Genomic DNA, 71,409 nt, shown 5'->3' on the forward strand with positions numbered 1-71,409 from the left:
CAGCATAACCTCAGACTGCTAGAAGGCCAGAATTCCGAACATTCCTGAGTGAGTCTGCTGCTCATACACCACAACCCTAGTTTAAAATCACAACATATTCACACACTATCACGTTTTGTTTCACACACACATACACACACATCATGCACTTAACTGATTTGATGAGAATGATAGTCATCTAACAGTCATCGAGCAGACAAGCTGTGAGAACCGTTTCTTACCCTACCACAAAGAAAGAAAAAAAATATTGAAAAAAATATACAAATATGTCTTTCTGTTTCATGCAAAACTTCACCCATCAGACATTAATTCTTACATTATCTCTTCTGCTTTTTTAAAATAGAGGGAAAGTGTGAACTGTTTTTAGGTAAATTTTAATTAATTACATAAATAAAATTCCCCTGATGTGATTATGATCCAAAAATAAGTTCATCTTTCAGCCACTGCATCAACAAAATGAGGCCAAATTAACTGTGTTAAGAGGTCTTCTCTTCTGCAAACCTGTTGCATAACCATGTTCTATTTGGATGTTCTCTCTGAACCTTTAATACTTTTTTTTTTTTTTTTTGCATCATATAAATTGCATGTCAGGCATTGCAGGTTAAATGTTTCATAGTTCATGATGACGCCAATAATTTGTGATGATGACCATTGATAATTCATATGGGCAAAAAAGCAAATGGAAGGTAACACGACACGAAGTGATGCGACAACATGCCGAGCACAATCGCTGCATTGTTTCCATGTCCGATTTCGTTCTGTATTAACTAATTATCTAACAATGGAGCTCGCGAAGCACCGACAAGCGTCTCAGACACGCTCCATCTCCGCCCCTCTCTTTGTCTTCACACGAACCTCCGCTGAACTTCAGCCATCACAGATAAAAGAGTGCCACTGCCAAGTAAACGCATGTTGGGTTAACACTTATACCTAGCTATATACTGTGGGGATTTTTTTCTGCTTAATACACAAGATGTGGAAGCGCTCTTTGCTGCGTTCGCTCGTGCTTTGCTCGGTCCAATTCGTGATTGTGATTTCTTCTTTTGAGTCGGATCTTTTCAACGAATCGGTTGAACCTGTTTACAAAACAATCTGCGCTATTAGATCACGATTTGGACGGAACTGGCCCCAAACGGTTCGTACGCTAATAAATCAATTAATTTACTGAAAAAAAATACCAAATTACTGATTATGTAATTTCGACCAATGACTGTGCTGATGGTATAAATCATTTGGAGTGAACCGTGGATTTTGACTGATGGGGAAGTTAATATTAGAAATTACACACATAAAGCGCAGTGGAACTGTATGAGTTACACACAGACCAGAGCAGCATTCAGTACGATTTATTATTACATATTATTTACACCAGGCGTAGTGTTTACTATGCATCAACTGCACGTCAGAAGTTATTTTGCATTGAAACCGGTTAAAACCATTACAGTCTATGGTTGAAACGAACTGTTCAAAAGAACCGATTGAACCTAAATGAGTCTGTTCATTCGTCCCACCACTACGTTACTCTGCTTCAAAAAGAACTCGCTGCATGAAAACATCCCCAAACGTGGCATCATCGCTGCATTTATGTGTCAAACTGAGCAAGCATATGAGGTTGAGCAGATGTAGTGACGCCCAATTTGAATTTGAACGGTTTTCTCCGTGATATATGTATTTAATGTGCACGGTTTGGATGTTTTCAAGAGTTATTCGTTTCCATCTACTAAAATAATAATATAAATCCAGCCAAAATTAAGGAAGAACTGTACAAACCTGAATGGTGTAACTGTAGCGTCCACACAGCTGTTAATTGGAGGCGTGTATGGCTCTCAGAGCTGTCTTCAGATAGAAACCGGGCGCTCGACCAATCAGAACACCCGTTTCATATCTACACTCGTACGAAGTAAAAGACTGAGTTTAATTGGCTATTTTGGGGGAAATTTGCATACGCACTGTTGTGACGTTGATAAATATAAACTGCGATGTTCACTAATAAAACGGATGAAGATTCAGGTTTTTTTTTTTCTCTATACATCATGTATTCATCTATTAGTATCCTAATAAATATGAGTTATAAAAATATGTGATAAGTTTAAGTAGGCTACAATTAGTCTAGCTACATCAATAATTACACATTCTCTGTTGACCATAACCTATATAACACACTTTTAGTTTTTTAATAAACTTTATTGCTAGCCATTAGCTTTATTAGCTTACAATTTATGCATTTCATTTTTCACTGAGAATGAAAAATGAAAACTCTTCCACATAAATGATCAAGTGTTAAATCTGGCTTATACGAAACGTGAGATCTGAGAAGTGTATCAAAAGTGCTCTTTTTCTTTCTTTCTTTCTTTCTTTCTTTCTTTCTTTCTTTCTTTCTTTCTTTCTTTCTTTCTTTTTTTCTTTCAAAAAGAGTTTAGTTAACTTCTATGTCTCCCTCTAGTGAGCATGACTAGCGTTCATGTTTAGGATAAATTTATAAGGGGAAACACATTTATGCAGTGAGCGGTATATTTATATATGATTTCAGACGATTTTTCTGAATATTAAGGATGCTCTATTGTGATGCACGAACAATGCTGAATGTCTCGTGTGAAGTGATGCAGAGGAGACTCACGGTGGCGCGCGAAGCTAAAGGATTGTGTGTGTCTCTGGACGGGGGTCATCACGGGTCACCGCCTCTTGCATGACAACACATCGTCTGGAGGATCAACATTTTTTCCCATCAACGTAGGAATTTTAAATCTAACAAATGTGCGCAACATACTAAATGACAAAAGTTAATAGCATGCATATTATAGGGTACTTGCAGATGCGATTGCAGCTACAAAACCGCTTAGTTGATAATTAAAATAAAGAGCAAATAAAACTAATAAGTTAATAATGTTGAAACTATTGTCTGACCCAAACATAAATTAATACACGTTTTTTAATAAACAGAATTCAAATTTATAATTATTTTTAAGACAATGACTTCAAAGGCGACGTGTAAGTTTTGTTGAAATCTCCACACGATGGCGCTTTGGATTTAGTAGTAATTAACCTATCCATCTAAGTCAGGCTAAAGGAATCTTCAAACATTTGCTTTAACTATAAGTTTTCTAATCAAGTTCTGAGAAGGCCATGATCATTACAGGAAAACGATGTAAGTGATCAATATTGATTTAGGCTAATTATTTATTTTAATCCACAAGTAATTATTACACTTGAAAAAAAATATGTCTTATATATCAGAAGTAAAAAAAATAAAAAAATTAAAATAGTAAAGTGTAAAGGCAGTAAGACAGGGCAATGAGCAGGACTTTTAAAACCACTCTTTAAAAGATTTGCCGTGGCAACCCTTCACACAAGAGCAAACATCCCCTCCTGTCCGAAAAAGCCCAGACTGGTTAGTGTGTCTGTGAAAAAGTCTTAGGTTGGTTGGGAAATAAGGCGAACTGTACTGCTGTAATCAGGGTGACATGCATGACTGCGCTCCTCTAATTCTCTTTCACATGGATAGATCCTTACAGACAGAGTTCAGCTTTCAGGTAGCCCCTCTTTAAGACTGTGATCCCCATACAGAAGCTGGTTTAGACAGCTTTAAACAGCTATATGGCACAGCAATGAAACATTGATTCGACAATTAGTAGATTTTATGACTTGTATCAGATACAAACACCTTTACCCAGACTCAAACATTTTTATAAATTATACTTAGATTTTTGTCCATTCTTTATTCTGTTAATCTTAATTTTTTTATTAGCATTATAATTCCAAAACGTTGTATAGGCCTAGTTTTAATCACCTGTGTATGGAAATGAAAAAAATTAAATAATAATAAAAGTTGTCATTCAGAAAAAAAAAATATTTTCATTCAGAGGGCTTTGTGATTACAACAGTAAAAGACTGTAAAGAAATGCTAAAGTAAAAACCTGTTAAATGGTTATCAGTAAGTTTCCATACTTTATATGGTGAATAACTGTAATTACATTTAAAGTATTTTTAAAGGTTTTGGAAGTGAAAAAGAATTAAAGAAAAGGAGTCATTGTACAATTTACAGTATATATATATATATATATATATATATATATATATATATATATATATATATATATATATATATATATATATATATATATGGTTTTGTCTTGCATCTAATGTTGTTAAATTAATGTTTATTGCATTATTGCAGTATCATGTGTGTTAGTACTTCAATATGCTGGTTTATTAACATTACATCAGTTAATGAAATACGTTTTTATTATTATTATTGTGAACTTAAGTTAAGTCTATAAAACCTAAAATGTTGCTACCATAGTTTAACGTTGAAGTTCTGGCAACCACTGCTTTTTATTTTATTTTTATGTTTTATTCTTTTGTCATAAATATCCTTATTTTAAAAAAAAGCATTTTTAAAATTGTTTAAAAGGTAACGTACGCATTTACGTTACCTTTTAAACAAACCAAAAAAAAAAAATATATAAGAGTTTGGTTATTTTTTAGTTTTTACTCTTTATAAAGCACAAAATATACATTTGACATGTTATATTTTATAATTTTATAATACATATCGACAATTATTTATATAACGATACCAAAACACATTTGCATGTGAATATTTTACGCAGTGTCATATTTGATTGAAAATATATCAGGAATGTGTAAAAACATTTAAAACCAGGCGTTTGAGAAACACAATGCACAATTGTCTTTTACATATAACCTATATCATTATTAGCATTAAATATGGGATTAACTTGTTGCGTGCACTGAAGCTTTGGTGCAGCTTTGTGCATTCTTTTTTTATCTTTAAATGCTACCTCCAAAGAAACATAAATGTGGAATATCAGCTCATTCTTAAGATGTTAAAATACAGTAATCTTTTTTGGTATTGGTTTGTTTGGTGTAATGTTGGACAATTAAAAGACATTGTGATTGGAAAAAATTCTGTTGACGTATTGCACTTCTTCAATAGGCTACACAACACACATAAAAAAAAACACCACCAGATCATAAATAGTCACATTACAGAACTTAAGGATCCGAAAACAAGTTAAAAAGGTCTGTTGCGTCGGCTCCAAAGAGCGTTTGCATAAAATCTTGTGGTAAATTCAACAATAAATGTAATGGGATTTTATGCTTTAGTCTGTTTCACTGGTGCTTTTCTTTTGCGCGCTGTATAAAAGTCTCCGTTACTTTGGATATCCAAAGGGCTTGGATTATTTAAAAGAAAAGAAAAAAAACCTCACATCTTTGATTTTTCCCTCCATGATGCAACACGATCTCGCACTTTAAAGCATAGCCAACCTTCAGGATTAAAACGTTCCCAGTGAAAAAAGCATAAGATCCGGGCGTTTTGGCGCATGAAGTCCGAGGCTGGGAGCCTGGGAGAACACAATAAACCTGTTGTTAACCTTGCTGTGAAAATATGTTTGATGAAAACAGCCAATTATTGTATGAAATGTATTCAAGTATAAAATAATGCCCTTTGTTGGGCACAAACTTGAGCAATGTGGGGGTACAAAAGTCCCCTGTGGCATGAATTGCGCTTTGGCGTCGCCACTTGGCGCGTTACCCAGACCCCTCTATACGCGATTGTTTCTTTCTTTCTAATGGCATTTACCGGATCAAAACATTCTGTTAATTCGATCAGAAAGCTTCACCCTTCACAACAATACCAGAATAATTTCTTCCAAAGTTTGTTAAGTTGACCGAAATTAGGCAAATGAATAGAGGTCTCCAGGCGCAGGTGACGGAGAATAATGCGCGTCAGGACCAGCTGCATTCTTCTTTATTTCTCCTTTTCTTTTCTTTCACTGCATTATTAAAATTTAGGCCAATGAAACTATTCATTCCGCTCAATAGACATTTTCTTATAGGATAATAGGATACAAATTGAGCCCCTCTGAAGGGAATCCAGCGGTGGGTAACCCTCGTGTGCCAAAGACGTCTGGAGTCTCTAACATGGTCGGAGGGGCCGCTCGTGTGCCAGGCCGGGTCCCCACACCTGCCGAGGCCCCTAACAAAACTAGAGAATGTAAACAAAAACCCGTAGCCTATGAAAGATGGACGTGTCACCAAGTCGTGTGAGAAACGCCACGAACAAACGGGGGGACTCCGTCTCCAAAAGGTCTCCCCTGAACTCGGCGGAACAGCCTATTATGTGCTTACTTAATTACTATAATAACAGTAGACAGGCTTTAAACCTGAGACGGGCTTGGGATGGAAGTTAAGATGGCTTGCTGGGACCCATAAACAGGCGATCGTGTGAGAAACGTGACGTGGAACAGAAAGAGACGCCTTGCTCCGGCGCCTTTGTTTTCAATGCGCGCGCTGCGCTGCGCTCGCTCGCGAGTCATCTCCAGCAAGGCCTGTTACCCTGCAAATAATATTCTACAACCTATCACGTGTCTTTAGACAGGCCACGTGGATTAACAAAGTAGGTCTGCCCCCCGCTAGCCCACAGCTTCAGGTTTTACTATTTCTTTAACTGATCCTAAGTGCACACATTAACCAAAAGCTCGCCTTTAATCCTATGGAATAATTTAGACCATGAATGCGCCAGAGCTTTATAAGCGGCTGCCTCCAGTCAGCTCATCTCAGTCTGAAGCGTCTGGAATCAGCAGAACCTATTACTACTAGTCTAGCTACAATAGTTCCACAATTCTATCATTTTTTCTATATTTTTTTTAATCAAATGATGGCGTCTAAGATGAAGGATCGCAAGGTATGTGGATACTTTAGTGGCGCACACGAGTAACTGCATGCAGTCCAAATACTCCTTGCATGGTTTATTTGGATTTTCTACCGCTATTATAACTATTAACATGTTTCGCGTGATGTCAGCTTTTTCCAAAATTGCACAATATTGATATTTTCTACCGAAAAATTTCAGTAACGTTTCAGTATTGCTCGCGCGCATTTTCTGAAGACTATAAGGGTAGGCTATAGACCCGTAGCTATTACTTGATTTCCCTGGTCTTGAATTAAATGCAAGCCAGTGTTTTATGCTAATTAAATTAATTATATTTAGTAACTTTATTGCGATGTAAAAGCGCTTTCTGTTATTTATGTAGACTATGTTTTGCGCGCAGGGAAAGAGAAGCGCGACAGTCCATATGACTCACATCTTATTTATATGACAAATGTAATTTACTGTAGGCTGTTTTTTTTATTATTATTATTATTTTTCTTTATTTTTTACAAATATGTTATTTTCCCGAGTTATATCGCGACTTCATATTCGCTGACTGCTTTTTCCATTTAGAAAAACTTATCCGGCTCACAATACAGTCAAGCTAATTTTGTGTTTGGTAGTGACACTTTTCATCCCTTTACTCACTATTATCTTATTATGTCCTCTTCCCACAGAAAACTCCTGTTTCTCACAAGGTCATTGAGAAAAGAAGAAGAGACCGAATCAACAGATGTCTAAACGAGCTGGGAAAGACTGTTCCTATGGCACTGGCTAAACAGGTGCGCAGCTGAAACATTTACTAAGTTTGAATGCGCTAAGTGACAATGTCTGCATCAATTGTTACTGCATATATGATGACTGACAGGCTTCGTGTATTAAAACAGAATTCTGGGAAACTCGAGAAAGCAGAAATCCTGGAAATGACTGTGCAGTATCTGCGCGCGCTCCACTCCGCAGACTTTCCGCGCGGGAGAGAAAAAGGTGTGTACGAAATACCGATACACCACTTAACAGATTTAAGTACATCTATTAACACACTTAAATGACGATTCCTCGCTCACACCGTGAAAGTCAAATTATTCACCTTTTAAAACGTCAAATCCAGCCCTTTCTTCCCTGCTCATCTCTAACACCGTTCTTCGTTTTCGCAGGAGAACTGCTGACAGAGTTTGCGAACTACTTTCACTACGGCTATCACGAGTGCATGAAGAACCTCGTTCACTATCTGACCACCGTAGAGCGAATGGAAACCAAAGACACCAAGTACGCACGGATCCTCGCCTTCCTGCAGTCCAAAGTGGTTACCGAGCCCGTGTTCGGCTCGTTAGGTACCATCTCTCCAGACCCTACGGACCTTCTGTGCCAGCTGGAGTACCAGAGTCCGAGTCCAACCGAGTCGGTGTTTCAGCAGAGCCCTCCCGGACACTTTTCCTGGCACAGCTCGGCGCGGAACCCCACGCTCGCGTACCCAGCGATGTCTCAGCACAGCGGATACTTGTCACCGGTTCAGGGACTCGATCACCATTACATGAACTTCATCGGGCACTCACACCCACACAACGCCTTCAGCTTACACAATGCACAACACGCTGCCCTGTAAATACGTCTGTGGATGTCCTTAATTTATATGTGTACATGTTTTATTTTAATAAGTAGATGGATCATGAAATAAATGATGTTTGAATAAGATTCTGAGTTTGGCACGATGTTGGAAATTCTTTATGCTAGGAATCGTTGATGTAGTGTGTTCTCCTTGGGATCTTCTGAATACTCTAGTATTAATAAATAAACTAAATAGCCTAATTCATAATTTGAGCATAATTTGAGCCAAAACTAAATAAATAATAATAATGGGCATGAACAAGGAAGTAGACACTATGATGCTTTTTATATGAATAAAGTTCTCTTACCAGCCCAAATTTTATTATGCATTTAATATCTGCCCAGCTCCTTTCAAATATTATAACATTATAAGAAAACAAGCTAATTTTCATTTATTCTGATATTTTGAACTGAGCACAGGATAGCAAATAGGTTTAGGGAACATTTATGCATCCACTTTGGTTCTATTGTGTTATGATAAGTTAGAAGAGGAAAATTGCAGGGCAAATTTTAATTAAATAAAATAAAATGAAAAATAAATCTAACTTTTTTTGAGAATGTAACCTAATAGCTAAATATTTATTCGTCCATCATTTAAATATTTTATTGCACAACAATACTTCAAGAAAATAGATTTCTTAATATCAGTTGTGTCATGCACAAATTCTTATGAAGATACCATGGCTAAATGTGTCTTTCTAGACTGTATTGTCTCTTAAGATTAACCCTTGGCGTAATGGTCTGTTGGCCTGAGACCCCTTGATTGACAATAAGCCTCTTTTTAGGGGAATCCATTTGGACACAAATCCAGCCCCCCATCCTATCCCAGTGTCTCTCCCACCTATATTTAAATCGGATGCAAATAACAAATCAAACAAATCAAACTGCTAAATACTAAGTATTGGAGGGAGTCTAAAGGACACAGGCCGTTTGAACAGAGGCAGTGTTCATTCGGCTACAGTTGCAGTAATGAGTTTGTGGACAATTAAAAAATATCTACATTTCTGCATTGCTTACTCACAAAATGAGTCTTATCTTAATCCAGTCACCATTATTCAGACAAATACAAATTGACTAAACTAATAACACACAAATAAGCACTAAACCATGATGCCTCTTTCATCATGCTTTACAGTGTTGGGAAGAGGTTGTGATGTGGGTGTGCAGTGGCCTTTTTCCGCTGAACAAAGCAGTTTTTGGCTCTAAATATTTTTTTCCAGCTTTGTAGGAAAAAAGGGAGAGTGGCAATATATATTTTTTTTATTTTTGTAGACAGAGTATATATAGATTCATGTACACCCAGGTCTTTAGCAATGCTTTCTTAGCCTTTCCCAGCTTTGTGCATCTCTGTAATGCTTTTTTAAGGTCTAATGAAAGCTTTTGGGATTGAGCACACTAACCCATCTATCTCGATATTTGTCAGCAGGCTTTGTGTGCTTTTATTCATCTGATCTACTTGATTGACTGTTGAAACACAGAACTTCAGTTACATTCCATACCTACTCAATGTCTTCAGCAAAACTGAGAAACTTAAAGTGTAAAAAAGTAAAGCTGTGTTTGTGAGTTAGATTGAGTTCATAAATGAGCAATGCAGAAAACCACAAGGGTTCACAAACTTGTTCTTGTACAACGCTTTCACAATTTTCTACATCAATTAAATCTTCATTTTGCATAGAAAAACAAATTTCCCTGTCATTCTCAATATTTTACTACTAATAAAAGTAACACATTATTTAATTTTATTTTAAACTGTTTAAATATAAAGCTGTTAGTAATTTAAAATAACTTTTATTTTTTAAACATTATAGATGACCCCATTCATTACATTACACTATAAACCACAACAGTAAGTTCATTTTACAGTGTGTTATACTGACTTTAAATAATGCACAGCTATATATGCTGAAGCCATATTACACAGTGCTGTTATATATGTGATATGTGAATCAGTCTCAAGAATATTTGCCATTTCCACACTTGACTTAAGCAAATCAGACAGACAGTTGCTCACTGTGGCAAAGATTAGCTTAAGGGAAAGACGGCCACCATAGTGGAATATAAAAGAACTCTACCCACATTGCATATCATTTTACCAGGTTCCAGTCAGCCATGACGCTGATTGTTTCTGAGATGTTGGCACTTGTGTCCCACCCTCTTTAACTGTAGAGGGTTTACTCTCTTTGGCCTCTACAATGGCATAGAAGAAGTGAGCCACGCCCCTCTCTCCACCCCCGTCCCGCACGCTTCTGATACCCCAAATACTACCAGAAACCAATATCACTCAGAGCTCCTCAAACAGGACACCTGAGAGAGAGAGAGAGAGAGAGAGATAAAGAGCTAAAGGGACATAATATCATGATGAGTACAAAAAGGTGTGATTCTGTCCTGATAGGTGACCTATCCCTGGGACCTCTCCTTCTCAAAGCCTGAATTCATCCCATCGCCGTTAAGTCCTTCTTTAAGTAAGTTGTATGGCACCAGCTTCCAAAAAAGCACCACGGAAAGAGAGAAGGGAGCGAGAGGGATTCTAGAGAAGGAGTCCGAAGTTGTGGTACTTTGGTGGGGGTTGCTCCATTGTGATGGAGCTGAAAGGAAGACAATTTTGGGTTCCTTGGGCTTCATCCTTGAGTGGACTTGAAGAAAAATAATCAGACCCTTGAAATCAAAGCTCCTAAACAGAGACTGGGATGCAGGACACAACCACACACTCAGATGCAATATTATATTATATTATATTATATTATATTATATTATATTATATTATATTATATTATATTATATTATATTATATTATATTATATTATATTATATTATATTATATTATATTATATTATATTATATTATATTATTTTAATATTATCTTAAAATATTTGTTTTTATTGTTTGTTTTTTTTTTTTTAAAGAAGTCCCTAATGCTCACCAAGGTTAAATTGAATTAATCAAAAATATGATAAAACAGTAATATTGTAAAATATTGTTATAATTTCAAATCTGTGTTTCCTATTTTAATATATCTATTCAAATTGAATCATTTTGATGGCAAAGCCAAATTTTCAGCTGCCTTCACTCTAGTCTTCAATGTCACATGATCCTTCTGAAATCACTCAGGATTCAGGATTTCTTTGTACAGAATTTACTTGAAATAAATATTTTTATAATTATAGATGTAAAAATTTACACTGTCATTTTTGAGCAATTTAATGCATCCTTGCTGAAACAATTAAATAAAAAAAAGTTTTGATGATAGCGGATGCATCAAAGCTCACCAAGACCCTCCGATGTCCAAAGAGAAATCTAGGATCTGTCTTAGTGCATGTACAACACAAACACCTGCATTAGCACTTTTCAGAAGAAAAGTGAGTAACTGATGGATGAACAGACAGATACATGGATGGATGAACGGATGATTGGGTGGATAACACAAGCTGTTTGCCAAACTATGTTCAAAACATTGGTGCGGAAAAGAGGAGAGAAGAGGAATAGAAGACAAAGAGGGCATGCAGATGGGAAAAAACGATAATGCCATGAAAGACGAAAGCGATGAAAGAGCACTGAGTGACCAACAAGCCAATATTAGTTTAAATCCGCAGAGGAAACACTGTGTTAAGCAGAGGGAGAAGAGCTGGTAAAATTAGAGTTCTTTAGCTTCATCACATAGTATGAATCAAAACAAATGAAGCAGAGCTAAAATGGCTTAGGGTTTTATTCTATTGTCATGTAAAATATCTCAAAATGCCAAAGAAAGCAGCCAAGAAAGTTTCTTATCAGAAGTTTTCTTAATACACAAGCGATTTTGTTGAGAAAACTGCGGGTCTTTTCTAAACTAAACACATCAGAGACTGCTGGGTTGGGCATGAAACACCAGCGTGGTGATGTGGTGCTTCATATTCCTGTGTTCACTCGAATGACATGAGCAGAGGACATCCGCCTGAGAGCCTTCTCATATCTATAGTAGTCCAGATTTCACTGGATCTTAAAAATGTTCTTCAATAATATGTATTTAGAAACAAAGACAGTTTTATATTCAGTTTAAACAGTTTTGGTGTAAATTAGCACAGAACATTTTTAATTTACTAGTCCTTACAGTTACAGTCCTGCGAAACATTTATATAGTACAAATAATATACCAAATGTTGTTCAAAAGGTTGTTTAAAATATGTTTTAGAAGTAGTATAGCATGTCACAAGAGTATTTCATATCTCAGAGACTGAAAGCAAATTCAGTTTAGTGTAATTACAATGTTAATCAATTTGCAGTCAAATCAGTTGACAAACTCTTTTTACTTGACTCAGTTTTATTACGCACTGCTTTGAAAACATGAACACACACTACACTGTAAAGCAATGAAATACAGTTCATTTGACTCCAAAACCAAATCTGATATAAAGAAATTCAATATTAATGTCATGATTATAACTTGAATATTGATTTTGTGTCTTTATTTCTGCATGAAGCTAGCAGGGTTAATATATTTAGTTATATATTATCTTATTATTATCTTGCATCTTGTATGGCAACAGCTCCAACTTATAAATGTACTAAGTGAATTTAGCTATCATTTGTTTTAAACAGCTGACCTATTGACTCCTGTGGCTAAGCTGGTGCTTGGTCTGCTGGTTGTGACTGGATGTCCCGTGTTTGTCCATTAGGAGCGGGCGGTAGTCCAGGAGTCCAGACGGGTGTGTGTGAAGGGTAGAGAACACACTCTTCAGCTCTTCCTGGCTCTGACACACACCAAACAGCTGTAGCACAGCACCCAGCTCAGCTGCAGACAGAAGCCCAGTGCCGGAGCCATCCATCCGGGCACAGGCCTTGCTAAGAGCCCTGGCCTTACGCTGGAGCTACAACACCAAAACACAAGAGGAAAATGTAAATATTTTCACATTCATTAACACATAGCATCGCCTATAAACAATGCATAACCTTTTTCCTGATCTTGCGACTTAATGTTTCCAGAGAGGCAACTTCTTTAGATTCTCTGGGAGTCTGCAGAGCAGCTGCCATGTTGGATCCATGCTTCCATATTTGACTCTGGGATAGAAAAGGCTTGAGGAATTCTGTGTAGGATACGCTGATATGACAAAAAAAAATAAAAATAAAAATGCTCAGTTATGTATTATCTTATAGATTTATATTTTGATAAAGTTTTGATAGGCTTCATCACAAAAACATCTTGATAATTGTGTTTTCAGTGCTTCAAGACATTAATAGCTTTCAATATTACCAATAACAGTATGGTCACATTTTATTTTAAGGTCAAATCCTCGATATTAACAAACCATTAACTACGACTTTTACCTCAATATATTTTAATTTAAATGTACTGCTTATTAATAGTTAGTAAGGTGGTTGTTAAATCTAGGTATTGGAAAGGATTAGGGATATAGAATATGGTCATGCAGAATATGTGCTTCATAAGCACTAATATTCAACCAATATGTTAATAACAGGCATGCTAATAAGCAACTAGTTAACAGTAAGAACTGGTCCCTATAGTAAAGTGTTACACATTTGATCATATTCTTTTGCAATTGTTCATGCCAGATTACTTCAAAGACAACAATGGATTAAACATTGTTGGTTTTAGACCTGTTCACAAATGATCAGTTATTTTATTCACAAACTGAAGACTTTTTTATGTACTATACAAAATGTGAAGTGGAAGAAGGGTATTGAACACGTTTGTATCACATTTCTTTATTTGGTAACACTTGAAGCCCTTTTGTATAATACATTTTAAAGATATTCATAATGTGCATTGTAATGCATTATATATTTTCATAAATAACTGTAACTAAAGTTCAAATGCATTTGAATATTTGTAAATTTCTTCTTACATCTGAAATGAATTGCCTGTCATGTGTTTTAATTCTTTATACTTTCTAAAGGTGTAATAATTATTAGAAATGCATTGTAATGTATAATGTGGTTGCAGTTTTAATGATATCAAAATGCATTATGAGGTGCATTTCAAGACATAATTAATGCATTAAAATACTTTAATACTGCATTATATATGAAGGCTTCAAGCAAAGTGTTAGATAATCATCACATCTCCTCTGCATGAATGTCTTGATTTATTTATTTATCTGTTTTGGTCTCCCCCTAATGTAAGTGTATCTACCTGCCATCAAGGTTGATGTCAAACTTCTTGGCCAACAGATCACACTCATACTGACTGAGATGAACACAGAGACTCATAAGGATGTCTTTAAATTCATCACTGCTAACAAAACCTGTTCCAGAAAAGTCCATTTCGGAGAACTCAGTCCAGAGCTCAGAAACAGACAACTCCACCTGTTTGCGAGAGAGAAACCAGTTCATAAAAGTGTCTAAATAACATAATCATATCTAAGCTCAAAGAACTTTACACCATCCCGAGGTATTTCCACACCCCCACCTTGGCCCGTAGAGCATCCACTAATATATCTGAGACGCAGTTGAATCTTTTGGAGAGGCGCATCAAGTCATTGTCTCCACGTTTGGGGGGATTGTGCTTGGCATTGGGGTAACAGCAGGATTTGGGAGACGGGCCAAAGTGACGTATAAACTGTTGAAAGTCCACAGATCCATCCTGCTGAGTGAACAATGAAGACCACAACCTCCGGACCTCTCCACGAGTTACCTCAGGATGGAGCTCTAACCTGAACAGGGCGAGAGAAAGAATGACAAACAAGGACAGAGGGATACATGATGGGGAGAGGGAAATGGAGAGAATAGTGGGATTCATGAATGTAAAGAATACACCTCAAATTCTTAGAAGAATGCAAACACTGTATCCTTTAAAGCCCTCCACACCCCACAGACCCCCCCCCCCCCCCACCTCCACCCCACATTATTTATCTGAGCTGAATTTAAGCTAAAACTTGGCAACCAACAGCACAGAAGCAACAGTTTCTCTTACACAAATACATAAACACTGCAGTGTCACGCTTAAAGAAAGGACAGTACTGTGAGAAAACACTATAAGGGGATCTGACAGCAAACAAACAACAGTCTGTATCACACGACCCTGATCTCCACTCTGTTTTGTTAAACATGAATATTTAAATAGAAAGGTTACATGCATTTGGTCTTAGGTACTTATATTTACAGTAAAGCATGTGCTTTACGTGCTGTATTAAAATATTATACTTATTAGGTTAGGTTATGTTTTATTTAACTATATACTATTATTACACAGTTTATACAACTGAATACACAATACAGTCTTTTAAAAAAAATGGGGTCACTCAGATATTTTTAAAAGAAGTTTGAAAGAGTGTCTCTTACACTTAAAAGACTGCATTTATTTGTTTGAAAAAAAAAAACCTGTAATATTGTGAACTTTTCTATTTAAATATATTTTAAAATGTAATTTATTCCTGGCAAAATCGCAAAGCTGAATTACTCCAGTCTTCAGTGTCACATGAACCTTCAGAAATCATTCTAATACTCTAATTTGGTTTAAATAGTATATATTTGGGGCTTAAAGTTGATTAAAATATGTATATATCATTTTGTTTGCCAGGTGTTGTTATTAAAGTCTGCCCTTCATAATCTGAGGACGCGTTCAGTGTTTAAGGATGTTTGATGTACTGACTAATATTAGTATACATATTTTTACTAAATATATTCAATAGTTTTTCAATCATTGTTACACTTATACAACATATGTGTTTTGAATGTGTAATTGACCTTTGTGTACTTTTAATTGTACTTAATGAATTACGTTATATTTAATTGTTTTAGGCTTTTCAGAGTAAAACTGTGGTCACATTTACCATTGTTCGGTAAATATTTGGTTTGGTTATTTCTATAGGAATCCATGCAATCTGAAATCTGTGCTTATTTCGCAACTGGTTCCAGTTAGTCCCGCAAATTCTCTCCACTGACCAACAGAAAGCTGCTTGGTAATGACTTCTGTGTGAGCTTTGTGTCATAAATCATTACACTACTGACAAAATACAATGGGCATTTTTTTGCCATGTAAAATTTAGCTAAACATACCACACCTTAAATGTGCAAAGACACAATTTCTAACACATGAATCTAGAAGACTACATTTTACTGGCGCTCTAGTAGGATGTACATGTGGCACTGATACAGTATGTGTGAACATACACAAATGCATTTGTCTCTAACTTGTAAGAATCAATCAAAGAAGCAACCGTTTCTCACCAGACACACACACACACACACACCCACTCATACTCAGTGCTCACTGTGGGAGCCAGAGAAGTTGGCACTGATATGTCAGCCAAACCCTCTGTGAACTCGGCTGCTGTAAAGCCTGTTAGTGTCACTAATCTCTGAGCTGGCGAGGAGAGTTCAGTTCACCTTGGACTGGTTGGCACCGTCTCACTCTGTGTCTGTGCACCAGTGCCACGCCACAGATTATGCAAATCCACTCGCGATGCCCCCCATTCAGACCACGACTCCTTTTAGGCCTGCCGCCATATTGCAGCCAAAAAATGAATAGAGAGATAAAAGAGGGTGATGTAGAAAATGAATGAAAAAAGGGTGGGAGAGAAATCACAAAAGGGTCAAAGGAAGATCTGCAAAAACAGCATAGGGAGGGGAGGGACCAGAGTAAATAAACAGATAAATAATTTATAGAATTGGAGGAGTTTCTCACATGAGCTGAACAGTTCGGAAGAGTTCAGGACTCGGGTCACCACAACAATGTGTTAAATTCACAGACAAGAAAGAAAAGAGAAAGATATGGGAGAGGCGTAGAAGACAAGTTGTTAAAGGAAAGAGACAAGGATTGAGGGTTGATATAAAAATAGATGAGTGGTAGAAGAGCCTCAGAGACTGAATCGCTTAAAGAGCAATTACATGATGCAAAGTGTGATTAATAGAGACAATGACAAGAATACATTTCTTCCACAATTAACATAATGCAATGTCATGTAATTTATTTCATATCTGTTCATTTTGATATTTTTGGTGGGGCATAAAAGTCTAGAGAAATCCTAAAGGCTATGGAGTAGTTTGGTATAATTCAATTTTGTTTAAAGTTCATTGAACTTTAAAATCAATTTTAGTGTGATATGACCAATAAGCACCAAGTCATTTACTTGTCATACAAAAAAAAAAAAAAAAAGAAAAAAAAGATAGAAACAAATTAAAATAAAATATAAAATATCTACTTTTGTTTTAACATTGCCTAATGCCTAAAGTCTTCAGAATTCATGATTTAAACATTAATGATATTGGGAAAAATGATTTTATCTTAAATAATATTTGAAAATAATAATTAACCTACTGGTAAAAAATAGATAAAATAGATTTTATATTTTCTAATGAAAATGTGCTCTTTGGCCATGTAAAATATAGGGTGTTTTGGGTGGTTGCCAGGGCTATGTGATTGCTCTGGTTGCTAGGATTTTCCAGGTTGTTGCTAAGTGGTTGACTTTGCTTTTAAACTTACAATAAGTAAACTTTTATTATTTACTGTATGTTGCAAAATATTTTTATTATACAGTATGAGACACAAGTATAATAAAATCTATATATGTGCAATAATAATAGTAATGGTTGCAAGCAGCACTAACTGAGCGATACAGATACACAGGACAGTACAGCAGTGTAGCTAAAAGTGAAGCAGGCATGGGAACATCTAAACAAGCGTGCAGTAGACCATAGAAAACCAACCGCCTCAGATCTTCACCGTGCCAACAGCTCTCTCAGACTCCGTACACCAAACACATTGTTATTCATGGAAAAAAAAAAAGAGTAGGTTGTTAACTTGCACAATTAAGGCATCATTTGCCAAGAAAAAAGGCCTGCTTTCCGTTGCCATTGTCTTAGGAGACAAAAGAGTGCAAGAGCTCTGTAAGACCCATGGCTGGGAGACTCGGGCGGACCGCATAGGTCTTGTGAGACACACAAGGGATGCTTGTGTCACGACCACTGACTCTGGGAGACACCCAGGACATGAACACTGCCGGGGAAAGACGTGAAGTGATTTGACATGGTGTTAAAGACAATGAGGAGGAATGCATTCCACATTCCAGCATATTCTTCAATAGCGTGTGTGAGACAACTATATAAATGTCCTGCAGATAATCTTCTGAAGTATAAACTGAAGTAACTAATAAAAGACTAATAAGGACATTATGCCTGAAAACAAATCAATTATTCATTTGATATTCATGCATAACATAGGCTGTCAGTATTACTATTATGCTACAGGTTTGTATTCAGGTTTGTAAATCAATGGCATATAGAAGAAAACCAATGTAAGGGAATATTTTTATTTTGTGTAAGTGGCTCATTACCTTTTAAGCAACTGGTACATGTCCTCCTGAGTGAGACGTCTGGTGTTTTTCTCATCCAGTTCTTCAAACTCTCTTAGCACATCTCTATAACGATTTGCCACCAAATTCTTCACCAGACGAATCAGCTGAAACACAATAAATGTGCATTAATGGTACTGATATGGAAAAGTTTTACTTGATGTAAAGGAGTTTAAAATATACTGCATAGTGTAAGGTACTTTGTATTGTACCCCTAAACGATACAAGACAAAAAAAACTGTAATAATAATAAATGTTCCTATTGTTACTATTATTATTACATTCAGGATTATAATAGTTATTAATATTTTTTTTCTTTTTTTTTACAGACATAACAGAATTCCTGCTTCACAGTTGTTTTTACCTGTATTATAAATCTCTGAGAGATATTTCAGATTTTTTTCTGATGGTCCTAGACAGTTTTTTTTTTATTCTGGGAGAATCTAGATGACTATTCAAAAGTAGTTTTATTTTTAAGAAATTAATACTTTCATTTAGCAAGGACACATTAAATTAATCAAAAGTGACAGTGAAGACCATTACACTCTTTGGATCGCTCTATTCATCATGAAGAATCCTGAAAAAATTATCACAGTTTCCACAAAAATATTAAGCACAACAAACGTTTTCAACGTTTGTTTTGAGCACCAAATCAGCATATTATAATTATTTCTGGATCATGTGACACTGAAGACCAGGAGTAATGGCAGCTGAAAAGTTTGCCATAATGGGAATGAATTAAAATGTGAAATATATTCAAATATGAAACATGTTATTCTACATTGCAATAAATCTCTATCTAAAAATATGACATTTTTGATCAAATAATTGCAGTCTTAGTGAGCATAAGGGACTTCTTCAAGACATTTTACCAATCCTAAACATTTGAATGCTTTAGGGTGAAATCAGCATTGTACATCTGGGAATTAACAATTGTTATGAAATAACATGAGATTGTACCTCACGGTCACTCCGATCATCTTCTGAGCCCTTCTCCTCGCCTGAATCACGGTTCAAGGCAGGCTGGGCGGCTGCCTGGAAGAGGCTGGGAACTCCTTTCCTGAGGGAGCAAGAAGAAGTTATTTGAGGCTATAGCTATGGTTTTAGATTTTTTATTATTACCTCATATCATACAAGAGAAGCCCTGAGAAACCCTAAGAATGAGCGATTCGCTTTGTGCCATTCTCGCTTGAGTGGCAAACAGGGAGAGCTACAAGACCTGACATGGAAATGGCCGTGCTGCGCTGACCGCTTTGAGAGCAACTGGAGTGGTCAAACCAGACAGACACATGATGATCTTGAAGTGTTAGCACATGAGAAATGCCAGATACACAAAGCCCAGCCTCGGCTAATGTGTTCCCTGTGCGCTTGGATGGGTTGATGGGGCTCGGCTGAGCAGATAGCTGGGGCTCTTTTGTGCTCAAGAGAGGACAGCCACTCCCTAGGCTATAGGCCAGTGGTCTGGGCCATCTTAGGGCCACAGTCCAAACGAGGTGGGCGGACTGCTGGCTTGAGAGGTCACGGGCTAGAGCAGAGTTAGTCGCACTGTGTAAAGGAAGAAATAGAAAGAAGGGACAGAGAAAGACGGTGAGATTTAAAAGACACAGATTCTTCAAATAATGCTGATAGCAGTTCAAAGAGGCAAACACCAGTGACACTGACTGCAAGAGGCATTATGTTTGTGTTTGTGCATTGTGTTGATGACAACGTGAACGTGCCTTCAGGATTTTCTCAAGACTGACTGCTCTTTTCAACAGTTAAGCTGACCTGAATGAGCCAGGAATAGCAATAGGCCACGACTGTATGGTAAAATAAGTGTTTACTAAAAGCTCTGCGAGAAAAGTTCCTGAAAAATCCTACTAGATAAAGAGTGAGTCTTCATTTGCCAAACCGCTTGTCCTAGCAGAATAATATTTAGAGCAAAATACTGAGAATTCATCATATTCAGCGGTCGAGTCTATTAGTGGACCACTTGGATGCCGAGGGAAGAGACCTTGTGACCCAGCCACGGACATCTCAGCAGGATTCCCATGTCCAACAGCCCTGCCACAAAACTAACACAGCAGGACGTGACTTTGGCATAAAGCCAAATAAACACACTAGCATTTCACAGACAAACGAATGAGACAAAGATCCTCTGTAATTCAAAGATGCATAGAAATTCAAACTCTAAAATCTAAGTCATTCCCTTGCTAAAATGTTCAATTTAAATAAAGATTTAATGTTTTACTTATTTTTTTCTGATTCCATGTAAGCTTCACCTATAAGTGAAGTGAATACTTGGACGTGACATTTCATTTGAATTGAAGCACTACAGTTGTTTTAATGATAATAACAATAATAATAATAAACTAGTAATAAATAGTAGTAATGTCAAATCAAATATCAATAAATAGTAAACTTATAAAATAAAAAAGTACTAGAAACTGAAAAAAGATATTTCTAAACTGTACAAACATTAGCAGCTTTTGTATTTGTTATCAAAAAAAAAAAAAAAAAAAAAAAAAAAAAAAAACCCTTCAAGGTAATTCACGTCTCTTTTATGCCCATTAGGGGGCACATGGCTCTTAAGTTGACCTTATAGTAAAGCTGAAAAAAAAAAAAAAAATCAAAACCTTTAAGTAAATGTATCCATCCAAAAATGTGCAATGTTTTAGAATATGATTGGCTTATAATACAATTTTATTTTATTTTTTTACTGATATCACAAGACAAAAAAAAATTATAATAAAAACTTCACTTTGCACCAGGAAGAATATACCACTTGTTATAATGTTATATAGATATGGAAGAATAATTCTTAGAGAGCAGCAACAAATTCAGTTTAACATGATTTAATGCTGTAGTATATATATATATATATATATATAGAGAGAGAGAGAGAGAGAGAGAGAGAGAGAGAGAGAGAGAGAGAGAGAGAGAGCTAGTAAGGTAGTTGTTAAGTTTGTGCTGCTTATTAATAGTTAGTAAGGTAATTGTTAAGTTTGTGCTGCTTATTAATAGTTAATAAGGTATTTGTTAAGTTTTTGCTGCGTATTAATAGTTAGTAAGGTAGCTTTTAAGTTTTTGCTGCTTATTAATAGTTAGTAAGGTAGTTGTTAAGTTTTTGCTGCTTATTAATAGTTAGTAAGGTAGTTGTTAAGTCTGTGCTCCTTATTAATAGTTTGTAAGGTAGTTGTTAAGTTTTTGCTGCGTATTAATAGTTAGTAAGGTAGTTGTTAAGTTTTTGCTGCTTATTAATAGTTAGTAAGGTAGTTGTTAAGTCTTTGCTCCTTATTAATAGTTAGTAAGGTAGTTGTTAAGTTTTTGCTGCGTATTAATAGTTAGTAAGGTAGTTGTTAAGTTTGTGCTCATTATTAATAGTTAGTAAGGTAGTTGTTAAGTCTGTGCTCCTTATTAAAAGTTAGTGAGGTAATTGTTAAGTTTGTGCTGCTTATTAATAGTAAGTAAGGCAGTTGTTCAGCTTAGGTATTGGGTCAGGTTAAGGGATCTAGAACATGGTCATACAGAGCATTAATGTGTGCTTTATAAGTAGTAACAAATAGCCAATATTATATAGATATGCATGCTGATAAGCAACTAATTAGAATTTGACCATAAAATAAAGTGTTATAATTCAAAAGTATAATTTGCCTTTAAAATTGCCCTCCCCCATATCTGCTTAGTTCTGCGAGTTCAAAATGTGTGATGGCTCTTGAATTTAGATTTAGTTTTAGATGCTGTATTACTTCGATTAATATAAATGTATTTCAGATTGCCACCCAAGTTCAGATCTGATTCAGAGTCATTGGCAGACCCCCTCTTTGCCTCAGACGACTGATCTTCAGAGAGGAGAGACAACATGTTGTTTTAACAGACGAGGGGTTGCTTGAACTCCTTGCTGACCCACTGTTCTCCAAAAGCAGAGATGGAGGGATTTGAAATTAAAAGAAGAGGGAATTTGAGGGAGGAAAGAGTCCCATCACTCGCAGAGACGAGACGCCCACAGAGATAACTTCTGAATGAATGGGCTGCTTATATTGCTTTCATTTCATCTCGTCTGAGGATGGATGGACTGAGTGAGGGGGTGAAAGAGAGGTATAAGTAGATGCACATTTATCACGTTTGCACTGTATTGTTCTGTTTAATCTGGGCCACCATCTGAGAGCAGCAGACGTGTGTGTGAGAGAGGAATGTGTGAAAGAGACTACAAGTGAGCTGCAGGGTCTCAGACTGAGAATGACTGTGTGTTTGTGAGATTCGCTTTAAAAAGATAATTTACCCCAAAATTACAATTGTCATCATTAACTCACTCTGATGTCGTTCCGAGTCAGTTTGCAGTGTTGGACCTTTCATTATATGGACCTGAACTTTCATTGTATGGACAAAAACAGAACAGAAGAAAAAATATCTTCTTTTGAGTTCCACAAAATACCTAAGCATTACAGCTTTGATCTATGATATGAATGCTTGTAAAAAAAAAACAATCAGTCCTAAGATTTGACATAAACAAACATTCTAGAAACCATGCACAGCAACAACCAAAATATAAATATAATCCAATAAAAACACAACTGTTCAAAAGTTTGGGGTTGGTTAGATTTGTAAACATCTAAAAAAGAAAAAAAAAAAAAAAAAAAAAGAAGAAGAAAAAGATGTCTCCTTAATGATTGCCAATGCTGCATTTATTTCCTCAAAAATAAATGAGGATTGGTAATCATTAAGGAGACATCTTTTATGAAAACTGTTGCACTGCTTTTTTGATGTATATAAAAAACAGCATATACATATAGATGGATGGATGATAGATAGATAGATAGATAGATAGATAGATAGATAGATAGATAGATAGATAGATAGATAGATAGATGGTGTATATAAGCACTACTCGCTACTGTCTTTCCACAGTCAAGCTGCCTCATAATTTGTGTAATGCAATTTTGATATTGAAATTGCTTTTAAGGTTGTTTTTGTTTGATGGTCAGTTTGTCTGTCAGTATCGACGTCCATAATTGTATGTATGTTTTCAATGCCTCTTTCATACAAGGAGTCACATTGTATAGTCCCAGTGTGTGTGTGTGTTTGTGTGTGTGTCCAGTTTCCTCTACAGCTGCAGCTTCAGCGGATTACCCATCATCCACACGGCAACATTACACAAGTCGTTCTTTGAACAAAAGTCATGGCTGCTATTAATGAGATGGTAATCCTGGGCACCACTACCTCCCAGATCTGCTTCCACTGACAGGGGAAGAATGTCCAAACGGCCTGCTCACAACACCCAGCACAACACTGAGGCCATTGTCAGCAGCGCTGGTCTGAGCCCTGGACCCAGCTCAAGGAGTTATCCCCTTCCATCCCGATCCTGTCCCCACACCCCCGTCTCAACCCCTTCACACCCCATGAATAAAAATGAAAGCCCTAAATGGGTGGAGGGAGGAAAGGAAAGAGAGAGAGGGACCGAAGAGAGAGAAAGAGGAAAAACAAAATGTTTTGCTGGAGATTAGGGTGGGATATCTGGGATTTTGACGTCTGAGGTTCCCACACGAAGATCTGACATCTACCCATCCTATAACTGCTTGGCTTCTCGGTCTCACCATAGGGACCACACAAATTGTGAGGGGCCCAACAACCCTTTAAAACCACAGAGAGAGGCAGACAAATCCAGCTAAATCGAGGCTGATAAACTACGAATCTTCGAATTACTAGATGTCCACAGTATAAAAACACTAATATCGTTAAATCTTTAATAATGGAGGTCATCAAAAAGTAAATAACTGATGACATATTCATCAGATCTTGACTCCTTTTGAGTAGTAAATATGCAAAGGAAATATAGTGTGAAATCAACTCAAACATTTCTAGAAAGATATGAATTTCTGAGTTTCTTAAAGGAACCTGAAAGGGAAATATATAATATAATATAATATAATATAATATAATATAATATAATATAATATAATATAATATAATATAATATAATATAATATAATATAATATAATATAATATAATATAATATAATATAATATAATATAATATAATCCCATTTCTGGTTCCTTGTTCACCAAGGCTCGATTTACTTTACACAAATCAAAATAATTTCATTTTAAATAGAAATAGTCTGTAGCATTATACATGTCTTTACTGTCACTTTTTTATTACTGATATATACATTTGAACAATGTAAAATAGTTAAATATTTCATGCTAGAGGTCATCAAAAAGTAAATAACTGATGATATATTATTCAAGATCTTTATACAGTCAAAAGTTTACATATAGAATTTGCAAAATGCTAATTACTTTACCAAAACAAAAAGGATCATACAAAATGCATGTTCTTGTTTATTTAGTACTGACCTGAATATGATATGTCACATAAAAGATGTTTACATATAGTCCAAAAGAGAAAATAATAGCTGAATTTATAAAAATGACCCCGTTCAAAACAGTACACATACAGTACACTTGATTCTAAATACTGTGTTGTGACCTGATTGATGCATTTTTTATTTATTTATTTATTTATTTATTTATTTATTTATTTATTTATTTATTTATTTATTTATTTTTGTGATTAGTTGTTTATGAGTTTGAATACTCAATTGTCCTCGGTGTTAAAAGATGGATCTTAAAATCATATAATCATTTTTTGGAAAGGGTACAAATACACAAAAAGAATGTGGGACCTGAACTGATTGATTGATTGATTGATTGATTGATTTATAATTTTTTTAAGAAAAGAAGGCAGTTTAATTGTTCAGGACAAACAAGGGACACATGAACAACTATTAAAAAAAAAGAAAAAAAAAAAGAAATACACATTATTACAAATCAAAGGGATGTAAAAATTTGACTGGGATATGTCATACATTCAACTATTATTTTCTCTTGTGGACATGTAAAGATCTTTTATGTGAATTATCTTATTCGGTTCAGTACTAAATAAACAATAACATGCATTTTGTATTTTGGTAAAATTCTCAATTCTCAAGGTTTGTGTAAACTTTTAACTTCAGCTGTACTTTTTGAGCAGTAAATGTGCAGAGTTATGACAACCACTGTGCAAATGTATATATTTTAACAACAAACAGAGATGTTATAATTTAGAAGTTGTTAAAAACATAATGTGTAATTTAAATGTTTGAATACTTTTTAAGTCTTTATTATTATTATATTTAAATTTGGGCTCTGTTGTTAACCTTATATTAATGAAAAAGGGCTCCCAATAGTTTAGAACATAAGCTAAGGAGTTAGGCTAGATTTTAATTCCTTTTTTAATTTTTTAAATTTTTATTATAACTGAATTTATTTAAAGAAATAGACATTTGTTCAGTAAACCACTGTTATGTTTAGTTTTCCCCATTCCTGAAACCATACCAAACTGGGATGTGAAAACTACGTACATACCAAACATCAAGTTTGTGTCCAGTTTTATTCATGCCCAATTATATTCAGAGATAAGGGGTAGAAACATAATACATTTGCATTCCCTTTGTTTGTTACAGCAAATCTTTTTGAACCCCACCAATCTTTAACAAAGACACAATTAAATTATCACACAATTATCTGCCTCCTGCTCTTCCTAACATCTGGCTGATAAAAACTTCAAGTTATCAGCAAAATCTGAGATTTCAGAGGTCTGGATGTATGTATGTATATATATATATATATATATATATATATATATATATATATATATATATATATATATATATATATATATATATATATATATATATATATATATATATATATATATATATATATATATATAAACATGATTTTGAACAATACACATGAACACAGATGTATTTATTTTGTATTGTTGCTATTAAATGTTCAATATAAGGCCCAATAATGTGATTAAACTCAGAAGAAAGCTGGAGCAGGATGTGAGCGATGGTAATCTGGTGAGGTCTGAATGTTGACAGCTAAAGCTCTGTTTGACTAACATGTCAAAGTTTCACCCAAACAGAGGAAATGCCACACAGGAACTAGTGACACTAGGATCGGGCCGCTTTAGCATGAATGATTTAACATTTCTCATGGGACAGAGGGAGAGCAAGAGGGAGAGAGCGAGAGTTTGGAGCTGTCATTGGCGGGGCATGGTCGGCCTTTCTCACTGTTCTCCGCAAGTATAGAAGTTTTAAAGTTTTCTTTCTCTCTATTCACAAGGTCCCTTGGTGCATGGGCTTTTTCCCCACTGTTAGTATTACAAAATCCCCATTCACTATAACCCTTGTCACCTGTCAACTAAGCCAGGCTGGTTTTCTAGGTCTTTATCCCCTACACACACTGAGAGAGAAAATAAAATGAGCAGCTAAGCTTATACCCTACCCCCATTTGATGCATGCACACACCCTAGAAACACACACACACACACACTAAAACCGAATGTCTCAGAGCTGCTACTCTAGCAGATTAAAATTCATTACCCTGTTCTATTTAAGAAAGGTTTACATTGCGTTGGTTATCGTGGGTCATTCATTAGGTGGTTAGGGGAGTTCACATGGGTCCCCCAGGGTGGTCAGAACCTAATCCTCATCTCCAACCATTTTTAAGCATCTTCAGACAAACACATTATGTGATAAGCTCATTGCACAAATACATACCATATTTGGTTATTCTCTTGTTTCTCTATTTACTTGTTTCCTGTTCTACATGCTGCATTTACTTCGCCACTGGTTCACCGCTGTTTTCGACAGCATCCGTTTGAGTTCAAAACACTGTGTTTAAGTTTAAGTTTAGATATTACGATATCTTACAAGTTTGGTCGATTCAGCAATTCTTTGGTAATTGAAATGAAAATAATTCATGCCAGGGAATCTCTCAAGAAAATACTTTAAGTTAAAAGATTCACTGAAATGTAATCTGACTGACTTACAAAAGCTTGTTCAATTCTAGGATGATTGTTCTTGCAAATTAGCTTCAGTCTTGTACACATATATAAAACTGTTATATAGATTAAAATATATATAATAAATTATTCATGTTTAGGTTAACGTATTTCTTTCTGTGCCATCCTGCCAGTCCAGCACAATGACAAAAATACAAAAGCGAAGAACAGAGCCACCCTGAAGCATGATGTCACTATAGACCTAATCTCTTCCCTCCTCTTGAATACAAATGACACAAACTGTTGTAGCTACATTTTCAAAAAACAAAAACAAATAAATAAATACAGAAATAATACCTTACTCAGAGTTATATACAAATATAATTCAAATGCTTTTCATTTAAATGATGGCTTGTATTGTGTGAAAATGTTCTAAATCATTTTAAATTTGGTAAAACTGGTTAGTAATAATAACATTTTGCAAAAGAGAAGTTGCGTTACTTCTTGCTGTCTCTTAATTTTATATTTTCACAAAGCTATATTTTCTAGATTTTCAGTATTTGGCCAGGTAATAAAATCATCAGCTCAAATAGTGATTTAACTATTTATAGGTTAAACATAGAAATGGAAATGTGGCATGTCTATGTTCATCATGAATTGTGTTATATGTGTTAAATAATTATAAAACGAAAAATAGATGGTCATAAATTGAAATTTCTAAATAAACAAAGTAAACTATGGTTCATGCAGTTCCTTATCATTTCACCCATCATTCATTGAGTCTACAGTAGCTATGTTTCCATCCAAAAATGCGAATTGAACTTATGTGCAACACTTGAATATCACATAAAACATTTGCGAATAAAGCACCGTTTCCATCCAACGAGTCAAAGAGAACAAAAACGTCACTTCCTGATAAACTGGCGATAAATATCTCCAAGAAAACTGGGAGAAGCCACTGAATATAATAATTTTCATATGTAATAAATTACTAGTGCTTCAGAGAGAGCAGACATAACACAATAAATATAGTCATTTACGGCTGTTAGAGGTGGATGGATGCTGTTTGGGAATGCAGTCATGTAAGACTTGGAATTTATTCGGTAAATGTGTTTCCATCATAGTTCATGCACATTTTTTCTTATCAGATATAAAAAGTTTATCCTACTCAAACTTATGCGCATTTTTAGAATGTATGCGTATCCTGATGTTTCCATCCAGCGTTTTTATTTATTTATGTTTTTATTTTTTTATTATAGGTGGACGGAAACATAGCTAGTGCAAAAAAATATATATTATTTGAAATCTGAAACAGATTGCAAGACTCTTTTTAGTTTGAATGGAGATTATTAGTCAAATCTTTCTTAGTCAATTACATTTGTAAAATTTATGTGGTACTACTTCTATGCCAATTCATTTTTGCAGTATGAAATAACATTCAACAAATCCAAAGCTAGCGTGCAGTGAACAGTGATAAAACAAATTCTGACCTGACCGGTCAAAAGGCTTTGTACCTTGTGTCAAAGGCTGCCATGAAGATCGGGTACTGCACATTTCTGTGGCGGTCTAGAGGGAGCCTGTCCAACAGCTGCTCAAACTCAGGGTCGGAAATCTCTAGGCCAAACCTGTGGAGAAGGTCAGGGGAAGGTCAGCACGAGATCACTGATGTTACCACAGCCGAGAGTCCAGTCATCAGGGCCAGCCAGTCCAGCAGGCCTTAAGCATACGCCACTCATTGACCCCCTCGCACACTGCAGAGTCAAGAGGTCATAAGGTCAACTGCCCTCTTCACCCGGCTATTGCACAGAGCTGGACACACAGTGGCCAGTCAATCAAGGGATTAGACTTTACATACACGTATACACACTCTCAAATATTCACTCACATAAACTACAACCATCACTCGCTCCAGAAAACACAGATAAAGACAAATGAACTTATCAAAGATTATGAATAAAAATGTGAGATTGTCCTTCAGAACAGAAAGACACGGTCCACACTGACTACAATGCTACATACTCAAACAAAGAGGATTATGGTGAGGTAAATGTGTTTTAAAGAAAAGACAGGGAGTTTAAAACTTTCATAATATGACTAAATTGGGTTATCACTCAGTTTAGACCCAGAGAAGGCAGGGTCTTTCTAGAGGGGGCACCAGTCAGGGTCCTGGTTTACTTGCAGTAGGCAAGATAAGACGTGACCAAAAAAAAAAAAATACTTAGTAATTCATCACATGCAGATGTCAGTCTAGTACAGTCAGTGGTTCACAAACAGAGCGCCAGAGCCCAATAAGGGGTCTTTTCAAACTTTCAGTGTGCTGCAAGATGGCTTAAAATTATGCAATATAAATAAAGATCAAAAAACGTATGATGACATTGTATTTCTTAATTTCATTGGACGTCTCAACAACAAATCCCTGGAACAGGATTCTCAGTCTTGAAAACCTGGATATATGAGGGATTTGTCTAAGTCAAAAAACAAACAAACAAATAAATAAATAAATGCATGTATATTTTTATAATTAGTTAATGAGAATAATGTTTTTCAAGTTATGTCAAACTTTGTAAAAAAAAAAAATGATCAGGTGGACATACCTACCTACCTGTAGACAAACAACTAGAGAAGTCCCTTAAAGTCAAATGTGATAAAAAGCAAATATTCTGAAAGTAAGACTCGATTAGACCATGTGAATGTGCAATTTCTGTCACAACAATAGAGAAAACAACTTGTGCATGCCTACAGAAATAGTATAGAAATAGTATACCTGCTCTCCACAGCCGCTCGGAATTCTTCTTTACTAACCGTCCCTTTATTAAGCTTGTCAATGTTCCTATACAAATACATACATGCAGAGAAACACACATATATCTTTTCAATTTTCAAACAGCATTAAAGCATTTTCTAAACTCTTAAGCTTTAGGGAAGAGAATATGCTTTTCAAACTCAAGAGAGATGCTTTAGAAAATGTAGAGTTAAAAGGCTTCAAAAGGAAACTAATTTGAGCAGAAGGGTTTCTGTGATGAGGTTCTTAGTAACATTGCAAAGTAATAATTAAATAGACCAAAAAAGTTTCAACCTTCGACCCTAAATTTAGTGAAACATCTTGTGTCTTAAAGAAAGAGTAGAAAGAAGAAAAGAGAGAATGGGGTTGTACTCACTGAAAGGTCTGGAGGAGTGAGAGGTACTCCGACTGAAACAGGCGAGTTAATTTGACCTCTATGGCACTTAGAGAGGAGGCACAACTGAGGTTCTCATCAGAATGAAACCTGTAGAAAATGAAAAGATTTTTCAAAACACTTTTTTTTTCTGAAGAATATAAAACAGATTAAGGTTCAAACATGCACTAGAAACAACTCTGAGTGAGAGTTGATTAAAAAAATATAAAGCAAAGTTAGTTTGGAGTAAAGTTCTATCATCAATTGTTTACAAGTTGCATTTGATATAATATTTTGTTTCTTACCTTCCGCAATCAAATTCATAGATTGTAAAGAGAGGCTTTAGTTTCCTAATACTTTCTGGGGCCACTGTATTTTGTCACCATAGTGAAAGGTTCTATACATTGCAACTGTTTGTCTGCCCCATTTTCTTCATCCTCCAATCCTTTAAGCTGTGGACCACCCCAATCAATGCAAACACAGTCAGTCTAGGCCATAGTGTCTTAGCAGCTGTTTACTGATCTCTGTGTGCTGGGTGACCCAGGGCAGGGGAGAACTATGGGCTGTGAGCTTGTTAGAAATGGAACGAGTTTGACTACAAGGCTTAAAGATCACTTTCTCTGGATGCTTCTGTGTAATTTGGGCTCTGTGTAAGCACAGAAAAAACTCAAGAGTTTCTATTTCCACACTGCACTGTTACCGATGACCGAACAGAGTTATCTGATCATCAGAATCAGTTACGAATGTGGTAATGTTCAGATTAAATCCCACAATATACACTGAATACTATTAAAGTAATTTGATCAAAAAAACAATAAACACAGTAATGTTTTTTACTATTTAAATTACTATTTAAATATATTTAAAAAATGCAATTTATTGCTGTGATGGCAAAGCTGAACTTTCAGCATCATTACTCCAGACTTCAGTGTCACACAAGCCTTTAAAACTTGTCAGAATATATTTGGTACTCATGTAACATATCTGACCACAAAACCAGTCATAAGGGTCCATTTTATCTAAATTGAGATTTATACATCCACTGAAAGCTGAATAAATAAGCTTTCCTTTGAAGTATGGTTTGTTATGATATGACAATATTTGTATGAAAATCTGGAATCTGAGCGTGCAAAACAATCTAAATAATGAGAAATTTCCTTTAAAATGTCCAAATGAAGTCCTTAGCAATGCATAGGCCTATTACTTAAAACATTTTTTTTTGTTTTGATATATTTACAGTAGGAAATTTACAAAATATCTTCATGCAACATGATCTTTACTTAATGTTCGAATGATTTTTGGCATAAAAGAAAAATCAATAAGCTTGACAATGTACAATGTTCAATGCTATTGCTAAAAATATACCCAAGCGATGGTCCAGGGCAACATTTATTGTTATTATTAATTTTGAAACATTTGTCCTGTTTAATATTTTTTGGTGGAAAATGACATTGATTGATTGATTGATTTATTGATTGATTGATATGAATAAAAAGTTCAAAATAAGATAGAAATACTGTTTGTGGCATTGTAAATTGGATTAATTCAATAAATCTTTGATGAATGTAACTAATAATTTCTTTCAAAAATAAAATATTGCTTACCCCATACATTAGAATAGTAGTGTACAAAGGAGAAGTATTCTCCTTGCAAAATTCTGATAAATATTCTGATATTAAATTTAGATTATAGTTGAATTATATATGTGTCATGTAAATTCAGCAAAGTGATTATCATATCCCAGTTAATTCAAAATTCTTGTTTAAATCCGAATAAGACAACTGGCAACTGATATTAATCCACTTGAATATGGTCTGTCAATTTATATTTATATTATGCCCCTATGGAAATATTAGGAATGCCCTCTCTTATATTTTTGCAGGTGTTTGGAACCTGGAGGGATCAAAGCTCCATATGCGTAAATATCTTTAGGATATTGCTGTGATGTAAACCTGACCTGTGTTTTGGGTTGGAGATGATCTTATGAGTGATGCCGTCTGAACTTCTGTCCTGGAAGGTGCGCAGAAAGTTCAGGTACTGTACACAACCCTTTTTTAGCTTCAGACCACACCGAGACAAAAACAGACCCAGGTGCTCTCTCTTCAGATGCAGGTCAAACTTCCTCAGCACCTGCAGAAAGTCTGCACCCCTCACCTACAAACAGAACACAGGATATTTACATCAACCAATGAGACTTAACATTTTTGTACCAGTCTGTTTGTGAAGGCATTCGCTACCTTTCCACTGTTCTCAAGATCCAGTTTATCAAACTCAGCTTTCATCCTCTGAGCTCCTTCCCTGAATCTGTCCTTCAACCAAGCCTCTATGGCGATAGAAGTGTGACGCTCCTCTTCCGCCTTAGAGAGTGTCCTAGCAGGAGCTGAGGCAAAGAGAAAGGCATGACAGGAAATTGTGTATTACATTACTATTTAAACATACTAATAACAGGCCTCTGATAATTTAGTCATTTGATGAGCTCATTTTAAACCAGGCAAATGCTTAATCCTTAAAGAGAAGACCCCTGTCGAAACAGGACCACAGCACCCTCTATAGGTGGACTGTTGCTTAACTACACATCAGTATAAAGCAAACTAGTGTCTCCAAAACCAATGCAAATCTTGTCACTCTATTTCTGAGACTATCAGTACTGTTTTTCTATACTTACTTCAATTAATCATTTAAGTACAATAATAACTGAACTCCTGTTTACTTTTAATTATAAAAGTGATTGGAGACAAACAGTTCTACAGACTACTGTTGATACATTCGATTATTGATTATTTTCTAAACCGACGGATGAAGATACGTTATAATAAAAAAAAAAAATAAATAAAAAATTTATGATTCAGCTCATGAAACAGTACTGGTTACTCTACAAATGCGATTATCATTAGCTTTACCTTTGGTGTCTTCAGCTTTAGCAGAAATAGAAGTGTTTCTCTCATTGTTTGGTTCAGTCCTTCTGCTCAATCCCAATTTCTTTAGAAAAATCGTCTGCTTAACTGCACCAAATCCATCCACATCTAACCTGTTTAAAAGAGATGGAGAATTTTTTATTACAGTATTTTTTAATTGTTATTATTATTACAATTTTATTCTAAAATCTATAAAGTGATTTGATGGCAGAATTAATAAATGAATAATAAATAAATGAACAAATAAATCAATTCAAACCTTCTCCACAATTTTTCGAAATCTGGATCTTTCAGGTGAAGCTTGAGTTTGTTGAGGATATTTCTGAACTCTGGGGCAGAAATCCAGCTTTCAGTAAGATTGTCTGACTTGCACAAAACCTCTACACTCTCCAGAAACCTACAGTAGGAGAAATAGTATCACAATCATCACAAACAGCTACAGTACTCAAGAGCTCATTTTTCATGTTTAAAAATAATACATTCTTGATGAATTGAAAACTCAAAAGAACAGCATTTATCTGAAACAGAAATCTTTTGTAAGATTACAAATGTCTTTATTTTACACTTTTTATCAATTCAATGTGTCCTTTGCTGCTGAATACTTTTTTAATTAAAATAAATAAATAAATAAATAATAATAATCAGTATCAACATCATGATCTTACTGATTTTTTTTTGAGCCCAAGAATAGTGTATGCTGTGTCAGTGTGACATATTTTAAACATCCAAAATACTGACATACTGAAAAACAATTTAATATGTATATATATATATATATTTTATTATTAATTTTTATTTGTGTGTGTGGGTGTTGTGTGTGTGGGTGTTCTCCTCTCTTTGTCTCTCTCTCACACATACACAAACTGTCAATCATACATATGATTGCCCTTATTTTGTCCCTTTGTGTCTTTCACTTATCCTTTCTCTCTATTTTCAATCCTTTGGACCCATAAAGCTGCCTTTTGCACATTTTTTATGTGTGCCACATTTCTCTTCTTTCCTGTTGCTCTTTCATCTTTATCCCTCTCTTGCTGTCTTTTTATTCAGTCTTTTTCCCCCCTTCATCCTATCTTTCCCATCTCTCACTTGGACACTCATAGTCAATGTGTCTGTAAGAAAGAGAGGGAAAATGTGTGAGATTAGTCACAGAGATTTCGGTCTTTTTTTTTTTTTTTTTTGCTCACGGCTGGAGTGTGTCTTGGTCTGACCAGGTCTTACGCAATCAGTATGACACACACACCAACCAAACCAAACTTTCACACTCTCGCGCACTCCCTCAACCTTATTGTATTAGACTGATGCTTTAAACAGTTAAGTACAATAGTTACAGTATTACAGAGAGGGAGAAATGGAGGGGGCTCCAGAACAGTAAGCTGCTTTGCTGACCATCCTTTTGCTTTCTGTCTACCCTGGGCACTGAGCACTGAGACGCACTGAGCTCCCCGCTGGTGAACTTTGAGTGAGAGCAGTTCACAGTCTCGGTTTCTGAACCGTTATCTCTTTCTAGAGCACTGTTTGTGTGCTGACTTTTCTGTTTTCATAAATCAGCATCAAGTGTATATTAAATCTACAAATACACTTAAACTCCTGAATGTTGCATTAGACACAAAGTATCAGGCCAATTGGAATCTATAAATGATGCTAAATCAGTGGTTCTCAATGAGAGGGCCGGAACCTCTGCAAACATCATTTGGGGCCCCAATAAGTCTTAAAATGATTTAAATTAGGGCATAGTAACATAACCTTAATTAGAATGCTAAAAACAGAAGTAAAAACACTGATCCAGATCTTGTCTAAGAATATATTACTTACACTAAACACAAAGTATTTAAGACCTGTTCTTGCCTATTTTTGTTCCACTAACAAAAATAGTTCCAATCAAAGCGAGAGCCGAATTGCACGTCCAAGAGTAGTGCGTTTCCTGAATGTATATTTTGAATGAATCAGTGTTTTTGAACGAATTGGTTGATTCAAAGAGTCACTCAAATACTGCCATCTGCTGGCATGACGATATAATTTGCAGAAAGAGCTATTTAAGGGGTCATGACATGAGAAATACAATTTATTCCATTTTTTGCCATATACAAGGACGTTATACCATTAAAACATCCTGCAAGTTTCAACGTCCTCCTCGTTATACACAAAGCAATTTTTTTAAAAAAAAATCAAGCTCCAAAAATGGCTTGTTTTGGTTCTGAGGGGACTTCATCCGGCCACAAACATTTGCATAAACACTGGCTCCAGAGCAAGACATCATCGAAGAATAGTCATCTTCTCACCATAGGCCTTGCTCACTGGCGTTCAGTAACGGCTGACATATGGTTACACTGAATGTGAGTTTGCAAAAGAAAACAGAAATTACAATCACTGCTGCTATCTCATCTACACTGGATACAGTATACAGATGCGTGTTCACGTTATGACAGTCCACCTGCTTGAGTCTGTCATACATGCAAATGGAGTGAAAGAACATTTGCTTTTGGTTTAAACAAGTTCCTTCGCATCTGTATAAATATCAGAAGTTTTCAGCATAACAAAAAAAGTGGATAGTTTATTTTGAATGGCATCCCGGATCATATTAGAGGACTGATCTGAGCGTTTTGTTTTTATAAACAAGACACAGTGTCACTGAGAGTTCACAAAGAAACATTTGATGAAAGATGAACTTTATTAACATTATAAGTAAACAACAGGGAACATATTAAAATAATAATAATAATAAAAATATATTTTGTGGCCTCTTTATTTTCTTGCTATTTTTTGTTAATTAGGTGATTTGAAATAATTGTTTATGAAGTAGCTTTTGATATTTTGATAATAAAACATTTTGATATTTTATTTTTTACTTTCCCACATGACAACAAAGACTATGATATTCAATATGGCATTCCTCTAAAGTTCACTGACCATTCATTTCAGCAAAACTATAGCAGTGAGTCAGGACTGCAGCGATCTCACCTGCTGCGTGCAGGTCCTCTCAGCACGGCCATTGTCTGAGGAATTGTAAGAAGACCTGCGGGGTTACTTTTATTGGCGTCTGGGTCTTTCAGGGCACCATAAAACTCCTCAAAACTGATAAGCACTCGGTCAGAGAGGTGCAGACTGCACACAGAGAGCAAAACATTATTTCTTTTAATTATATGGCTCTTGAAACAATAATAATTAGACAGGCCTTTAAAGTACAACAAATCATTTGTGTTTTAAGAATCGTAACAGCATTGTCATTACTTACCGAAATAAAAGGTTTTTCAGCTGTTTAGCTGTGACAGGCCTCCTTAGGAAATTTGTAAGGATCTCAAGTAAAGCAGATCTAGGAAAACAACAAACTATAAGACAATGGGGGAAAATCTGACATTTACATCTCAGATGTGTGTGTCTGTTTTCACCTGTTGACCAGAGGTTTGCCATCAGGGTGGTTATTCTTGAACAGGATTTTGAGCATCAGAGCTCCTGTATTTTGAATGCGCTCTTTTAGCTCAACATCCAGCTTTAAAAGAAAGAGTGAAATTGGTATATTGGTTTAGTGTTGTTTCTGTATTTCTGTCTTTCTTTTTTCTAATGCATTTATACAAAAATCAAGAGGTCAAAACTAAATATTCTCAACATTACTTTCACTTGCAATCCTAACACACTGAATTGAGTTTGTTTTTTATTTACTTTTCTGGAAATGATATATTACAGCAAATCATCTGCTGTAAATGAAAGAACTGAGTTTGTATTAATGTTTTTTTTTATTGTTGTTGTTTTTTTGTTTTTTCTGAACCAAAAACACAGCATGGCCAGGATTGAAAAATTTTTCAAAGAAAGAATATTATAAACCAGATCAACTCCCGAATGAATGATTCTGATTGGCCAGTTCTTTTAAAAATTGAGCAAGGCCATTGTTTCCATTGTTTGCTTGAATGACTTTAATGAGCTGGTTGTTTTATTATGAATCATATGACAAATATAGTCCAGTTCCTGAACGATTGACTCTTATGAGTTGACCAAATGACCAAAATATTTGTTTTTTTTTTAATATATATATATATATATATATATATATATATATATATATATATATATATATATATATATAGTAACTCTTACGCTGCATGTTCCTTCCTGGAGACCATACACATTTATGCAGATATAATTTGACTAAGATAAATGAACTAAACAATCATAAACTGATCATAGAAGATCTGTTCTAAACTAAAGGGTGTAATAATAACAGAGGTAATCTCCACCCATGGGCAGCATGCAGATTAATTTAGAAACTGCAGTAACTGAAAGATTTTAAAGGACTGAATGTATTAAATATGATGATTGACAGCATTTCGAGCTTCTTTTGTGAGCGGGATTGGATGAAGGGATTGTACGTTTACCCATACACCCTCTCTGACTCTTGTGACACGCGCGTGTGTGTGTGTGTGTGCGTGTGTGATTGTATCCCCACTGTGTGCCTAAGGCAGCTCTCGTGACCAGGCGGAGTCGAGGGGGCCTGTGTGCTGGATTCAGTCGGTCAGACAGACAGGACCCCAGGGATAAGACTGGCAGGGTTAATCACACACAACACCCCCTCTAGAAGACAGACACCTGCAGGTTTGCAGGACTTTCCCTCTCACAGACCCATTTGCACATGTACTCCCTCCTTCTCCTTCTCTTTATCTCTCTTTGCTAATATCCCTCTTGGGTAAACTCGGTGTTAACCACTGAGCTGCAGCTGAGATTTTATCAGTTCTTATGTTTTATTCTACATGAGCAGTAGCTCTGGTTCTCAATGGGATAATGCCAGACTTTGATGTCAAAAGGAGGAACACAGGACAGCAACTTGGTCACTGAGAGGAAACACATGGGGATACTTGAAAAGATCCCATACATACATACATATATATATATATATATATATATATATATATATATATATATATATATATATATATTTATATATATATATATATATATATATATATATATATATATATATATATATATATATATATATTTTATATATATATATATATTTATATATATTTGGCACTAATATCACTTATCTCATCACTTCAACTATGCACTTCAATCCACATGCAAAGTATGGAATAATTCTGTTATTATTATTATTATGATGATGATTATTATTAGGTTTTTGAAAGTCATCTCTTACACTTACGAATGCTGCATTTATTTGATCAAATACACAGTAAAAAACGTAATATCTTTTATATATAAAAATTTAAACAAACTGTTTTCTGTGCTATATTTTTCAGTATTCTTTGATGAAATTTTTTTTTTTTTTTGAAACAGAAATCCTTTCTAACATAATAAATAATTATAAACATTATAAAATATTTTATTTAAAAAATTATAAAATAATAATAATTATTATTAGAAGTGTATCATTGTTTCTCAAAATTATTAACTGTTTTCAACATTGATAATAAAAAGAAATGTTACTTGAGCACTAAAATCAGCATATTATTATGATTTCTGTGACACTGACTGGAGTAAAGGCTGCTAAAAATTCAGATTTACCATCACAGTAAAAAACAACATTTTAATAAATATTAAAATAGAAAATTGCTCATTTAAATTGAAATAATATTTCACAATATTACGCCACAGTACAGCATTTCGAACAAATAAATGCAGATTAAATAATTATTATTAATAAACAATATATCTTTCTTATCTTTTTCTTTCATATAGCATAAAACCTATTTTAAAACCTTTAGAATGTATATCATTCTTGAATAAATATCATAAAATAACCTATCATTCCTGATTTTAATTTGTGTACCTGATCTGTTTGATCGGTCATCCATGGCCCAGTGCTGGAATAAGTTGTATGAGAGACTCTGCTTATGGAGCGATTTTCTGATGCTGCCCTATGACCTATATCAAGCACAAAATAACAGACAAATTACAGCATTAAATACATCCATAAGGAATGGGTGACCAAGGTAAAGCAAAAAGAATTCCAAACAATTTTCATAAAAATATGCAAATATTATGTACAATAAAAAATATGCTTCGTTTTCTGGTACTATATATGCTGCAATACTGGATACTAGTCCTTTAAATTTAAATTATAAGTATTTATACAATAAGTAACTGAGACTGAGCAAGAAAGATCTTTTAAAGTTTCACTGACCACCAAACAGTTCATTCCCGTGATGAGACAGCGCCCCCGTGTGGACTAAAACGTCGAAACCGGAGCAACCGTAAAACTTTAATTGGTTAAAGAACCGGTTTTGGTTCCATAGTCTCTTGAACTCTGAAAAAGTAGTCTAATAGAAGCAGTTTTCGTCCAGGAATCGGCAAGCAGGCTACTAGCCTTTACACTGAACTAAACGCTAAATGTTGACTGAAATAGTAGGCTATTTTCTTGTAAAACGTAGCATACTACAATAATCTTTGTTTCCTATCTATCTGTGTTTATTTTTAATTAATTAAATTAAATGTAACTTTACATTTAATTTAATTCGCATTTTTTTTAAACCAGTAAACAAATTGATAAAAAATATATTTCCCGTCCCGTCATGTCTGACTGACTCTCTTCGATGAACGTAAATGGGCTATATTTGTAAATTGATATATGTTTATTCTAATTCTGATATAATCTCATAATTTGCCAGCAATCAACCGAGGGCTGAAAATGCTTTAGGTACATGTCTATCTTTTCACCTCAAAATTAGTTAAAAGAATCGTTGACGGAAATTATTTCAAACTGCTTAAAAAGTCAAAAGCAGCCGTGATCTGCATATAGATGTTCCACAGTCTGCAGTTTATCAGGCCTCTGGCGCTGTTTCTAGTGCTGAAAATCTGAATTACATCAGACCACCATAAATTCACAAATCATTACCATTACATTATGATCACCCTTAGTAGTAACAAGTTCCATCAACGATCAGGCTAGTGACTCACGGAAGACAGGTAATCTGGCTTTATCCTGGTCTTGGATGATTTCATCTTCCTCGGAGATTAGCTCTGGGATGTCTAATCTTCCTCTTTTTCCATTTTCCATCAGGGAACTGATATCACTTCTTCTGCTCTCACTGCGAAAAGCAGAGTCCAGGCTTTCTGTCCCTGGAGACTGAGGTCTGGCTCCTCTCTGAGGCATCCAGCATCTCTGATCTCTGTCGCAGTCTGTGGAATAACCCCGGAGAGAGATGAGCTCTGGATCTCCAAGTCTTGATGAAGGGTGCTGAATGGCCGGGAGCCGCACAGAAGCCACCGTGGACATCCTGACTGAAGGGTTTTAAGTCCTAACACAACTCTTCTGAGAAGCGCTTTTCCAAAGTGCGTTATGTGCTAAGAAAGATGATTTAATTTGATAAATTATGCATCAAGCTCAGGAGCTTTATAATGATTTAAATGTCAAAAGTGTTTAATAGTTTTAAAAGAGACACTGTCTGCTTACTCTTTTACAGTAGACTAGCCAAGTTGCCCTTAGCAACACCAAGCGCTCGCGCCTAGGGTTGCAAATTGCACGAGCAAATCTAGAAGCGCGTGATGTTCATACGCGAGACCATCAAAGAGTATCCGTGAGTGTGTGTGGGGAATTGATCCTTAACCTAATCCGTAAAAGAAAACGTTAGCACTAATGTGCAGGTTTATTTTAACTATTATTAGGCTACATTAATACACAAATTTGCGAGTAAGTTTTGGAATCCGTTTTTTCCATGCATATTCTTTTTTTTTTTTTTTGAATAATATTCCAGCTTCAAAGGAGAGAGAAAGATAATTATATGGCTTTGTTCTGAAATTTGAGCTGATGTGTTATTACAGCCTTGCACCCATCTTAACTTCCATTGTGTTGTTAAGAAGTGTCTCCTGCATTGTTTTTAGTTACATACAAAACACCTCAAGGATAATACTGTAGTACTGTAGCCAGGAAACAGAACTTACTAACAGACGTGGGGTTAGGGGTGGGGGGCGTGGGTGGGGGGTTGTGAAGATGGGGCAGTGGATTCAAATATCTAAAACTCCAATCAGATTACGCAGGAGTTTGTGCAATGAACACACATTTAAACACTATTCAATGCCCACGTTACATATACATATAAAATTAAGTATTACAATAGCAATATTACTCAAAAAAATGTAAAGTTGTCAAAAAGAATATATAATTAAACGTTAAGTGTGACAACACATAATTACCATTCACAATTGGATGTTATATGGTAACAAACTAAGGTTCTTTGTCACTATAAATGAGTTTATCTTTAAAAAATAGCTGCCAAAAAAGTTCCTTGTGTCTTACTGACAAACTGTCACGTGACACACGAGTGGAGGTCGTATAACCTCAAAGTGAAACTTAGGGTATAATACATAGGGCGAGTTCAGAAAAAGTGGAATAGGCCTAGTTCTCTAGTTTCTTGATCAGTTTTTCATGTAAACAACGGGAACCATTCAAATGCAGTAACTAATAATTGGCAGTAAGTTTGAATGAAATGCAATGCATGTGTGCATTTAGAATCAGCACAAAATCACAAACACAAAACTTAATTGAAATAACATTCCTGTAAACATCTAATGCAATGTAGACAAGGCTCTGTGGTAAAATTACTACTGCTTACAAATTTTGCCTATTTTAATTTTATAACATAGCTATAAAACGTTGTCCCAGCGGTAATGAATCGAATAAGTTTTATGGCAATACATTGGTGGGCTATGAGAAATAACATTTGTCCTTTAAATGTCCCTAGTTCCATGACCCGGGACATTAACTAACTTACGTAAGACTTATAGCATATGACCCGGGATATTTATTCAGCTTCGAGATTCTGTTCGGTCTCTCGTGCATCCATCATCTGCTCCTCTCGCGATAATGAGTGCCGATATATTAGGAGCAAACACGAGCACTCGTCCATTTGAAGGGACGTCGCTGGGGTTCGTACTGTTGGTGAGATTGTTATTCAGGAGATAGGACATCATGTCTGACGCGGTGATCAGCTTTTTGAAGGATTTCTTGGCCGGTGGTGTGGCTGCTGCCATCTCAAAGACAGCTGTGGCCCCCATTGAAAGAGTCAAACTGTTATTGCAGGTACGGTTTAAAATCGGGATAAAATAAGTAATAACTATTCACAGTTATTTTAAATAGCTCAAAAATTGTGCACGAGTCACAGATGCTTAGATTAAAAAGTGCATTACACTTTATATTATTTTTTTAGAAAATTAATCGAATAATTAAACATCTACCACTAACCAAAAGTAAGGGTTTTACTGATAATGCACAATTTATGGCGCTGTCCATGGTGCTGCTTTATAAAGCGTTTCTAAAAACTGTAAAAAATAAATAAAAAAAAAACAAAAAAAAAAAACAAAACAGTAATTTCAGCACATAGTCAGTTTAATTAATGTTAAATTAATGTTATTTTTCATTTAAGTAGTGCATTTCCCAAAACAATTGTGGATACTAATGCTACACATTGAAATATTTGACCTTGAGAACTTCCGTCACTCTTTCCATCAGTGCCAGAGTTCATCAAGGCCAATCATGTGTGCTAAGATCGTGACGGTGAAGAGCAGCGATATTTGGTGTAAGTTTAAAGTTAAAAATAGTCTGGAGGCTGCAACCCAATACTCAAACCCCGCGCACAAGTGGGGTATGACGCCAAGTGCAGCTCGCGCACGTGGTCAGGCTGATCCCTGAGTGTAAAGAATAAAACTATTTTTATTTCAAATCAGAGACCGCTTTTGGCGTTTCCCATACAAGATGATCATGCAACATTGACACATAACCATAAATGAAATCTCGAAAATCCACAACATATTAACACAATTCATATATGATGTGATCACAATGATATAAAGTGTGCCACCTGCTGCTCCACAGGTCCAGCATGCCAGCAAACAGATCACAGTTGACAAACAGTACAAAGGGATCATCGACTGCGTAGTGAGAATTCCCAAAGAGCAGGGATTCCTGTCTTTCTGGAGAGGCAACCTTGCCAACGTCATCAGATACTTCCCCACACAAGCCCTCAACTTTGCCTTCAAGGACAAGTACAAGAAAATCTTCCTTGGAGGAGTGAACCAGAAGACCCAGTTCTGGCGTTACTTTGCTGGTAACCTGGCCTCTGGCGGTGCTGCCGGGGCCACCTCTCTGTGCTTCGTCTACCCTCTCGACTTTGCCAGAACAAGGCTTGCTGCTGATATCGGCAAAGGTTCAGCGGAGAGAGAGTTCTCTGGTCTTTGGAACTGCCTTGCCAAGATTTACAAGTCTGATGGTCTTAGGGGTCTCTACCAAGGCTTCAACGTTTCTGTCCAGGGCATTATTATCTACAGAGCTGCGTACTTTGGTGTCTATGATACAGCTAAAGGTAAGCAACTAATGGAAAACATGTGACGTGGATAAAACAAACTGCTTGTCAAATATACCTCAATGACATTGCCTAACTCTGTCACTCAGGTATGCTCCCAGACCCCAAGAACACACACATTGTCATCAGCTGGATGATTGCCCAGACTGTCACAGCTGCTGCCGGTATCATTTCATATCCCTTCGACACCGTCAGACGTCGTATGATGATGCAGTCTGGACGCAAAGGAGGTAGGCCAAGGGATCAGGCAGTTTGGCACCAACTTTTTTGTATGAAAATAAAAGCTTCTTGATGATCAATCTAACGCACACTTTTCTTTCCCAAAAGCTGACATCATGTACAAGGGCACAATCGACTGTTGGAAGAAGATCACCAAGGATGAGGGAGCCAAAGCTTTCTTCAAGGGTGCCTGGTCTAACGTGATCAGAGGCATGGGTGGTGCTTTTGTGCTGGTCCTGTATGACGAGATCAAGAAGTTCACATAAACATTCTCCATCCACCATGTCCATCCCACCAAAGGAAACCCTGAGATCTGTGTGTGTCTTTATTGTGTGGAGTGTTAACAACCAGGGAGATGTAAGTGTACTTAGCCAAGCTGGCCCTGGGGTGGACTGAGATCATGTAATCGTAGGTAGCCACTGCGGCCTCCACCCCAACACTTGTAAATATATTTAAATCTACATACTGCCCCTCAGTTTTAGATGACTTTCAGTATGGTCAGGTTGAAAGTTATTATTTTTTTCTCATTTATTTATTTGAATCAATCAATAATGTTCTACAGTGGCTCCTCTCTTCAGCAGCTAGCTGAACACATTTCCTCCCGGACTGAAGTGGCTGTACACTGGAAAGCTGACTGTTCTTGTGGTGTATTCCACCTTATGTGTTCTTTTAATAAGAATAAAGATGAAAACACTTCTTGGTGCCTGTGGTTTCTTTCTGTGACATTATTATACGTCTCACTGTCAGATCTGACAAATTTAATATAACAAAGTCAAAAGTTTTGTGTCAGCTCTGTAATGGTAATGAACTCATATTAGTTCAAATTCCTTCACAAATGTTTACATGAACAGAATTAATGAACAACTATTGAAATTTCATCAGTGTCATAGGCTCCACAATATACATTACATACACTACCATTTGGGTTTGGGGTCAGTGAGATTTTTTCAAAGAAATCAATACTTCTATTCGTCAAGGATGCATTAAATCTAATAAATCCTGTTCTTTTGAATTTTCTATACATCAAGGAATCCTGTATCACAGTTTTCCCAAAAATATTAATCATCAGAACAACAGTTTTTAACACTGACAATATTAATTTGTTTTTTTACTTGAGAACCAAATCAGCATTTTAGAAAGATTTCTCAAAAATCACATGGCACTTAAGACTGGATTAATGGCTACTAAAAATTCAGCTTTGCCATCATAATAATTTACTTTTAGTTAGCTATCTCAGATTGTAATAATATGTATTTATTTATAATAGGTATATATATTTTTTAGCAAATAAATGCAGCCTTGGTGAGCCTAAGAAACCTCTTTTACATTAGAAACATTAAAATATCTTACCAACCTCAAACAGTATAGTGTGTGACAACACATTATCATAATATAATATTGATAAACAACAGAGTATAAAATTTAAATATTTTATATTATAACATTAATATATGCTTACAAATTCCTTAATTTACTTAATGCTGAATGTGCATTAAATAATGATCTGCAAAGAAATATATAATGTAATGCTTTTTAACTGCATTAAAGTGTCATCATACTGTTATAACAGCGATAGCCAAGTAAGCAGTAGTAACAGCAATGTGAGCAAAACAACAACAGAGGCTTCCTCGTAAATTACTAATATGCCAGTCTGTGTGCTTGCATAATTAGCTTGTTAGTCTGTCAGCAAGTGTCAATCAGCCTTTTCTAAAGCACTTTAGAAGTGACAGGTGAATAACTAGCATTGTTACATTAATTGTAACAGACGGGACACTGTCTGAGCATGTGTGTCACTTCATATCAGCATGCCAAGTATTCAAGTGTCATACAGCTGAGTCAATAAACAAATCACTTTGCTTTCTAAAAAATGTAACACTGGAAATGACCACAACTAATAAAGCTTTATTTCACTTAGTAATTAATTATTCTGATAACTGCAGCAATGGCTTTACATTACATTGCTTAAACATACATACAGTCTTTTTGCTCTCTGTCACATACAGTATAGGCACTAGTTTGCGTGTGAATGTCTCAGAAAATGGATAGTCACGCTTTATGGTCCTGAGCAGTATTGATTGAATTCACTTAGTTTCTTACCAAAGCTTAAAATGACATATATAAAAAAGTCATACACTGTCAAATAATTTAGCAGATTGTAGAGCTGTATAGATTTTCTTACAAGTATTTTAATTTATACCACTCCACATCTCCAGAAGGTTTTGCGTTGTGACCTGCAGTCATATTTTCTACTTACAGAACATGTTAGTAAAAAAAGTGTTAGGGGTAGAGAAGGAAAAAATATGAGGATCAGGACCAAGCAGGCCGTGGTGTTGTTCTTCTGAGTTTAGCAGTTTCCGGTCTAGATTTGTGAGGATTACTGCCAGGTCTTGAAGTCCTTCCTGTATTCATGAAAATACAAGAGTTGTGTTACTGGTACTGTTAATTTGAGGTTTAACAATATTAATATGTTTAACAAAATCAAATGTATGAAATTCAGTTAAAACACTTCGACATTACAAAAGTAGTTTGAGTTCAATACATAAATTTCACTAGTTAGACTCCTGTTTATTAGTAAATAAAGGCCTACCTAGCAAATATATTATATATTGTATAAAAGAAAGGATCCAGAAGTACAAAACATTACATATAGGCAAAGCACATCACAAATGGCAGTAAGGTACATGACTCAAAATATTATATTGGAATAAAAAAAACATCATAGACAATCAAACTCAATTCCCAACTCACAACTGTATAATGACATGGGTATGACACATGTATTACAAGGAGAGGGTGACTTATGAGGACATAACCCATGTCACCATTTTTCAAAACGCTTATAAATCATACAGAATTAGTTTGTTTTTTTTGAGAAAGTAAAAATGCACAAAGTTTCCTGTGAGGGGTTAGGGTTGGGTGTAGGGTTGGTGTAGGGCCAAAGAATATACAGTTTGTATAGTACAGTACAAAACCATTACGTCTATGGGATGTCCCCACTTTTCACAAAAACAAACGTGTGTGTTTGTGCATGTGTGTGTTTAAATATATGTCTTAAAGAAAAGTTCTTTTCTGAGGAGAAAAATTTATGCAAACAGAATGCACTATATTATATTTTTTAAGCACCACAGAATGCAGGATATTCCTATATTAAAGATATACATTTGAATCACCATTAGTAATTATTATTTATTTAAAAAAATATCTGCAACAGGCAGCTGAATTTGGAATAATGTAATAGAAATGACATGCAGATAACTGAACATACTCTCTTCATTTAAAGTGCTTCATACAAACTATGGTTTAAATGTGTATGTTGTGTGTAAGAAAGTACCAGGTGTTTTGCTGGACTTGAGTTTGACTGGTGGAATAGCTGTACTGTGTGTTCCCAGGTAATGGCACTGCCGCTGGTAATCAGCTAGCTGTTCATCTCGGGTCATGCCAGGAGTGGGCTTCACAGATTCTAGACGCTTCAGGAACGCCTGAAACCACACACATTTACATATACAATAACATACAAATCAATTGATTCATTAAAATTATTGGTTGAGGATACTTCCTATTAAAACTTGTGTTATACAGTAATCACAGCCAGTTCAGAAATTAAATTCACTTTCTGAACTGAATTCAACATACAGTGGGTAAAATATTTATTTGATCCCCTGCTGATTTTGTAAGTTTGCCCACTTACAAAGAAATAAAGGGTCTGTAATCTTTATGGTAGGTTTATTTTAACAGATTCAACCAAAAAACCCGGGAAAAAACACATTATACAAGGGTCAGAAATTGATTTGCATTTCAGTGAGTGAAATAAGTATTTGATCTCCAATCAAAACATGACTTTGTTCCTGGAGCAGAAAACCTTGTTGGCAAGCACAGAGGTAAGAGGTTAGTCACCAGGTTTGCACATATCTCAGGAGGGATTTTGATCCACTCCGCTTTACAGATCCTTTCTAAATCTTTAAGGTTTCTTGGCTGTTGGTAGTCAAATCGAAGTTTCAGCTCCCTCCACAGATTTTAGGATTGAGGTCTGGAGACTGGCTTGAGTCACTCCTTTGTCTCCTTGGTGGTATTATTTGGGTCATTTTCACGGTGGAAGACCAATCCACGACACATCTTCAGTGTTCTGGCTGAGGGAAGGAGGTTCTCATTTAAGATTTTATAGTGCATTTGACCCCCAATGTCGAAAGTCGTCCTGTATCCTTAGCAGAAAAACAGCCCCAAACTTTTCCACCACAGTGCTTGACTGTAGGGATGGTGTTCTTGGGGTCATAGTCAGCATTTCTCTCTCTCCAAACACAGTCAAAGAGCTCAATTTTGGTTTCATCCGACCACAGCACTTTCTCCCAAGCCTTCTCTGAATCATTTAAATGTTCAGTGGCAAACTTTAAACGGGCCTGTACATGTGCCTCCTTGAGCAGGGAGATCTTGCGGGAGCTGCAGGATTTCAGTCCATTGCGGTGTAGTGTGTTACCAATGTTTTGCTTGATGACTGTGGTCCCAACTGCCTAAAGATCATTAACAAGCTCCTCCCAAGTAGTTCGGGCTGATCCCTCACCTTTCTCATGCTAACCCCATTAGGCAAGATCTTGCAAGGAGCTTCAGACCAAGGCCGATTGATCGTTATTTTGTATTTCTTCCACTTCCAAATAATCATACCAACAGTTATCTGCTTCTAACCAAGCTTTTTGCTGGTGTCTTGTAGTCCAATCAAGCCTTGTGCAGATCGACAATCTTGTCTCTGACATTTTTTGACAGCTCTTTGGTCTTGCCCATAGTGGTGGGAGGATTGGAATGGAAGATACTGATTGTGTGGACAGGTGTCTTTTATACACCTAGTGAGTTTACATTAGAAGTAACTTCTTATAGTGGCAGGACTAATCTGTGATCCACATTGGGACATAACCAGTCGGTTGGAGCCAGAATTCTTGCTGGTTGGTAGGAGATCAAATACTTGTTTCACTTACTAAAACTCAAATAAATTTCTAACTTATATATAATGTGTGTTTTTCAGGATTTTTGGGTTGATATTCTGTCTCTACCTATTAAAATAAACCTACAATAAAAATTTCACTTGACAATTCATTTCTTTGTAAGTGGGCAAACTTACAAAATCAGCAGGGGATCAAATGTTTTCCCTACTGTACAAAATTAATTATTATTATTGGCCAAATTAATTGTTGTATAATGATGGTTGAAATAAAAAAAGACAATGACATGACATGACATGTCAATGACAATGTGCAATAATTTAAATTAAAAGTCACAAATTTACAAAAATCTATAAATATTTGATTATTACTAATTAATACTTTAACACTGTATAAAATTTTTACCATTAATTAATAATAATAACAATAATATATATATTTTTTGCATTACAGTGATGACAATTTGGGAAATATGTGCTTAATTGTCACAAAAAAATACCACAAAGGTCCTTTAACAGACTTTTAGTAAAAGGTTGATATATGACAGATATTTCATTTACATTTTTTTATTTATCCTAAATAGTAAAATCTTTTGGACACTTATAAAAGTAATATTAACTAGCCTCAAACAGGATAACCGAGAGAGTAGTGTGCCTACAACTATGTTCTCTGAAAAGCCACAGTGAGCCATTGAGAATAAAAATAACCAGTGCACAAGGATCAGAATGTCACAGGCTGTCATGCCTCCGTACGTCGGTACAAACAGCCGTTTGGAAACCTCTCAGTAAGCAAAACCCATGAAAAGAGCTGGGACTGGAAATAGAGTAAAGGTGAAGTTAGAGGACAGCTCGCTCACTGCTCTTAAAGAAAGAGAGTGGCTGTCTTGTACTCGTTCTTGTGTTCCAGCATTAGTTGCTAGGCAGTAAAATGCTAACAAGACATCGTGGAACATGCAGCCTGAGTCACAGCTCATATTCCCTTTTCTACTGATTAAGGGGTGTTTTATCTATATTTTATTTAATAAAAACTGGCAGAGAGGAGGGTCTAACTCTCTAAAGGACTGTGAGGTCTATAAAGATGGCCGAAAAAAGAAAAAAAAGAAAAGATGACCGAAAGAGAGAGTGAGAGACTATGCATGTGTAACAGTGAGCAAGTGAGGTTCAGAGCGAACTTCAGTATCCCTTTAAATTAGACAGTATTTTATTGCAAGGGAGAAAAAAAGGAAAAGAGTTTGCGTAATACGTTCTCTATCACTGGAGCTAGGGGGTGAATCCAGAAAAATGTCAAGTCCAGCATGTGGGTAAAACTGCTTCCACCTGTCTCCTCTCGTCTCAGTCAGGTGGTAACTGTCTCTCTGCTTTTACTGGCTGTGGCTGACAGCGCCCCTACCCCATGCACACACACACTTTCACAGAATACTAAAATAAGCACTCTGTCAGAACACTATTACATCAATGAATAATAGTAGAAAAACAATCCAAAAATACACTACCATTCAAAGTCTGGGGGTGGTAGGATTATATATTTTTTTAAGTCTCTACTGCTCATCAAGTCTGCATTTATGCAATTAATGTTATTAATTCCTGTGACGGGAAAAGCTGAATTTTCAGCAGCCATTAGACTAGTGTCACATGATCCTTCAGAAATCATTTAAATATGCTGATTTTGTGCTCAAGAAACATTTATTATAAATTTTCAAGGGTTAGTTCGCCCAAAAATGATAAATCTGTTGTTAATTACTCACTTTTATGTTGTTCCAAACCTTAAGAACTTTGATCATTTTCAGAAAACAAATTAAAATATTTTTGATTATATCCAAGAGCTTTCCAACCCTCCATAGACAGCAGTGCAACTACCACGTTCAAGGCCCAGGAGGTAGTAAGGACATCATTAAAATAGTCCATGAAACATCAGTGGTTCAACCTTAATTTTATGAAGCTACAAGAATACTTTTTTGCACAAAGAAAACAATAATAACGACTTTAACAAATGAATGAATTATTTTTCGCAAGCATTAAGCTCAGTTAAAAAACAAAAAAAGCAGCATTATTATATATTTTATAATTTACCTTTGTTCTACACCGCTCTGTCCCTTCTCCTATGAATGCTCTGATTTCCTGGTGTTATGAAGCCCCTCCCTCAGAAATACGCAACAGGCTTAGATTGGCTGGCTGGTCCAGTGTGTTTTGAAGTACAGTCCAGAAACGTCACATCTCTCACACCAGTGGCATTATACTGTAAACAATGACGTCTTCGATATTACTTGTCAATTTGACCCCAAATGAGATCCAAAGAATATTAGTTAAGAGGATCGCGCAGAACCTGTGCAAGCAAGCATGTTTCAGAATGGTATGTTTTTTTGTTTGTTGTTGTCTCATACTTTTAAATACACTGTTATTTGTATATGCTACTGCTTATGTTGGCTTCTAATATTCGGTTTTATCCTGATTAAAACTGTAATTCAGCAGAATACATGATCGCATTGTAGCATTTTTGTAAAGTGATTGTTTTTTTGTAACAGTAAGAAGTGTTTGCCAGCAAGTACTGTCCGCTACCATTGTAATCGCGTGCTTCTCAGATGTTTAACATTTTTGGTAGCTATGTGGAAAAATATCTGTCTGTCTAAACACAAAAGTGTATAACTGGAACACAGTTCATTGATGGAGCTGAGCTGATAATCTGAATAAGAGAGAGATGCAGAGTAGAGCGTGTGCAGAACAGGGGGACGTGAGGAACAGGATTAAGACCAGTAACTGATTTTGAAACGTGTGAATCCATTAGAATCGTTCGAAGACAGAATCCTGATTCATATATGAATAGATTTTTTTTTGGTGCACCCCATAGTTTTGGCACTGTGGCAACAACTCTTCCTCTTCTCTAAGCAGGGCAGCATGGCGGGGTTTCTAAACATTTCTGTCTTTTTGATATCAACAACTGGGAAGTAGCTCATTGTAGCCCCTACCAACTGTATTTGTAGGAATTCAACTGCCAGAATTTTTACATTTGCATTGAACTTTCAGCAATGTAACTTTTTTCTGATTTGTGTGCCTAAAAATGACTGATTTTGTTGCGGTAATATTTATGGCCGTTCTTATTGTTTTACAGTGAAAATATACCACAGACAACCTTCTAATACTGTTATTACTTTTATGACTTTGAGAAACATTGAAGGTCTCCAAACTAACATTTGAGGAAAACCAACACCAATGCCATGAAGTTCTACAGAAGGTAGCACCAGCACCTGACACTAAAGCACTCTCGCAGATGTATCTCTGAGATGTCAATTTGATGTTTGCATTTACATATATATATATTACATATATATAATAGACATTTAGAATGCATGTAAAACTTGTAAAGCTTCTGAGACCTTTATTAGAGTACACAGCAGATGTTTCCCAGATCTTTAGCAGACATCTTACAGATGCTCTTGTAAATCAGTCATGATGAGAACGCAAGTCTGTTCGTTCCATTTTTGGAACTGAGACACAAACTTTCTTTGACTGAATGTGCATTGCGATGACGTCACGAGACACGTCTAAGGCCAAAATCTGCAGCAATTATGAAAATTTGCGAGCTTTTGCGAAAATTTGCGAGCTTGCCTAATTTTGTGATAAATTCAGCGATCACAGAATCGCAAAATCCTGGATGGAAATCTTACGGGTTTGGAACGGGATGAGGGACAAATTAATGAAATAATTTTCATTTTTGTGTGAACTACCAGTTAAAAGAATGCTGCTTTATATTTTTGTGGAAATGGTTAATGAACAGAAAGTTCAGAAGAACAGCCTTCTTTGTAAAATGTTGTTTTGTAAGACATAGCTTTACTGTCACTTTTGATCAACTGAATGCATCCTTGCTGAACAAAGTATACTTTAAATATTTTTTAAATGCATATGCTCAACAACAGCACACTCAAATATAAAATCTCTTGCTTGACTGAGGCTGACAAATAACTGAAGTTTATCTCTTAAAATAGGAGTTGCTCTAAAGTGTGATTAAACTCTAATCTAATGTTAGAGAGGACTTCACTGCATAACTAAAAAGATGGGGAAAAGCTCCCTCTAGTGGAGGGAGAGAGAATATTTTCTTGTTACTTTAAAAGACTAACCAGATTTTCCTTCTGAATTCGCTCTTGCTCTCGTTGTCTGTTGAGGGTGCTGTGATAAAGGCGCATGGGTGGTGCACTACTCCTGCGACTGCTGGTTTTCGAGCAGGAAGACCTGTCGTTACGTGAACGTGACGATGACCGGGACAGTTCACATAATAGCCGCTGGTTCTCCCGATCGATATCCCGTACCTCTTCATTTTTGAAGGAATAGTTCTTACGGCTGCTGCCAACACTGCCAGGACTGGAGACCATAAGTACTCGGTTTAATTGTTTCTCTACATTTAAAAACGCTGCAAAGGAGAGAAAGAGACTCTTAAGAAACAACCACAACAACAACAACAACATCTCGATTCACAACACAAACCTGGTCCATCCTCTCCTTCTGAACTTATACTGTCCTGACCATCTGAAACATCATTTGAAACCATCTTCTCAGTAACACTGGGCTGTTGTTGCTGTTGAACATCTTTTGCCACAAGTTCAGAAGGCAGAAACACATCAATGAACTGAGAAGGACTAACATTTGGTGACGAGAGAGGGGTAACATCAGTAACGGTGTCTTCAGATTCTGCCGTTTCTTTTTGTCGTTCTTTCTTGTAAACTGAACCGACCCGCTGATGTTTTACAGGTGATTTCTGAGATTGAAAAAAGCTTCTCTTTTCACTACTGGGGGAGGACTCAGGGTCAGATTGTGATGAACGGCTACAGCTCAGCTTGTGGAATTTTCCCGCAGATTTTTTAGGTGTTCCGTGGGACACTTCCTTATGTCTCATTGATCGCGTGACTGGGGATATCACATCCTCCTCACTTTCATCGTCACTACGATGGTATCCATCATCATCGCTGTTAATATTAACATTGGGTTTACTCAGTTTAAAATCATCTTCCAGCTCTCTTTCCTCATCAGATGAGTATGAATGCAGACTAGATCCTTCATCTGATTGTCCATGGTTCACAGTCTCTGAGCTTTTGGCACTTGGGAGTGATAAAGAGTCTTTGAAAAATCCATCACTACTTCGTCGCTCTCTTTCATATGCTCTCTCTTCACTTTGCCCCTTGCTGCCCCGCTTTGAATCATCATCCAGTTTTATTTTATCTTTACTGTTCCTTACACTTTGAGCTTCACTTCCTATCTGATCCATTGAAACATGGGGTTCTTCACCTGTTTTCTCATTTTGTCTTTCCATGGCCTTCTGTTTATTGAGCGGCCCATCATTAGAAGCAAGTCCACTAGCTTCACAGTCACTATCAAAGAACGAGTGGTCAACTTCTCCCTCTAGCTCTTTGGGGCTGTACATTTCTGAACCGTGTCTTCCAAATATTTCCTGAATGGAAAAAAAAAAGATGCAGCAGTAAAAATAAATAAATAAACCTAAAAAGAATAAACCAGACAAACATTTTTATACATTTAAAATAATTATATATATATATATATATATATATATATATATATATATATATATATATATATATATATATATATATATATATAAATTCTAGCTATATTAATTTCTTTCTTTTCTTTTTTTTTTTATTCTAAAAATTAATCCTTGTCCAAAAAATCACAAACAACCGGAAGTCATGGGGGTTCACACATGGCCAGACATAGCACAATCCTATAAACAAACAAACAAATAAAAGTTATCTTAATATTAAGGGACTGGTAACCGATTTAACAGAAATGACAATATTTAAACCGATTATCAGTGCCTTTCTGTTGTTTCCTTGTATTAATAAAAACAACAATACACTGGAGAATCTTTCATAGCTGTTAAGCTAACGGGAAAAAGCTCAATTTACATTTACACAGCAGAGATGAGAGCAGTGTATCTGAACATGCTTAGTTTGCTTACAACACACACAGGGGACATGTTTTTGTTACAAAAGCTGTTTAGCAATGCTGCCCCAGAATTAGACTGGCAAGCTCTGCTATGTTTAATGTATGTTACATATTTTTTAAATTACAAATTAGACAATAAATATGGTGTATAGATGCAAAACTCGCACAAGTCATACGGCTAACGTTAGTTAGCAGCGCCTACCTTCTGAAATTCACATCAAAACATGCGCGAACGCGACACTGTCAAACTAAATCTCCAAAACACAAAGCTAACGTCTTCATTTTATTTCCCTGTATATCTTGAAATGCTGTCTAGAAAGATGTGTTGTTTTATAGATAAGAGCTAAAACAGGCTGTTTCAGTTGTCCACCTCACTAGGCACAGAAGAGTGTGTGTGGGTTCGTTAGCTACTGTAACTAGGTGACGTCATTTTCTCAAAGAGTTCACGCCGCAAAGACAGGGCAAGTCTGCTGTATTTATTTTCACTTCAGTTCTTTTGTTATTCTCTATCTAATACTGGTCTAATATATTGCAATGCGAGCAAATTATTTATTATTATTTTTAAGGTTTTTATGTTTTTGCACTGGTATTTTGTTTCTTACAACTAACGAACCTGTGATATTATACAGTTGATTTGTGAATCCACTCCTGTTTTTATACATGATCCACTCCCATATAATGTTGAATACAGTTGGGTCGATTCATTTTTACAGATTCTCTCTCTCTCTCTCTTCTTTTTTCGGGATTCTTTGATGAATTGAAAGTTCACTGTTCAAAAGTTGTGTAAGCTAATTATTTTCATTCATTTATGAGAAAGAAATTAATACTTATTATTCAACAAGTTTATGGTGAAGACTTAAATTAGAAAATATAAAATATTTATATTTTAATTTATATTTTGTTAATTTATATTATTAATAATTATAAAAAAAATAAGCCTATCACAAGTTCCAATAATAATAATGATAATAATAATAAAAAAAATAATAATAATTAAAAGGCACAACTGTTTCCAACATTGATGTGACACTGAAGAGTGGAGTAATGGCTGATGACCCGTTTAAAAACCCTTGCCATAGATGTCCCATGAATGAATGAATAACAAATGCTTTAACAACATTATTACATTCATATCAATACATTAAACAGAAGAGAATGTTAAGGATGTTTAAATGCTGTTAAATGCAAGTCAATTTATATCTTTAATGTCTATTTTATTATTGTCTAAATAATGTGCTGGACTAAATTGCATGTGATGCATCATGCATTCATCTCTATCCAGGTGAGCTGCATTTTTTTATGTAATATCACTCAAGCTGTTAAACAAGCATTAAGTGTGTCTGCTGTTATAGCCTGGTACAGTAGGCTATGCGACAACTGTACTTGTTTACTGATGCTGCTGCCAACTCATTCTTAAAGGCTGGCATTCTGCTAGATTGTGGGCGTGCAGAACATAACATTCCCTCAGACTCTTTTGTTTGCTTGGCACAAGTGGCATGGCAGATCCATCATCCTCACACCAGGCAAAGGCCAGACTTGCAAATCCACCAACTATATTCAGATGCCACCCTCTGCTTCTAAATAAAATGTATAATAGGCTATTTGCACTTGTACATGACCAAGTAAAGGACAGTGTAGAGCTGTGCAACAACGCTTTATATGTATTAACAGAAATTCACCTTTTCAGTTTTGTTTAAAGTAATTTGTGACAGATAATTCTGCAGCAAATAACATTGTGTTAACATAATTTGAGAAGTCAGTAGATGCAAAATAACCATAAACTCATAAGCATGAAGGAAGAAACAACAACAACACAATCCTACAAAAACAGTGTAATTTGTCTTTGACCAACTCATTTCAACTTCAAATCACCAGTTCGATTTTTTTCTCAAATAAGACGTCATCGCAATGCATATTCAATCAAAGAAAGTTTGTGTCTCAGTTCCGAAAATGGAATGAACAGACTTGCGTTCTCATCATGACTGATCTACAAGAGCATCTGTAAATCAGTCATCTGTAAGACGTATGCTAATTTCTCAGAAGACCATAATGTAAACAGTTTCTTTATACAGCTGAGTATCTCAGATGAACAAAGTGCGTACGTGTGGAACTGCACAGCTTGTTCGCGAGCTGTTGGAGGATTGATACAGTCACGTTATAATGACCGCCCATTCTCGATCATGATTGGTCGGTAATAAAGAACCACGTGTTCTAAACAGCATTTGTACTTCTGCTTTTTATTGTACTACATGGGTCTGTGTGCTTGTTTGATTGCAGAACACTTCTGATCAGCAGCGGAGCGACTGTGTCTCACGCCCAGTTCAACTTTTATACGGAATATTCTTTGTGGAATTATCCAGACATCATGTTTTTGCTTGAGACAGAGTCGGTGAGTCAATTAATGAATTGATACTATTATGTGCATGAAAAGAAAACATCATGTCTAGCAAAAAAAAAAAAAAATCCTGTTTCAAGCACTTAAAAAAACTAAAGTCATTCTACTTATACATTTTTAAAACCCAGAACGCGCTTTAAATCTTTTATTAGAAAACGGTAAATCAGGTTCAAATGTTGTTTCCGTTTCTTTACACATCCGTTCAGCTGGACTGCACGAGTAACCTTTTTGAAAGCGGGTTCGCGGTGAATGGAGGTTTGAATGGTCCCGGACAGTCTCCTGCTCATCTTGCGGCATGCGGAGGGCAGGCTTTCTGCTTGCTTTGGCTGTTGCAAACCGGTGCTGATGCAAACCAGCAGGTACAACGTCTTTAAAACCTTCCCCTCTTTAAATCAGCAGTAGTTACTTCGGGTTGTGTTGATGGTCATGATAATCAAAATGTCCAGATTTTCGCATTTCCCGTTTCAATTTTTTGTGAATTTCTTAAGGACGCTAGTGGAGAGACACCGATGCATAAAGCAGCCAGAGCTGGCAGCTTGGAGTGCATCAGTGTGCTGATGGCAAGTGATGCACATTTTGAGTAAGTGTATTGTTTCATAGTTCCTGTTTCAATCATTTGTTTGATAGAAGTACAAGTACATTTATTGTCCCAATCATGTTATAATCTTGGTTGGAAATCATATTTTTATCGTCTTTCATCACAGTAGTCTGTCACATGTTCGTAAACATAAATTGAGTTAACATTAAAATAATAATTAAATAAATAATATTTTTTCTCACCTTAAGAATATTGTTTTCTTTGGTTATCCTTTTAAAGATTTGCATATGTTCAATATCACTTTTTTGGTATTCTATCAGATTATATGTACACACACACACACACTATATTTGGTGTCGCTTCAACAGTGTTTTCAGTAACATTGGTGTAATTTGGTTTGTCTCACTTTAAAACATTCATACAATCTTATTAATTACAAAAATTATATATATATATATATATATATATATATATATATATTAATTTTATGTATAGTTTTTTAATTGTAAAAACTATCAAAATGTAAAATCAAAAGACATTAAAATATGTTGTATGATTAGAAAATATTATTTTTATTTGCACTACCATTCATAGGTTTAGGGTCATTAAGATTTTTCTATTGTTTTTGAAAGTAGTCTCTTATGCTCACCAAGGCTGTGAAATAGATTATATTTATGATTACAGTGTTGAAAAAAGTTATGCTGCTTAATATTTTAGGGAAACAGTAATATATTTTCAGATTCTTTGACCTTTTTATTTTTTTATTTAGCCTATTTTGTGTGACAGTCTTCACTGCCACATTTGTTGAATAAAAGTATACATTTCCTTCAAAAAAAAAAAAAAAATCTTACTTTTAATATCTAAATCAGCTGACACCACACTCTTAGAAATAAAGGTTATTTTTTTGGCATCGATGATTCCAGAAAGATACCATCCATGGAACCTTTTCATTCACATTTACACTGGAAAAAAGGTTCTTTAGATTAATTATTAAAACGTTCCAGTTTCTTTACTGAAAAAACTATCTTTGTTAATTTTATTATCAATGTTTATATAATCAATCCAAAGGCACAGTTAATACAATTCTTGAGATTAGACATACATAGGCATATTAATTTTCAAAAGAGCTCAAACATAACAGGAATGCCCCTTTGTTTACCTGTAAAAGCAAACATCATCCCCAACAACTATAACCATCTTATGAAGAGAAACACTTCTCTAATTAACCATTCCATTTTCCACTCAGCATTTGCAACAACGGTGGACAGACAGCCGAAGATATTGCTAGGTCTTGTGGGTTTGAGGAGTGCGGGAGGTTTTTGAACATGCATCGCAGAACACGAGCCTTAAAGAACGCTTCATCATCCTTCTCTGAACAGCACATACTGAGCAGCTCTCACGCAGGACAGAAGAGAGGCCGTGAATGCTCCAGTTCTCAAGACGGAAAGAAAGCACGGGACTGGTGATGAATGTTCTCAGAGAGAGAGAATTTGAAGTAACATATAGACTGTTAAACCATTGCTGGTGTGAATGGTAAGCAGAAGTATCAGTATGTGGACATTTGGTATGGAGCCTCAGCAGTCAAGATAAATTGACACTGTTCTGGGTTCAGTGATTTGGAGTCTTAAGTATAATAGTAATGACTGACACTAGTACTCCAGAACAGTTCGGAGCCACGCTCCATAAATATACCTGCAATCATAGAGCAGAAAGGAATCAAGGAAAAAGGAGATAATTTTAACTTAAAATTTAACTTGGATCACGTGTTGTGAACCAATCACATAAAAACCCTGATGGCACTGAAATACTTTCAGAGTTTTATGACGCTGTGTATATATGTGAATGCAATGAGCAAAAGAGAAAAAAGCTGACTTCCTGCCAAGCTTGGCTAATCAAGAATTTCTTAATAAGGCAAAATTAGTTAAGTAGAGGTTCAAGTCTCCCCGCAAAGGTCTCGGAGAAAAGTCAGACTTTGCAATAATCAATGAATAAGAAAACATTTGCCGTTTTAAGAAGATATTTTAGCTGCTGTTTCTTTTTTTTTTTTCGTTCTTATCTTATGTAAATGGTTCAAATATATCTTGTGAATTTAATGTATGATGAACTGGTAAAAGTCTTGAGGATATGTCGTCTTTAATATCATCCGTTTTTAGCTTGACTGAAAATCATACGTGATGTTTCTGAAATGAAAGTAACCTTAAGCGTGGCTGAGAACGGCTGTTAAAATAGGCATAGACGTTTAAAACTGTTTGAGGACAATGAATAATAAATCACTTTTTTTATGACATGTCAGTTTGCACTCCTTGATATGATAATTGAAATGACAATTCTTGTGTATCAATAAAAGTGGATAAGTGTCATGCACGTGACTCAGATGGTCTTGGGTCTCTGGGGAAGGCAGAGGTTGTAAAAAGCCTTTTGATCCCAGAACTCTGGCCCCTTCCATCCACACCAGCCCTGAAAAATATCACATCAATGAATGATTTGTTAATTCTGAACAAGTTATGTTTTAAACCAAATGGTACAGTTTAAATCCCATGCGTGTATGGATATAATGAAATAACTCATAAAATATTGTTGTTATTATTAAAATTGATTGTTATTATTAAGACAGAATAGAACCATTCTATGTTGGTTTATTTTTAATTCAAATGAAAAGGTCTCACTAGTGTAGTGTTGTCAAAGGTACTGTACTTTGTCAGTGGTAGTCTGCAGGTCATCTCCACCAGTTTAGTGAGGGTCCAAGATAAGAAAGCGTATTTGTCCAGTGTTCTCGCTCCATGCTACGCCTAGAATAGTGTGCGCAAGTACTCCACCGCCTGGCGAGAATAATATTGGCTTTAGTTATTCAAATCTAAAAATATCAACAACAACAACAAAAAATAAATACATAAAAACAAGCTACATATACAAGAAAAGTCTGAGGTTGTTTTTGAAAGAAGTCCCTCATGATCAAGGCTACATTTCAAAATACAGTGAGCAGAAATACTGTTTCTGTTAATATATTTAAAAATGTAGCCCTGTGATGGCAAAGCTGATTTTTCAGCAGTCATTACTCCCCATCTTCAGTATCACATGATCATTCTAATATGCTGAATTTGGTGCTCAACAACCACTGCTTATTTTTTTTTTTTCAGTATTTCTTGAGAAAATAAGAGAACAGTTAGAAAAGAACAGCAAAGTTTTGACCAGCAGTGTATAAGATACAAGTATTTCAGATCAGATGTTGATTATGATTTTTTGGGAAGGTAGGGGAGAACCTTGCTCCTATCCAATCACAAGTCAAAGAAAGGCGCTAAACAATGCTAATGCACCAATTATGACCAGAGTTCCTTCAGCCCTTGGTTGCCAGCTCTGATCCCTGACTTTAACAGAAAGACAATGATTTTTATAATTGAATCCATTCAGAAACTTTTATTGTAAATCTATGTTAGCATAGGCATGCATCAGTTTTAATTAACCTTAAAGCTGGGATACCCTACAGGGCTTGCCTAGATTTCTGCCCTGATTTATAGTCTAGAGGAGTCAGTTCTACACAATCTGACTTGGAGCAAATTTGTCCCAGTTGACAGATTTCACAGATTCTCAGTTTAGGCATCCAGCCAAGGATTTCAAATACTTTTCATATTCTGAGTTAATTTTAGACCACATATTTTTGTGCCTGGAACTGTGTGATCCTTTGTTATGATACTATGTATTCAAATTTGTTATTATAAAATAAAAAAAATGTATTCCAGCCTTTAACCAAAATTCATAGCCTCTTGCAGTGGTATATGGAAGAAAAAGTGGCCAGTTTTTCTGAATCTATTCCAGTATGATCTGTTTTTACCATCCAAGAGGAAAAAATTATTACCAACCTAAACAAATGAACATAAGCAAACACATTAAACACTTGGTATACCTGACAAGCATGATCTTTAAAGTGACCCCCAGCAGCTGATAAAGGACAGCGTGAACTTTGATGGAGCCAATCCACTGATGTGAACCCACAAATCATGGCTCTTTATCCCCATCATCCACAAGAGCCTGAAAAAGCAACAAATGTTCCTCTTAAATAAATATAAAAAGAAAGCACATTCCACTGTGTGACAATTTTGTGTACCTGCTGGATCTGTGTGTGTGGGCACAGCTGTCTCCACATATTCTTGCTCCTAAAACCAGGAGTAGATAGTCTGAAGGGAACTATATGCACATCCCCAGCCATCATCATCCACACGATCCTGCATGTAGTGATGATAACTGTACACTCCCTGCACCAGATACAGCTACAGAGAGAAAAACAAGACAAAGACAAGAGTGTTAATGGTTAAACTTTACTTCTGACATCAATAGATTTTGCTCGTTAAAAAGTGAGTTGAACATATTAAACCACCTTTAAAATGGGTAGTTCACCCATAAATGAAAATGTTGAATCATTTGCTCACCACCCATTCAATTTTCTTTGCCATTTATCATCAGTTATGCCAATCTTTAAGTTAACAAGCCAAATGTGCCATTGGGAAGATCTGATCTGTTTCTCATTTAAAACTATAATTTCACTTCAAAAGTTTTTGACCATAATTTTAAAAAAGTTGTATGGAATATTAAGTATACTGGCGTATATTTTGTATCTTGGACTGTCTCTGTAAAAAAATAAAAATAAAAAGAGCAGTGTGAACTTTTTTTTTTATATATTATCCTTTTGTGTTGAACAGATTATATATTTGTGGGTGAACTATTCCATTCAAACAGAGTCTCACATTAGCATTCTCAATGTTGGATGGGTTCAGGTGAACCATCTTTATAGGCTGCATCAGGCAAATGAAAGGCATTGACACATCTCAGACAAGGCCTGTCACTTGGCAACTCTCAAACCTCCTGTGTCCTATACACATGTTACGTACTTGAAATTGTCTAGGGCATGTACCGCAACATTTATATATTAACGTACTGCTGAAGGTGGGGATATGGTGGAAGAACACATGACAGACTCTTTTAAAGGGAAAAATAAACTGGGCTTTATTCTCAACAAGCCAAAAGGCCACTGGATCCAGTCAAAACAACAATAATGTGCGCTTAATACAATGTGATATAAACAAAGACAAACAACAAACAAACAATAAATGGGAAAAGAACAAAAAGTGGCGCCTAAAGGAAAGAACAAAATATAACAAAAATATCCTTAATCTAAACCTAATCTAACCAAAACAAAAATGTAGAACACAAACCGAAATCTTCAGTGCATCCGGCACCCTAACTAAATTACCTATAAAACAGAAATACAAAGGATGGCGCTCACTCCTTACCTAGTGTGTCTAACAAATCATCGGCTACGGGTGCAGTGTATATCGCGATATACTAACCTGCGTTCTCTTCCCAGAATGGCAGTTTTTAACAGATATCTCAAAGCGAATAAAAAGCTAGACACAAACTAATCTCGCCCATGTTAAGGCGTAACAAATACTTAGAAACACAAAGCACATAGCACACAACTTAATTGGCGGGCAGAAATAGTCAAAACCTCAGTTTACAGCAGATAAACTCATCCCGCTGTAAAGCGCTCGATTTACCACAGAGGAGTTCACAGTGTGCTCCGGAGAGAAAGCATGAATGAACACATAACCCGTTTTAACCAGCTGGGCAGCCTCCGATTGGCTCTGAAGCGGCGCCTTGATGATGACTGACGTCCAACTCGGCCAATCACAGCAACCTGTGAGCAGAGAGAGTAAACTAGAGACAGAGAAGATAATGAGCATAACAACCGACACGTGCTCAATACACCGGCGTGCACAGATCAATGAAAACAGAATACGCGTGGAGCGTAACACACAATGGAAGTTTTCCTGGTTTAGAGAGCACTCATTTGAGTCATTGATAAATAGCAATTCTTAAGATTGAGATATTGTCCAAAAGTCTGTGGTCAGTAAGTTTATTTTTTTAATAGATGGGTCCAGGCCTCTTATGTTCACCAAGGCTACATTTATTTGAACAAAAATACTGGTAAAACCGTAATAAAGTGAAAAATTATTACAATTTAAAGTAAATGTTTTCTTTTTTTTAGGAATGTTTAGAATTTATTTTATTCCAGTGATGACAAAGCTGAATTTTCAGCAGCCATGACTTCAGTCTTCAGTGTCACAAGATCCTTCAGAAATCATACCAATATGGTGTTTTGGTGATCAAGAAACATATTATTACTATTATTATCAAAGTTGAAAACAGTTGTGCTCTTTAATATTTTTGTGGAGTGTATTATATTTTTTCAGGGTTCTTTGATGAACAAAGTACAAAAATTCTATTACTTTATTATTATTAAAAATCTTTCTCTCTCCCTTCATAAATATATATATTTTTTGTTTGTTTATTATTATTCTTACTGACGATAAACCAGGAGTGTCAAAACTCAGTCCTGGAGGGCCGGTGTCCTATAGAGTTTACCTCCAACTTGCCTCAACACACATGACTGGAAGTTTCAGGTGTGCCTAGTAAGACGTAGGGGTGTAAGAAATTATCGATTCACGTGAGTATCGCAATATTTTGTTTGTGATCTGTTAGTGCTTCAAATTGCATGACCACATGACGGATTTAGTCTTTACTTGGAAATTTCTGTTGTGTTGTGGTCTCCAAATCCTCCACAGCTCTGCTTATGGCATGTTTTGACAAGATTATTAGCATACAGACGTTAAAAGAACACCATATAATTAATTCCTTCAATAACATCAAACCTGGAGTGAATGGCGCAGGGTAATCCACATGTGTAATGACATCAGAAAATGATCCTCAAAATTGTGCAGACCATCAGTCCACTCTTGATAACAATATTTTAGACACAGTTGCTGCACATGTGTATGTTGAAAATCCTGTTTAAAAAAAAAAAAGTATTAAATCACAAACAAAAATAATTCACACAGCTAAAAATAGTGATGGTACAATAATTAGATTTTACTTATACTTACCCTCAACAATGCCGGTTGATGTTATAAGCTTTCCTTTAGAAGTAATCAACACAGGCCCATAAATTCAGAGCAAACAGTCTTCTTTGGCACAAGGTGTTTGGGAATGTAAATGAGCCCATGATGTACAGTATTTCTGTTGGAGTTTTGGCTGGTAGTGTTTTGTTTTTCATCTGTTTGAAACCTTAACCACTAGGGGATAATCCAATCTGGTACTTTCCTGACAAGCTCAGTAGCCCCCTCACTGCAGAACGCAAGATCTATGGGGTGTGGTTGGATCCACATCCGGGGGTGGAGATGGTAGAGGTTGATGGGTTTAGGGATCACGGGGTGGAGACTAGTAAGTTTAGGTATATGTAACATGGGAGGAGTTAAATCTGGATTCAACCACGCCCCCTGGATCGTGTGTTCTGCATTGAGAGCTCTCAACAAGCATGTTCTTGTGCTAGGCACTGTGCATGTCTGTCGACAGGTAATGACACAAACAACTGCTTGTGCAGCTGGAAAAGATGCCACCTGGCTATGTTTTGGTGCAAACAAGATCCTCTTGGCTTAGCACAGGGACAATGCCATGTGTTGCGAGTGCTGTCATAGGAAGCAATGACTCTACCAAGTCTGCTGTAGCATGACACTTTGGATTCATACACAGAAATGTACTTCTTTGTAGAAGGACCTCCAATGGTCAACTCAACAGACAACGTAACACCAGCCAAATTTGCTGCTGCCTTTGTAGCCACACAGGTTGCCTTGGTCTGTTCCCCAAAGACATTTGGGGCTATCATGTCTACCAGAACATCTTCATCAAGGACAACTGGTATCTTGTTGGGCCACGGACAGAACTGCAGCGACTTCAAATGTATACACTCAAAGTGCTGAAAGCCACTTCGAGCGGCAAATTCTACACTGGAAATGCATTCATCCATTTCACACGTGACAACAGGATGTGGACCTGAGGTTTTTTTCTGAACATGGATTACAGAACATGGTCTGTGAAATGACTTTTCAACAGCATATATACCACTCACTGGGTCGATGCACTCTGAAGGTAGGTGACGATCTTCCATAACATCACAGATCTTACCAGCGTGCTTTCTTTTAACATGAACATCTAGATTTTTCTTGTTGACAGTTATTCCACAATGACCGCACTGCACTTTTTTCTGAATACGCAATTTTTTGGGAACAAGCAGGGATTTAATAGGCAAGGGGACACCTTCAGCCACAGCTGATTCTTTAAAGGCAACTGGTGCACTGGGAACAACTGGTTCACTGGTGGCAACTGGTTCATTGATGTCAACTGATGCACTGGGGACAATGGGTTCACAGGTGACTGGTTCACTGATTGTAGCTGGTTCAACAGTGGCTGGTTCTGTAGGTGGAACTTGTCTTTTTTTGCATGATGCTAAATGTTTTACAATCTGGACTTTCCTTATAACTGTGTTTGGGCAATAACAACAGTGAAAATGTGCCTGTTCTCTACACTGCAAGTTGCACTTGACAATCAGGAATTCTGAAAATGAAAACAAAATGTATATTTTACATATACTTTTAGTACTTTAGTAAAAGTGGCATAAATCAAAGTAGTGGTAATGCAGGCATGATAGAACTGATTAAATAACAATGAACGCATTATTTTGATTATTTTACTAAAATCTTAATTCAGTGTATGACTTATGACACAGGCTAATGAACAGAGGTGTCAAGTAACGAAGTACAAATACTTCGTTACTGTACTTAAGTAGAAATTTGGGGTATCTATACTTTACTTGAGTAATTATTTTTCAGCCGACTTTTTACTTCTACTCCTTACATTTTCACGCAAGTATCTGTACTTTCTTCTCCTTACATTTTAAAAATAGCTTCGTTACTGGTATTTCATTTCGCCTTGTTTTCATTCCGGCTTGTCATCACTCAAAAAAAAAAAACAAAAACAAAAAAAAAACTATCCAGATAAATCGCGCCATCCGGATGGAGTGAATTTGATTGTGGTTGGATGAGAAGTATAAACAGATACCATCCCGACACCCTATTGGTTTGTATGCGATCCATCGCACCTGCACATGACACAAATTACATCACCCTCCAGCAAGGGCATAGACAGTTTTTGGTTCGTTTATCATAAAATGTATTTCTTAAAAGTAGGGTTGGGTATGGAACCGGTATCCGATCGCCTCAGAGTCAGTCGGCTTAAATTTCATATGAAACCGGCGTCAGACCGGTCTCCTCCCCGTCTTTCAGCGCGCTCTTCAATCCGCAGACCGCGGCGGAGCAGCACGAGCTCAAACAGAGACAGAGGACATAAGGTGTGTGTTTATCAATAGATTGTTAGAATCTGTATCAGTGAAGTTATTTGTCATAAATACAGTTTACAAAAGGTCACGAAGAAGCTGTCGCTTTCTCATCTACTGTAAAGTTTTCGCTTGTCACAGCCGTTTCCTCCAGTGAAAATCTAGCCCTTAACACATATGACCGAACAAATACTTTAATTACACTTATTTAAATATACTTATACTAAATATTAATTTAATCATACGTACTTTATACATACACTAACTACTGTACAAAAGTCTTAGGCACGTTAGTATTTTACTTAAAAGAATGGTGTTCGGCTATTTATATATTTTGCTGTAGTGTGTCGGTAGAAAATATCAGTTTACATTTCCAAACATTCATTTTGCCGTTGTCAAACTGCTTGTGCATTCAAAATCGCACTAGATTATTATTAAAATTAATGGCAAACTGATATTTACTATGGACACACTAAAGCAAAAGATTTAAATAACTGGCTTAAAACCCTTTTTTGGGGTGAAAATACTAATGTGCCTAAGACTTTTGCACATTACTGTACTTTACAAACGACATTGTTGCTACTTTATAAAGAATGAGCATACAGTCATTCACAGAACTGATTTAAGACAGTGACAGACAGCACTCATCTTAACTAAATATCAGAGTGAGTGACAGATATACAGTAGAATTATGTGTGGTTTTATATTAAATAATGACCCAGATTGTGAAATACATTTATTAGCCTTAGATTAAGGGAAGCACAACTTGGGAAGTGAGAGCATCCAAGGTGAAAGCTATGGATTTATTTAAAATATTTGGAATGTTCTTTTAAGTTAAAAGTTTTAAGTTTTTAGGTTCTTTTTTTTAAGTATAGGTTCAGGCACCATTTACCAAATGGGTGCTTTATCTTCGTTCTCCACAAATAAAGCTACTGTTGGTAGTTCGGTAGTGAGACGTTTTAATAAATTATCGTTTGCGATTGACAATGTTGTGATATCTAGGCTATACCAACTTTGTAACTTAACATAGCATACGTATGTACCGAATACAGGAAGCTGTCAATCAAGACGGTATCGGGATTATGAGTTAATTTTCCTTTTTAGTTATTGATTAATCACTTGGATTAATCATTAATTTTGACAGCACTATAATGCTTATTGTAAATAGACAACATTACAAGAGTAATTGTTACTAAGCCTGCACCAATGTTCTTGTCCATTGCCCTCGCAGATTCCTGCAGCTAAGCTTGGATGTACATTTACATTCCATTAAAGGTTATTGATGACATGCCTCTAAAGTTTGACTTTTTGCACCATAACAATACTTATTGGCAACTAGTAATCATATCTCTAGTCCTTTAATGTATTTGCATTGTATTAAATGCGTTCATTTTCAATGGGCATATATGTTGCTGAAACATGTAGCCTAGTGCATCCCAAATTTTTCAACATGAACATTTAATATAACATTATATTCATTATGGCCTTTAGAAAAATGTTTTTTTTAGGAGGTGGGGTAGTGCACAATAGGCCCCTGTGGTGCGGCCTAAGCTTTTGTTCTTAATGGCATTTGTTCCCTTACATTACTTTTACTTTTATACTTTAAGTAGTTTTTTAAACCAGTACTTTTACACTTTTACTTGAGTAAAAAGCGTGAGTTGATACTTCAACTTCTACAAAAGTCTTTTTAAGACCTAGTATCTATACTTCTACTTGAGTAATGAAAGCCAATACTTTTGACACCACTGCTAATGAAAGATGCATGCTAAAAAAAAAAGTCAACGATACATTATTGTATTGTTCAAGCGTTGCAATACTGCAAGGCTAACATTAAACAAATTAGGCAAAATAATATTAACAATGACTACGAATAAAATAAACAAATCAATGCCAACATGCCTTCATGGTGAACTGCCAAAGATAAGTGGTTGCAGACATGATTGTCCACCACATGAAGATTCATGGTGGGTTTGAACACTTTTGGTCCGCAGAATGGGCAATGGTAATTAGAGCAACAGCTCTGGCATCTCTGAAAGGCAATCTTCTCATCCCGCAGCAACACTGTTCTGTGCATCTATGGACAATGTCAGATGTATTTCAAATGTTATTTCTTGCCAAGTTAGAGATGAGTAACCTGGCTAGTGGGCAGTGTGTATTTGTGTATTTACAGGCGTACACAACATTAAGAATCTATCTTGACTTTATTATTAATCAAATGGAGACTTACATTGATAAGTGTTAACGTTGGCGACCACGGACTGCAACTCCACAAATATCTATGCAGGTTCTTCTTCTTGTACTATTTAATGGCGGTTGACAAGCCAACTTATGGTGTATTACCGCCACCAGCTGGACTAGAGTGTGAAGCATTAACGGGAAAGAGGGAAAAGAGGGCGGAAAAAAACATGTATGCAGGTTCATCAGGTGGAACAAAGTTCATAACGTAAAAGGAGTTGGATCTGGATCCAACCTCGCGCCCTGGATCTTGTGTTCCGCAGCAAAGAGTATAGAAGACCAAGAGGTGAAGTTCTGTTGCTAAGTTGATTTCGTGTCACGTGGAAAGTAGTCCCTTAGTGCCCCCTGCTGTGACTGCTCAATGTGTAAATTATCCAAATACAGGACAATATATATAATTTTTTTGTTGTTGTTTGTTTGTTTCATAACAAGCAAATTTGCCTGGGAATGTTTATTTAATCCATTTTTTAGACTTCAACTGTGAAAATAAACAATAGTTGTGGGAGAGAGAAAAAAAATGGCAAAACAGTCATGAAACCATGACAATAATATTTAATATTTAATGACAGAATATTGTTAATGAACTTTTTATCAGATCGGATTATTTAAGAAGGAATAATAATGATACAAATTCAAATTTTATATTAAATACAATTTAATACAATTTAAAATAACAAAAAAGCATCCACTTTACTCTTACACTTTTACTGGCTATTTTTTCAAGTTAACATATGATTTCTGTTTCATTCGCCATTCAGTTCTCTGATATATTATCCAGATCTTTGTATTTCCTCGTTCTTCATGGCTATAAGTCTTTAAATTGAAGCTTTATCTGCTATGATGTGTCTCCTCCTATCATTCGAAAATAAAGTAAACTTGTAAGTAGTAAACACAATCAATATTTTCAGCATTTTTATGGTTCATTTCAACCAGTCTTACCTGGATGCTGAACTGGGCTTTACTGTGGTGGACTGTAAAACAAGACTCACAGGGTTTTCCCTGAGACCGGCAGCTTTGTTGTTTTCTTTCAGCTGCATTGAGATGATGTTAGTAAGGCTGATATATTCCTTATGAAGCCTCTTTACTTCCTGCCACAGTAGATTCCTCTCAGTCTGCACAGTGAGCAGGCAGCACTTTAGTTCATCCAGCTCCTCCTGAACTCTCTCTGCTCTACTTTAAGCATCTTTTATGACCTGACTGCTGTGGTTGAGTCTCTCTCTTAGAGCTTCCTCTCTTCAGTCATTTCTGAATCCTGTTTCATTCCATGAGATTTCCTGACTGGTTATTCACCTTCTCTTGGAGCACAAAGGCTGTTTCTGTAAGTTGCTGCTTCTCCTGGTGTGCACGGGAGTCTCCAGTTCTGAACTATTAATTAATATACAGCATGCAGTCTATTGCAAATATTTTTTTTGTTTTTTGTTATAACAGCAGTTTTTGTAATATTTTTCAGCTTCTGCAACATTTATGTCCAAGTTGCCTATATAAGAGGCAACACTGAAGGAGTATACAGAAGTGAAGGGCACGATTGAGGTAAATGTGATGTATGGAGAAAACAGGATTAATTAAAATAAGGTGAATTTCACTTGGATGGATTTTTTTAAGCTTAAAAAATATATTATTTGTTGGTATTGATGATACATATATTTGGCACTACATCACTCCAGGTGACAGTATAATTCCAAAGCAGGCTTTTCTCTACAAGTAATGACAGATTGTCACGGTTTTACGCTGCCTGAAGGAATACGGAGTCGAGGATAAACGGAATAAGGTTTTTAATATATCTAACACAGGGGATATCCAACATGGAGCACAGAGGTAGACACACGTAAGTAGCAAGTGAGCACAAGTGAGCACAAGTGAGCACAAGTGAGAAGACCCGACAAAACAGAACTGAAGGGACACGGCTTATGAACAACAGATAATTGGGGAAACACAGGTGGATGGAATCATTAAATTAACAGGGACATGGAACACATGAGGAAGATAATGGACACACCTGGGAACTAATCAAACACGGAAAGACAGAAACTGGGTCACGGGCAAAAACACATTAAATGAGTCCAGGTGTGTGACAGTACTCCCCCCTCCCGGTAGGTGCGTCCTCGCACCGTAGAAACAACAGGGGGAGGCGTAGGTGGGAACTTGGGAGGAGGTTCCGGTGGAGGAC

At 35.9% G+C, this 71,409-nt stretch overlaps 7 protein-coding genes across 10 annotated transcripts in view; 3 read left to right on the forward strand and 4 right to left on the reverse strand.

The window, feature by feature from the left end:
• Positions 1-1,877, reverse strand: part of LOC127949366 (long-chain-fatty-acid--CoA ligase 1) — a 25,638-nt gene extending 23,761 nt beyond the window's left edge. For 2 of the 3 annotated variants that reach the window (XM_052546480.1, XM_052546482.1), the window contains exon 1: positions 1,771-1,877. The gene's annotated coding sequence lies outside the window, so the exon portion shown is untranslated. Of the gene's footprint in view, positions 1-154; positions 223-1,770 lie in introns of all 3 variants that reach the window. The other variant, XM_052546479.1, reaches the window with a different exon arrangement.
• Positions 1,878-6,601: 4,724 nt separating this feature from the next.
• LOC127948314 (hairy and enhancer of split-related protein helt) lies at positions 6,602-8,322 on the forward strand. Its single transcript, XM_052544733.1, has 4 exons — positions 6,602-6,709; positions 7,354-7,458; positions 7,564-7,660; positions 7,831-8,322. The coding sequence occupies exons 1-4, from the start codon at positions 6,680-6,682 to the stop codon at positions 8,277-8,279; spliced, it is 681 nt and encodes a 226-aa protein (XP_052400693.1). The 5' UTR covers positions 6,602-6,679; the 3' UTR covers positions 8,280-8,322.
• Positions 8,323-12,719: 4,397 nt separating this feature from the next.
• Positions 12,720-29,072, reverse strand: si:ch211-197n1.2 (uncharacterized). Its single transcript, XM_052544762.1, has 7 exons — positions 28,894-29,072; positions 19,525-19,624; positions 18,547-18,671; positions 14,682-14,925; positions 14,406-14,578; positions 13,205-13,352; positions 12,720-13,122 (listed from the first exon to the last, which is right to left on the reverse strand). Exons 1-7 carry the CDS (start codon positions 28,911-28,913, stop codon positions 12,859-12,861), a joined length of 1,074 nt encoding a protein of 357 aa, XP_052400722.1. The 5' UTR covers positions 28,914-29,072; the 3' UTR covers positions 12,720-12,858.
• Positions 29,073-42,294: 13,222 nt separating this feature from the next.
• LOC127948367 (ADP/ATP translocase 1) lies at positions 42,295-44,671 on the forward strand. The gene is made up of 4 exons (XM_052544796.1): positions 42,295-42,477; positions 43,270-43,756; positions 43,846-43,986; positions 44,084-44,671. The coding sequence occupies exons 1-4, from the start codon at positions 42,367-42,369 to the stop codon at positions 44,239-44,241; spliced, it is 897 nt and encodes a 298-aa protein (XP_052400756.1). The 5' UTR covers positions 42,295-42,366; the 3' UTR covers positions 44,242-44,671.
• Positions 44,672-45,857: 1,186 nt separating this feature from the next.
• LOC127948555 (cilia- and flagella-associated protein 97) lies at positions 45,858-55,256 on the reverse strand. Of its 2 annotated transcripts, none has more exons than XM_052545030.1 (5): positions 55,057-55,256; positions 53,379-54,339; positions 53,015-53,304; positions 47,352-47,454; positions 45,858-46,374 (listed from the first exon to the last, which is right to left on the reverse strand). In XM_052545030.1, exons 2-5 carry the CDS (start codon positions 54,310-54,312, stop codon positions 46,283-46,285), a joined length of 1,419 nt encoding a protein of 472 aa, XP_052400990.1. In that variant the 5' UTR covers positions 54,313-54,339; positions 55,057-55,256; the 3' UTR covers positions 45,858-46,282. The 2 variants fall into 2 exon arrangements, with proteins under 2 accessions (XP_052400990.1, XP_052400988.1); XM_052545028.1 differs by having other exon boundaries at positions 47,307-47,454.
• Positions 55,257-57,075: 1,819 nt separating this feature from the next.
• On the forward strand, positions 57,076-60,067 carry LOC127949699 (ankyrin repeat domain-containing protein 37). The gene is made up of 4 exons (XM_052547174.1): positions 57,076-57,243; positions 57,456-57,608; positions 57,738-57,829; positions 59,034-60,067. The coding sequence occupies exons 1-4, from the start codon at positions 57,220-57,222 to the stop codon at positions 59,251-59,253; spliced, it is 489 nt and encodes a 162-aa protein (XP_052403134.1). The 5' UTR covers positions 57,076-57,219; the 3' UTR covers positions 59,254-60,067.
• LOC127949698 (uncharacterized) lies at positions 58,810-69,369 on the reverse strand. Its single transcript, XM_052547173.1, has 8 exons — positions 69,235-69,369; positions 68,907-69,081; positions 64,723-66,229; positions 64,492-64,626; positions 61,890-62,052; positions 61,689-61,813; positions 60,482-60,606; positions 58,810-60,244 (listed from the first exon to the last, which is right to left on the reverse strand). Exons 2-3 carry the CDS (start codon positions 69,079-69,081, stop codon positions 65,145-65,147), a joined length of 1,260 nt encoding a protein of 419 aa, XP_052403133.1. The 5' UTR covers positions 69,235-69,369; the 3' UTR covers positions 58,810-60,244; positions 60,482-60,606; positions 61,689-61,813; positions 61,890-62,052; positions 64,492-64,626; positions 64,723-65,144.
• Positions 69,370-71,409: the final 2,040 nt, after the last annotated feature.

Source organism: Carassius gibelio, chromosome B1 (assembly GCF_023724105.1).
Source record: "Carassius gibelio isolate Cgi1373 ecotype wild population from Czech Republic chromosome B1, carGib1.2-hapl.c, whole genome shotgun sequence".
NCBI lineage: Eukaryota > Metazoa > Chordata > Actinopteri > Cypriniformes > Cyprinidae > Carassius > Carassius gibelio.

What these genes read in the sequence shown, in the direction of transcription:
- LOC127949699 (XM_052547174.1), top strand. Translation starts at nt 57,220, where the DNA reads ATGTTTTTGCTTGAGACAGAGTCG. An exon ending in TTTTGCTTGAGACAGAGTCG is followed by an intron (nt 57,244 to 57,455) that starts GTGAGTCAATTA and finishes ACATCCGTTCAG; the next exon opens with CTGGACTGCACGAGTAACCT. An exon ending in GCAAGTGATGCACATTTTGA is followed by an intron (nt 57,830 to 59,033) that starts GTAAGTGTATTG and finishes TTTTCCACTCAG; the next exon opens with CATTTGCAACAACGGTGGAC.
- LOC127948555 (XM_052545028.1), bottom strand. Translation starts at nt 54,312, where the DNA reads ATGTACAGCCCCAAAGAGCTAGAGGGAGAAGTTGACCACTCGTTCTTT. An exon ending in AGAAGGAGAGGATGGACCAG is followed by an intron (nt 53,305 to 53,378) that starts GTTTGTGTTGTG and finishes TCTCCTTTGCAG; the next exon opens with CGTTTTTAAATGTAGAGAAA. An exon ending in GAATTCAGAAGGAAAATCTG is followed by an intron (nt 47,455 to 53,014) that starts GTTAGTCTTTTA and finishes GTGTGGTTTCAG; the next exon opens with GCGTTCCTGAAGCGTCTAGA.
- si:ch211-197n1.2 (XM_052544762.1), bottom strand. Translation starts at nt 28,913, where the DNA reads ATGGCAGCCTTTGACACAAG. An exon ending in GACATCAACCTTGATGGCAG is followed by an intron (nt 13,353 to 14,405) that starts GTAGATACACTT and finishes TTGTCATATCAG; the next exon opens with CGTATCCTACACAGAATTCC. An exon ending in GTCGCAAGATCAGGAAAAAG is followed by an intron (nt 13,123 to 13,204) that starts GTTATGCATTGT and finishes TTGGTGTTGTAG; the next exon opens with CTCCAGCGTAAGGCCAGGGC.
- LOC127949698 (XM_052547173.1), bottom strand. Translation starts at nt 69,081, where the DNA reads ATGCACAGAACAGTGTTGCTGCGGGATGAGAAGATTGCCTTTCAGAGA. An exon ending in TTTGGCAGTTCACCATGAAG is followed by an intron (nt 66,230 to 68,906) that starts GCATGTTGGCAT and finishes TTTCATTTTCAG; the next exon opens with AATTCCTGATTGTCAAGTGC.
- LOC127948314 (XM_052544733.1), top strand. Translation starts at nt 6,680, where the DNA reads ATGATGGCGTCTAAGATGAAGGATCGCAAG. An exon ending in CTATGGCACTGGCTAAACAG is followed by an intron (nt 7,459 to 7,563) that starts GTGCGCAGCTGA and finishes GTATTAAAACAG; the next exon opens with AATTCTGGGAAACTCGAGAA. An exon ending in TCCGCGCGGGAGAGAAAAAG is followed by an intron (nt 7,661 to 7,830) that starts GTGTGTACGAAA and finishes TCGTTTTCGCAG; the next exon opens with GAGAACTGCTGACAGAGTTT.
- LOC127948367 (XM_052544796.1), top strand. Translation starts at nt 42,367, where the DNA reads ATGTCTGACGCGGTGATCAGCTTTTTGAAGGATTTCTTGGCCGGTGGT. An exon ending in GAGTCAAACTGTTATTGCAG is followed by an intron (nt 42,478 to 43,269) that starts GTACGGTTTAAA and finishes GCTGCTCCACAG; the next exon opens with GTCCAGCATGCCAGCAAACA. An exon ending in TGTCTATGATACAGCTAAAG is followed by an intron (nt 43,757 to 43,845) that starts GTAAGCAACTAA and finishes TCTGTCACTCAG; the next exon opens with GTATGCTCCCAGACCCCAAG.